Here is a 69,670-nt window from a genome sequence, read left to right as displayed (position 1 = left end):
ACAAAAACAGATGCCCTCACCATTTTAACCTGCTGATTTTAATCTACTTGTATAAACATGTACTGTACATTTGTATATTTATTACTCATACTAATTAATAAATACGGGTAGCCCTCAACTTCCATTGCTTAAGTAAGACAATTGTTAAGTGACCTTTCCCCCATTTTATGACCTTTCTTGCCACAGTTGTTACATAAATCACTGCAGTTGTTAAGTTAGTAACAAGGTTGTTAAGTGAATCTGGCTTCCCCGTTGACTTTGCTCATTGAAGGTTGCAAAAGGGGATCATTTGACCTTTATGATAATTGCAAGTGACCTTGCAACTATCATAAATGACTGTTATATTATTTATAATAAAGAGCACAATCCCTAAATGAATGGTTGTAAGTCGAGGACTACCTGTATTTGCTTCAACAGCTTCACAGGCATATTTTTAAAACCCCATTTTATCATTTCACTTTCTCATCTGCCCAGCTTTGCTCTTAGAAAGCTTCAGTAAGCTTTCTTCTCTATCCAAGATGTTGGATCTTGTGAAACTTTCAGCTGTTCAGCTCAGTGGCTAAGACACTGAGCTTGTCGCTCAGAAAGGTCGGCAGTTCGGGCGGTTCGAATCCCTAGTACAGGTCTCCTGCGTGAACGGGGTTGGACTAGATGACCTCCAAGGTCCCTTCCAACTCTTTTACTGTTACAGAAAGGTACATTCTTTATGAATTTGAACAGTGTGGGGGTGAAGAGAAATGAGTCTTTCCTCTCAACTCCTTGAACAATTTGAGAAGAGTGGGTATTATGACACATGGATACCATAAGTTCTAGTCCTGGTTTAGGCACAAAACCAGCTGGGTTGGTCCTTGGTCCAGCCACTCTCTCTCAATCCTAGGATAAGATTTATAAAATGTTATTGAAATTTAATTTGGAAAGTGAACATGTAAAACATTGCATGATTCAGTGGGCAAGGAATTTTGGATATAATGTGATGCTTGACCAATAGGAAAATATGTGGACGAAGGGTTTAAAATTTACACTAAATTATAATTTAAAAGAAATTATAATTTAAAATTAAAATTTTATAAACTGATGTATCGCTGGTATCTAACACCAGATAAGTTATCTAAGATATATATAAAGGTATGTCAGATGAATGTTGAAAATGTAAAAGTAAAAAAGGACTTTTTTTAAAAAAATAGTTTTTATTGAATATTTTACATTTTAAAACCAAAAACATAATAGGAAAAAAAAAAAGAGAATATACATATACACCAAACGGTAAAATACAAAACATAAATAACAACATTATATAATATTTTACAACTGTCTACATTGACAATTATCTTTACTTTTGAGTTCAATCTTCCTAATCATTCTCTTATTCTTGTATAACCATATTGAGCATTCTTCTAAATTAAATTGCTATATATATATTTACTTCCTATTTATTAACAATCAATATTTTATCCTTACCAGTATTTAATACTCTTAGATTCCAATTAGTCAAATTTCAATTTACATTCTTATTTCTTGTTTTGAGTTCTATTTTCTAACCACATATAGAATCTATTCCACACTTTATAGTAGTCTGAATCATTTTTTTCTTTAATCTCAATTGTCATTTTATCTATTTCAGCACATTCGAGGATCTTTTTAATTACTATTTCTTCAGGTGGTACAGTATATTGATCTGTTTCCACATTTGCAATTCTGGCCACTGTTAGTATATGCAATATTATGTAGTACAAACTTTTCTTCATTTTCTTATCAATCATTCCTAGAAGAAACAACTCCAGTTTGAAATCAGTCTTTTGGAGTGTAATCTCTAAAGAAGGGACTTTTTATCATTTATGGTAGACATGTGATAAAGCAAAGAAATTTTGGAGCATGATTCATATTTTATTACAGAAAATTCTGAAAATGAAGATAAATATGAAACCAGAAACTTTCCTTTTGGGTCTAATGGAAAAAGACTTGGAGAAAAAAATTGGAACTTTCACCCTATATATGTTGACAGCAACAAGATTATTATATGCACAAAAATGGAAGGTCACTTCGATTCCCACCATGGATGAATGGTTGCAAAAGCTGATGGAGTTGGCAGAAATGGCAACTGACTATTTTGATTAAAGAAAAGAATATAAGTACCGGTACCTTTGTTCCCACATGGAGATCAATTCTGGACTTTGTGCTTGAAGTGGAAAAGAATGAAACTTTGATTTTGCGTTTCACCAATTAGATTGATAAAATCCTTATAGAAATGGCTAGTTTATATTACTATGAAAAAACAAAAAGTTGTAGTTTGATGTTAATGCTTTATTTTACTGCAACAGAGGGAGTCAACACTTTTCTTTTTCCCAATCCTTCCTCACTTCTTTCCCCTCCCACCCCCACTGCTTTCCTATTTACTTTCGTATTTTGTATCTTATTTTATCTTACATAACTCAATAAAATGCTAAAATACAATCCTAGGAAGCAAGCCACTTCAGAAATCTTAACAAAAAAACTGCAGGGACTGGTCAAGGCAATTGCTTGGAGTCACGACTATCTGGAAGGCACTCCCCGTCCCCCCCCTTTTTTTTTCCTTTCATGAGTTCCACTTTCAGACGGACTAAATTGTTATCACCAGAGCTCCATCTAGTGCCTTAATCTGGTGAACCATAGTTCCTGATGGAACGTTACAGATGAAAAAAGAATATGCAGATAATGATAGAAAGGTAGCAGGTATTCTGTTGAGAGCAATTAACTTTTGTTGAAAGAAGTGAACATGATTGGGTATAACTACAGGATTTGCCAACTTTGTTAATTGCAAAAGAAAACCAGGTATATGAGGAGAAAGAAGGAAAGTAAGTTGAAGGCAGTGAAGATGAGGTGCCTGAGGAGAATAGGTAGCGAAATGAAGAGTTAGGGGTCACAAATGAATAAGGATGGAATACTAAAGAGAGTGATCACTATGAAGGAAGCATTTACCAGTAGAAATGGTTTGGTCTTCTCCAACAACTGACCTGCCTCACATCCTCCAGTTGATAATAATATTGTAAGCCACCCAGAATTGTGTGCCAAGCTGGGCGGCTAATAAATTTTACAAATAAAATAAATAATGCTTCATGGATATTTATGTATCTATTTACATATTTATTTCTGTATTAAATTTATGTGTTGCCCATCTCGTCAGAGACAATTCTGGATGTCTTAGAAACATTAAAATGCTCTCAACATTGGATGGTGGTGATTTGACAGTCCCAATGACCACTTAAAGTAGAGTTAAGCAAAGATATATATCCTGACCTTTTTTTAAAAAAAATAATAATGTTTATTTTAAGGACATTTTACAAGCTCCATACTTTTGTATGCAGATACCATTATTTTAGCTGCATGCAGATTGGCTTTGCCGTTGTTTTACAAGCACTACCATCACATTGCTATGATGCAAAGCGAGAAATTAATTGTTCTAAAACAAAGTCACTCATAATATCCAGCTAGATGCAGTATCCCTTTAACTGGAATGTTAACAATGATCAACTTAAGCAGGCTAAGGACTTTGGATATCTAATAATTTATTTTCAGTCCTCTCTCTGCAGTTTTGAGAAACTGAACAGGAAATCTTATAATATGGGTGTAAGACTACCAATGAAATCATCTGTTTTGCAAGTTGGGAGGGCAATAGCTAAGTTCCTACAAAAATATATAAAGCTATTAGGGTTTTCAAGTGTGTTCCATGGCCTGGCATTTATAAAGATAGAAGCAATTCTGTCTATATTCTTCAGAATTATGTACTTGGTTCTTTGCTTAATAATAAATGCACGACAGTTCAACTGGGTTTGCTGATCACGTACCTGGCTCCCTGCCACGTGGCAGCAGCCCTGCCCGAGCTACTCAACGTTATCGCTGCGGTGGCGGTTGATACCCCCAGACTTATGGTCATGGGGGATTTCAACCTGCCGTCCGTGGGTGAGACGTCTGAGGTGGCTCGGGAGTTCATGGCTTCCATGACGGCTATGGATCTGACCCAGCTAATTCATGGCCCTACGCACATGGGGGGAAACACACTGGACTTGATTTTTGTCTCTGGACAGTGGCTGAGTGATCTCGAGATAGGGGACATAGCCATCGAGCCCTTGTCATGGTCGGATCACTCTCTCCTTCGCCTTGATCTTCGAACCGCTGCTCCCCGCCGCAGGGAGGCGGAACCGATAAGATGGTACCGCCCCAGGCGCCTGATGGAACCTGATAGGTTCCAGACGGAGCTTGGGCCAATGCCTGAGGTCCTGGCTCACGCCTCGACTGGAGACTTAGTGGCCGCCTGGGATAGGGCGGCCGCTGGAGCTCTGGATCGAGTCGTGCCTTTGCGGCCTCTGACCCGGCGCCGATCTCACCTGGCTCCTTGGTTTACTGAGGAGCTGAGGGAGATGAAGCGCCGGAAAAGACGCCTAGAGAGTAGTTGGAGGGCCAGTCGCACTGAATCTGACCGGACACTGGTAAGATCTCATATTAAGAATTACCTAGTGGCGATAAAAGCAGCAAAATGTACTCATCTTGCTGCTCTTATTGCGTCATCAGATAACCGCCCGGCCGCCCTGTTTAGGGTGACCCGCTCCCTGCTCCATCAGGAAGCGAGGGAGGACCCCTTGGAGGGAAGAGCCGAGGACTTTGTTCAGTATCTGTATGACAAAATCACTCAGATTCGGGAAGATCTGGACTCCGACTGGGTAGATCCAGGGGGGATGACGGGGGCAGGTCCTGAGAATGTTATCTGGGATGAGTTTGACTCTGTGACCCCTGAGGACGTGGACAGGATTCTGGGTAGACTGAATGCGACCACGTTTGTTGGACCCGTGCCCCTCCTGGTTAGTGCTGGCTTCTCGGGAGGTGACGCGAGGCTGGCTCCAGGGGATTATAAATGCTTCATTGAGTGAGGGTGTCTTTCCCGCTGCCTTGAAAGAGGCGGTGGTGAGACCTCTCCTCAAGAAGCCTTCCCTGGACCCGGCAACATTGGCTAATTATCGTCCAGTCTCCAACCTTCGCTTTGTTGCGAAGGTTGTTGAGAGTGTGGTGGCACGACAGTTTCCCCGGTACCTGGATGAAACGACGTATCTAGACCCGTTCCAGTCGGGCTTCAGGCCTGGGTACAGCATGGAAACGGCATTGGTCGCGTTGGTGGATGATCTCTGGAGGGCTCGGGATAGAGGTTGTTCCTCTATCCTGGTCCTATTAGATCTCTCAGCGGCTTTTGATACCATCGACCATGGTATCATGCTGCACCGGTTGGAAGGGTTGGGGGTGGGAGGCACCGTATTACGGTGGTTCTCCTCCTTTCTCTCCGACCGGTCGCAGTCTGTGTTGACAGGGGGGCAGAGGTCGACCCCGAGGCCCCTTATATGTGGGGTGCCACAGGGATCGGTCCTCTCGCCCCTTTTGTTCAACATTTATGTGAAACCGCTGGGCGAGATCATCCGTGGTTTCGGGGTGGAGTACCATCAGTACGCTGACGACACCCAGCTGTACATCTCCACCCCAGACCACCCCAACGATGCCCTTGAAGTGATGTCCCGGTGCCTGGAGGCCGTACGGATCTGGATGGGGAGAAACCGGCTCAGACTCAACCCATCCAAGACCGAGTGGCTGTGGTTTCCGACGTCCCGATATAGTCAGCTGGTGCCATCGCTGACTATTGGGGGCGAAGCATTGGCCCCCACGGAGAGGGCTCGCAACTTGGGTGTCCTCCTGGATTCACGGCTGTCTTTAGAAGAGCACTTGACGGCCGTGACCGGGAGGATTTTTCATCAGGTTCGCCTGATTCGCCAGTTGCGCCCCTTTCTGGATCGGGACTCGTTACGCACGGTCACTCATGCCCTCGTCACCTCCCGTCTGGACTATTGTAACGCTCTCTACATGGGGCTCCCCTTGAGGAGCACTCGGAGGCTCCAACTGGCGCAGAGTGCGGCCGCGCGGGTGGTGATGGGAGCGACGTGGCGCTCCCATGTAACGCCCCTCCTGCGCGAGCTGCACTGGCTCCCGGTGGTCTTCCGAGTGCGCTTCAAGGTTTTGGTTATCACCTTTAGAGCGCTCCATGGCCTAGGACCTGGTTATCTACGGGACCGCCTGCTACCACCAATAGCCTCCCACCGACCAGTACGCTCCCATAGAGAGGGGCTCCTCCGGGTGCCGTCGGCCAAACAATGTCGACTGGCGGCCCCCAGGGGGAGAGCCTTCTCTGTGGGGGCACCTACTATCTGGAACGAGCTCCCCCCCGAGATACGGAGGATTCCGGATCTGCGCACCTTCCGTCGCACGCTTAAGACGTTCCTATTCCAGCAAGCCGGCCTGACTTAAACTTCTCCGTTTTTAAATGGGAATTTTAAATTCGGTTTTAAATTATTGGGGTTTTAAATATGGTTCAGCCAAATTTATTTAATTTGTTTTATCTCTATTTTAAATTTTGTATTTATATGTTTTATTTTTATGGCTGTTCACCGCCCTGAGTCCTTCGGGAGTAGGGCGGTATACAAATTCAATAAAAACAAAAAACAAAAACAAACTGCTTCTATACTGAGTCCCATCTGAGATTCTGTCACACAAAGCACTAACTAGAATTATTATTTGAGGGCAGGCCACTAGCCCAACTCATCCTGATAATACAGCAGTTAAGTTGCTTGGGAGATGCAGATTACAGAAGTAGAAAGACTTGGGACCAGTCACTCTTTTGGTGATCTCAGATTTATTGTGGGGAAAACGGAAAGAATACGAAGAAATGCTAAGTATTTCATCTTAAGTTCCTGAATGAAAAGCAGGATGTAAATTAAACAGACAAAACATAAATCTCTTGGAGGGAGCAAATAGATTCAGATTGTTTAATGAAGTCTCTCAGCCTAGGTTTATTTATATTGGGCTTAGGAAAAGCCAACTTTTCAGTACAGTAGACAATGATTTAGAACTCTAAAACGATATAAATGTTAACATCATTGCTATAGAGACCTCAGAGGTCCTCAAAGTATCCTAAGTATCTTCATCATGTTTTCTGTTCTACATAGTTTATACCAGTCAGATTTCATCCTCTACCTTTAAGCAGACTGGAGGGAAGACTCAACAATATCCAATATGAGATAGCACTTATGTGTGTGCTTGGATGCAGACCTTGAGAAAGTGGTGTATGGCTTGCTGACCTGTCCTTGATATCAAGCCAAGCTAATTTCCCCTCTACCAGCAGATATCCAGGATAGTCCCAATCAAAGCTTGTGTCCCTTTTATCAATATTATAGGCAAGTTTAGACTAATTTCTATGAAGTTGTGACATTTTGTATCATTGTAATTATCACTAGTAATATTGTGTCTCATTCATTTTTTATTTTCCAGGTGAGCTCTTGTTTAAGTTTTAATTTCTTTCCCCCTCACCATAATTATCAAAAGGCTCTTGGATAAGTCCACTAACAAAATTAAACAAATCATACAACCAGCACATCCTAATATACACAGCTTTTTGGAGCCTTTTTGTCTACAATATGTACTTAGTTAAAATTTCTATCTCATAGAGCCTTGGTGGCACAGCAGATTAAAGTGCTGTTAAATAGCACCAGCTGTCTGCAATTACTGCAAATTCAAATCTCACCAGGCTCAAGGTTGACTCAGCCTTCCATCCTTTCGAGGTAGGTAAAATGAGGACCCGGTTTGTGGGGGCAATAAGCTGACTTTGTATAAAAAAGAACACCGCTTGGGTGGGGGGGTGAAAGCCCTACTAAGCAGGTATATACAAAAGTATGAAGGCTATTGCTTAACACATTGTAAGCAGCCCCGAGTCTCTGGAGAAGGGCGTCATATAAATTGAACCAATAAAATTCATCTAGTGCATCACTCAGAACAGTTTGATGGTATGAACTGAAGATTAAAAAAAGATAACAGTTAAGTACCCATAGTAAACGTTTTATGTTAGAAATTTCAAAAAGAATCTAATGACTGGGAATTTTCCAACTTGTTAAATAGTTAAGCAAACTATTTGTTTATCTGGTCCTCTTGGCTGTTCAAAAATCACAGGGACCTTTTATGTCTACTGTTTATCTTTTTTTTTTTTTTGTAAAAAATATCTGGCAATCCTACCATTTTTTCAGGACAGAATATTTAACTGTAAGATAAATATATAACTGTTAAATAAATATACATTATTTATTTCAATCCTGCCCCCTTTTTTTTTTTAATTTGATTTATATGCCGCCCTTCTCCGGAGACTCAGGGCGGCTTACAATGCGTTAAGCAATAGCCTTCATACTTTTGTATATTTTTACAAAGTCAGCTTATTGCCCCCACAAACTGGGTTCTCAATTTACCTACCTTAGAAAGGATGGAAGGCTGAGTCAACCTTGAGCCTGGCGAGATTCGAACTTACTAATTGCAGACAGCTGGAGTTAAATTACAATGCATTAGTCTGCTGAACTATCCAGGCTCCTTTCTTTGAACAGAAAACATGTCTATTTAAATGAAAGGGGAAATGAATATATTTGCAAGGCACAAAGATCATTGAGTCTAAAAAAAAAAGCTTGGATACATTAAAATAAAGGGTTCCCACTTTGTAATTTTTAACTAAATGCTTTCCATGGTCCAGAGTCATTTTCATGGGAGATGGGGTTTATTGTGAGACACAGAAATCTCAGGTTAAGGTTTTTTCAGAGGTTGCTGGACAGGATTTATCAAGTGAAAAAGTAAAAAAATATTCAAATCAGGAGTGTTACATCTGCAGCAATAAAAATAACACTAAGTGTTGGGACACCACGTAGATCATTCCAATGTTCCAACTACATGCCCCATGGTTCCCCATCCCCGCCTGATGGGAAATTCTGGATGTTGTACTCCAACACTTCGAAGATCGTCAGTTTAACAAAGCCTCAAGAGTGGAACATGACAAGGTTCCAATGAAGAGGAGAGAAGCAGATCGCCCTGGATCCCAACTTCGCTCCGTGGGAGGGCGCCAGGAAGCCGCCCCTTTCCTTCGCCCGGGACAAAAATGGCGTCCACAAGGGGGAGGCGCTTCTTCTTTTCCTAAGCAGCCAGTCCGCTGCCCTTCTCAAAGATGGTGGACGAGTGACACGTCAAAGGGCCGACGAGGTGGCCGGTTCCGGGTGACAGGCGGCGGGGGGTGGGTGGGTGAGAAGCAGCCGCGATGGCGACCACGGCCGCTGAGGCGGCAGCGCTGGACGCCCTGAAGCGAGGCGGGTCATCGGCAGTCGAGTCCCTCTTCGAAAAGCACACGACGGCCGAGCTGAGAGGCGTGGAGCGGCAGCTGCGCGCGGGCATTGAGGGGAAGCGCGAGGAGCTGAGGCAGATGGTCGGGGAGAGGTACCGGGACCTCATCGAGGCGGCCGACACCATAGCCGAGATGCGCGTCAGCGCCGAGCATCTGCTCGAAGCCGTGCGGGGGCTTCAGCAGCGACGGGCGCGCGGACGGGCCGCCGGACTTGCGGCGACCAGCCAGCGCGAGGCACGGCGCGAGGTGGGCGCTTTGTTGAGGGGCGGGGCTGGGGAAGGCTGCAGCCTGGGGTCCCGGGCGGGCGGGCGCGTGGAGGGACCGCGCGACAAACTTTGCCTTGCCCTCTGTATCCAAGACTGGGGTGGTGGGTGGGTGCAGGGAGGGAGGGAGAGAGCTTTACCTGTTGAATTGCTTCCCTCTCGCCGTTTTCTGTAAAGTACGGGACGTTAAAGTTAAAGGAACTCCTAAAGTTAAAGGAAAGTGTGAGAGTAAAGGTGGAGGGTGATAAAAGGGAGAAAGGGAGAAAGGAGAGAGGATTTGGAAGCAAAGGGTAATCCTTTGTGGTTCTAAGAAGAGACTTGGCTCACGGGGAGAGAAAAGGATACTTTTCGCTTTTTTTTGCAGCTGTCTACCGTGGCTTCCTTTCTTTTAGAATATTATTTTGAAAGTTAGGGTAAAATGCTTGTCTGGGTAAAATGCTCGTGGCTTTGGTGTTTTGAGAATGGGTGCGACTCAGGTGAGCTATGAGATACCATAAAACCGCATGCATGCTTCAAAAGTTTGCTCTTGGCACTCATAGCACATCTCACGTTTATTGAGGAAAAGCAGAGACAACATTTATTGAAGAAAAGTACAGAGGTCATATTGGTCCTCCCAAATGAATTTCAAGGCAGGGGCCAATAGGATGCTCATGGTGTGTCCCAAAGGTGCTTTTTTTTTCCCAAGAGGCAACTGGATTTTCTGGTTTTTATTTGAAGACATTTCGCTTCGCATCCAAGAAGTTTCTTCAGCTCTGAAGAAGCGTCTTGGATGAGAAGCGAAACATCTTCAAAGGAAAACCAGAAAGTCCAGTTGCCTCTTGAAAAAAGCACCTTTGGGACAACCATGACCTGAATGACTGAGAATCTCCATAGATGTTCATTTGTGTTTCTGTCTAGGCAACATGCCAGTCCCAGGAGAAGTTCTACTGCTTGGCAGCGCAAATTCAGCTTCTCTTGCAGATTCCAGAGAAAATCTGGAGTGCTATGGAATCTTCTCAGTATTTATCTGCCACTCGTCTCTACCTGTTATGCTGCCACCTCCGTGGCCTTCTGCAGTTGGATTCTTCGGGTACTCACTACAGCCCAATACTGGCATGTTTTCCTATTCTTGCGCGACAAGTAGCAGCAGCTAGCCATTTCCGGTAAGCAGCTTGAGATACTTTTTCCAAGCCTCGGTTGTTTAATGTGCTTTATTGCTGGGATGCTTTCTTTTGAAAAAGAAAATGTGGTTTCCTGTCTTAGGAATTCAGATACTGAAATAGTATCAGAAATAGCAAAAGGTGCATCTTAATTATCAGTAAGGATCCTAAATAAGAAGTGTCAATAAACTGTCCTAGACAGCTACTTTTAATTATATTACTCTTTTATATAAAAGCTTTTTTGTAATATATAGTACAGCTATATATTAAAACGCCCCCTGGTGTTTGACTTCATAACAGCAAAATCAGCAATAACTTCCTGACATATGCATTATTTTATTTCATGTATTTAATAAAACAGCCCTTGTCTGCTTTGGTTTTTGCTCCATTGCACTCTTCTTTGGAACTGTTTAAGTCAAACTTGAATGTTTTTTATACATACGGACCTTCAGCTCCCAGAATTTTCCAGCCCCGGTGGCTGTAATTCTGAGAACTGAAGTCTGTACTCTGATGGCACTAAAGACTATCAGAATAGTCAGTGATCAGTCCGGCAGATTTTATTCCATTTGATTGTTACTTTTGCTTTCAAAATAAAATATTTAATAAATCTGAGTTTTTAATGTAAAGTTCGTATGGCTTTAGATATCCATTTTTACGTTTATGATACATGCTTTTACCATGTTTTCCCAAAAATAAGACCTCCCCTGAAAATAAACCCTCCCTGAAAATATTTAAATGCATGCGCAGCCAGTCCCCGCCATTTCCTCTGGTTAGGGTTAGGGAGACAGAGCTGGAAATCAGGTAAGACGGCAAGAGGAGTCCCATCTTGCACCATGCGCCCCAAAATAATAAGACCTCCCCGAAAATAAGGCCAAGCACTTATTTCAGGGTTCACAAAAATATAAGACAGGGTTTTATTTTTGGGAAAACACGGTAATTGTTTAAATTTCTATTGAATATTATAAATCTCCTAACATTTTGTATGTCTCTTTTAGGTCAACTATCTTGCAGGAGAGCAAATCACTTCTAAAATGCCGGACTGTTTCAGATCATGCAGTAGCAGAAGCTCTGTGCTCAGCTATGCTTCTTGAAGATAGTTCACCACGCCAGGCTCTTGCAGATTTCCTGCTGGCCAGAAAATCTGCAATTCAGCAACTTCTGAATCAGCCTCATCATGGTTGGTACACATGTAGTGCTAACATTAGCTACTCTGATTTGAACCTGCAGCTTCCATGTATCCATTAATCTGGTCTTTGTGGATCTTTGCAGGTTCCTTCCCATGCTGAATAAATTGTAAAGAAGTTCATTAGTATTAGAGACGAAAGTTAAAATAGTGGCAGCTACTTTTTCCTTGAAAAAGTCTCCAGCTTTTTCAGGGAGTATTGTGGGTTGATTATTTTTTGCTCCCATATTAAGGCATTTATATTTCTAAAATAAGATTAGGGTTACTGTATAATGGCTAGAAATTATAACCAAATGAATTCAACCTAGGCCACTAGTTCCTCAAAATCAATAAAGTTTCAGTTATATTTTTCTAGAAGATGTTGCTGATCACTTAGCATTGTTTTCCCTTCATCTTTTTAGAATTTTAAGAGTATGGAAGTTAATAATCAAATGACTTCTTTCTTCTAATTGGTTGATGGTGTTTAGGAAAAAAAGTTATTGTCCATGAATACACTTATTTCTTGTTATTATACACTTTTTCCTTGAAGCAGATGTTTTTGGTTGGATATGTATATACAGCTACTATTATACTTTTTTGTTTGTTTATTTGTTCATTTTAAATCAGATGCAGGCATCAAAGCACAAATTTGCTCCTTGGTGGAGCTTCTAGTCACAACCCTGTATCAAGCCCACGCCCTCTTTTATAACCTGCCAGAGGGAACACCCTCAGATCCATCTCTTCCTTGTGGCTTGCTTTTCTTGACTTTGGAGACCATCACCAGCCAGCATTCAGCAGGTGAGTAAGATCATATACCATTGAATATTGCTTTGTCTCTTAAGCATCCAGTTTAATCATTAGTGATCTGATCTCTCTTTTTGCTGCAATTTTCTTTGGGAAAGGGCTCAGCATGTTGAAGGAAGAAACCAAGTTGAGTACTTCTTTCAAATACTTGCCACCATCTGTCACAGAATTCCAGCCAACACTCAGAACTTTGGCACACCCCATAAGCCAGGATTGCCTTAGAGATACACTTCAGAAATGGATCAGCATGTGAGTCTGTAAGGAACATACCTTGTTGGAGATATTTGGTATTGTGTCCTTCTTGGCAAATATATTGAATAGCCTCTTTGTAGGAATAAAATTGTAGTTAATGAAGATTGTTGTAGTTGACAAAAACAAGAGAGCCTTGAATCTTGAAAGATGGAGAATTAAGCTGATAACAGCAAAACTTTGTTCAGCATTACAAGCATTATCTTGATACTATGTTGATACTTATTCCAGCTCTGAGATGGTAATCCAGATTTGGTTTGAGTTTTTACTCATCACTTTTTTTAAAAAAATTAAGTCTCCATCCTGCTTAGTATATAGTTCAACAACTGTAAAAGTTGTTAGTCTATATTTCTAAATTCCTTTTTTCCAAATGTTCTCAGAAAACAGGTAAAAGGCTATTTTGAATTCTTCAGGCTTTTCATAAATCATTACCTGTTCTTTTAGAATTTCAGGAGGACTTGTATATTTTCAAGGTTCTAGTCTTCTATTAACCTAGCCTATTTTGCCTTGGATGTTCTGATTATCAGCACCATTTTCTTGTTGCATTGATTCATAATTATGTGTAATGGGTCCTTGCTGTAACCTATACAATAAAAATAACAGTTTGTACAAGCTTGTAAGTAGCCCTCAATAGAGCTATGAACTGTAATAGGAGTAAGGAAACTGCTTACTTACTCTCTAGAATTCTTTTCAGGTGCAATGAAGACATTAAATCTGGGATCACAGACTTACTAGTATATGTGAAGAGCCTTAAAGGCTTGGCCAGGATCCGTGATGCCGTATGGGAGCTGCTTACCAGTGAATCTATGAGTCAGAACTGGGAGACGGTATGTCATCGGCTTCTTGATAAGCCCATCTCTTTCTGGGAAGATCTGTTACACCAACTTTTTTTGGACAGGTTACAGGTAAGATCTTAGCAAAATTTAGTTAAGAAATGGCTAGCAGATGCTGATAAAATAACATAAAACATAATGAAGCAATCTTTATTGCTTTGTTGCTCTGGATATCCTGTTCTTTTTTCCCTTCCCTAAATGACTCTGGGTCTGTTTCTTCCACGTTATGGTATGTCTGAATACCTCATTTACTTTCTGACAGCTTCTTGGCTGCCAGTTTTGAAGCAAAAAAACATTCTGTCTTTTCAACTTGATCCTTTGGTTCCTGTTTTGAATATAAGAATGGAAAGGACCTTAGTGGGGTAAGAAAAGGGCAGCTTCCAGGATTCCCGTATGTCAAATATTAGCTTGGTCCTATATTTTCCACAGCCTCCTAAAATCATCTGTGTGCTCATGATTGGTACTGACCATTTGTCTCCCTGCAATGTTTTCTTTTCCAAGACTCTGACAAAGGAAGGCTTTGATGACATCTCCAACAGCTCTGGAGAGCTGCTTCTTCTGACTCTGCAGGAACTTGAAGCAAAGTTTGACTCTTCTAACCACAGCAAGCATATCGTATTTGAATGTAACATGGCCTCTTTCCTATGGTCAGAGAATCCTAATGACTTGCCACCCGATGCTGCCTGGATCAGTGTGGCAAACCGCAGCCAGTTCACTAAGAGTGGATTGTCTATGAAGGCGCAGGCCTACAGTCCCAGCATCCAGAACTTCTGCAGTGCACTAGATTCCAAGCTGAAGGCCAGGTTGGAAGACCTGCTGTCTTACTTGCCTTCCAGCTCATCATCATCTGAAGATCCGTTGTACGGACGCTCCAAGAACTCTGCTTTTGACAGATTTGGTGACGCGAGCATAGTTGAAGAGCTGTTGCGCAGCCACTGCATTCGTTGTTTGGATGATTTGCTGGGCTGTGTTAGGGAAAAGTTGCACCGTGCTCAGGAGGTGCTCCAAGGGTGCACAGACAGCTTGCATAACCCCCAAATCAACACCATTTTGTTTATGGCACGGCTTTGCCGGTCGTTAGGGGAAATGTGTCCACACTTGAAGCAATGCATTCTGGGAAAATCAGGGTGCCCAGAAAACATGACAAGGGAGCTCTGGTCTTTGAAGAAGACGGGGAAAGGTAGAACCGAAGAAATGAATCCTGTACAGGCTAAATGGCAAGGATTAAAAGAACAACTATTGCAAGATAGCCTGTCTGCTTATCGGATATGGAACACTGCTGCTGCTAAAGTGAGTGACTTTTGGGGGGAAGGGGGCAAGGAAGTGTCCGCTGCCTATTTTGGCTGATGACTAAAACAAGCTATAATTTAATTTGCTTAACATAGAAGTGCAAAGGGTTTGGGGGCTATTGTTTTTGGCTGAAATAGAACAGGCGCCTATAAAATAAGAAAATGCTTGGGAATACAGGTAGCCCTCGATTTAACAACCACAATTGAGCCCAAAATTTCTGTTGCTAAGTGAGACATTTATTGAGTGAGTTTTCTCCCATTTTAAGAGCCTTCATATTTGATTGCTACAACTGAAGCTGCTACTTTAAATGTGAGTCATTCATGAAGCATGAAAAAATATTTCAAGATCAATATACTCCTAAAGTTGTTGGAGAGCAAGCATCACGGTTGGAAGGAGGGCTCAGGTGGGAAATTAATCTAGAATCATTATGTAAACGTAAGAGGCAAAGTCTGACCACACACACACATACACATATACACACATACGTTTGAGCCTTATCTAGTCTCAAAGCTACCAGTCTGGGAGATTCCTGTGAAATAGGCATAGAACAATAAAGTAGTTCCTTTGAATTCTACAAATGAGGGTCTGATTATTGACATCTGATGTAAGTGCACAGATGAGGGATTTTCTCTCTTGCAATAGAAGTTAACTGGCACAGTTAACGGGGGATTATAAATGCTTCGCTGGGTGAGGGTGACTTCCCCGCCGCCTTGAAAGAGGCAGTGGTGAGGCCTCTCCTCAAGAAGCCTTCCCTGGACCCGGCAATGTTGGTTAATTATCGTCCGGTCTCCAACCTTTGTTTTGTGGCGAAGGTTGTCGAGAGTGTGGTTGCGCAACAGCTTCCCCAGCACCTGGATGAGACGACGTATCTGGATCCGTTCCAGTTGGGTTTCAGGCCCGGGTACAGCACGGAAACGGCATTGGTCGCGTTGGTTGATGATCTCTGGAGGGCTCGGGACAGGGGGTGCTCCTCTGTCCTGGTCCTGTTAGACCTCTCAGCAGCTTTTGATACCATCGACCATGGTATCATGCTGCACCGGTTGGAAGAGTTGGGGTGGGAGGCACTGTACTACGGTGGTTCTCCTCCTTTCTCTTCGGCCGGTTGCAGTCTGTGTTGGCAGGGGGGCAGAGGTCGACCCCGAGGCCCCTCATATGTGGGGTGCCACAAGGGTCGGTCCTCTCGCCCTTTTTGTTCAACATTTATGTAAAGCTGCTGGGCGAGATCATCCGTGGTTTCGGGGTGAAGTACCACCAGTACGCTGATGACACCCAGCTGTACATCTCCACCCTGGACCACCCCAACAATGCCCTTGAAGTGATGTCTCGGTGTCTGGAGGCCGTACGGATCTGGATGGGGAGGAACAGGCTCAGGCTCAACCCATCCAAGACCGAGTGGCTGTGGTTTCCGACGTCCCGGTATAGTCAGTTGACGCCATCGCTGACTATTGGGGGTGAATCGCTGGCCCCCACGGAGAGGGTTCGCAACTTGGGCATCCTCCTGGATTCACGGCTGTCTTTAGAAGAGCACTTGACAGCCGTGACCGGGAGGATCTTTCATCAGGTTCGCCTGATTCGCCAGTTGCGTCCCTTTCTGGATCGGGACTCCCTACAGTCACTCATGCCCTCGTCACCTCCCGCCTGGACTATTGTAACGCTCTCTACATGGGGCTCCCCTTGAGGAGCACCCAGAGGCTCCAACTGGTGCAGAGTGCGGCCACGCGGGTGGTTATGGGAGCAACATGGCGCTCCCATGTGACACCTCTCCTGCACGAGCTGCACTGGCTCCCGGTGGTCTTCCGGGTGCGCTTCAAGGTTTTGGTTACCACCTTTAGAGCGCTCCATGGCTTAGGACCTGGGTACTTACGGAACCGCCTACTACCACAAACAGCCTCCCACCGGCCGGTACGCTCTCATAGAAAGGGGCTCCTCCAGGTGCCGTCAGCCAAACAATGTCGACTGGCAGCCCCTAGGGGGAGAGCCTTCTCTGTGGGGGCACCTACTATCTGGAACGAGCTCCCCCGGAGATACGGAGGATCCCGGATCTGCGCACTTTCCACCGTGGTTTGAAGACACTTCTATTCCAGCAGGCAGTCCTGGCCTAATTTTCTCCCCTTCTTTTAAATTTTTAAATTAAAATTTTAATTTGTTTTAAATTTTTGGGAATTTTAATTGTCTCGGGCAAAAATTATTTAATTTGGTTTTAATTATGTTTTTTAACTTTTGTATTCATGTGTTTTATTTTGTGCCTGTTCACCGCCCTGAGTCCTTCGGGAGAAGGGCGGTATACAAATTTAATAAAATGAAAAAAAAAAAAATGAAAAAAAGTGAATCTGGTTTCCCCATTGACTTTGCTTGTCAGAAGGCTGCAAAAGGTGATCACATGATCTTGGGATACAGCAACGGTCATAAATATGAACCAGTCGCCAACCTTCTGAATTTTGATCCCATGATCATGGGGATGCTGCAAAGGTCAACTGTGAAAAGCAGTCATAAATCACATTTATTAGTGCTGTGTAACTATGAATGGTCACTAAATGAACTGTTGTAAGTGGAGGGCTACCTGTGCATCTATGAAAGAAAACCTTTACTGCTATAGAAGAGAGCGAAACAACTTTGCACTTTCAACCTACAGCTAGTCCTCAAATTACAACAGTTCATTTAGTGACCTTTCGAAGTTACGATGACACTGAAAAAAGTGACTTATGATTTGTTTTTCGCACAACCGTTGCAGCATCCCATGGTCACATGATCAAAATTCAGATGCTTGGCAAGTGACTCATATTTATGACGGTTGCAATATTCCGAAGTCAAGTAATTCCCTTTTGGGAACCTTCTGACAAGTGAAGTCAATGGGGAAGCCAGATTCACTTAACAACTGTATTACTAACTTAACTGCAGTGATTCACTTAACAACTATGTCAAGAAAGGTCATAAAATGAAATAAAACTCACTCAACAACTGTGTCGCTTAGCAACAAATTTTGGGCTCAATTATGTTGTAAGTCGAGAACTACCTGTACCTCAGAGTCCAAATCAACCACACAGCCAACTAGAGACAGCACCACCCCTCAACCAACCCGTGCAACTCCGCCCCCACCAACAGTTCACCTCCCAGTGACCCTGACCTGGTGTAACCTCCCCATCACTAGACTCACTGATGACTCACACCTGACCCATCACAAGATCCTCACTTGACACACTCACATCTGAAGCCCTTATAAATGGAAGAATACTGACACTGACATCCCCTAAACTCTGCTGAAGATGTTATACCTAGCTTGTTAACGAAATGTTTGGAAATCAACCCACAAGCTCGGAGAATGAACTTTCACTCTTATATACACCTGAGCTACAGATATTCGCCACTATCGCAAACTACCTGTATTGCTCTTCCATAGAGAGCAAATATGCTGACATTGCAAAATAGGAGAGGCAAGCTGATTATGCTTATGCATCCCTGTTTAGTTGCCTCCCAACACACTAAAGCTCAACAAATTGAGCCACAGGATCATTAACTCAGCACATCTATTTTTTAATGGAAGAAATTAAAATAGAAGCGGACAGCTTGAGATCCCAGAGATGCTTACTGCATCAAAAAACCTTCACCTCCAAAACTTGTTACCAAATTACAGTGTTTAAGAGGAGGTGATAATTAAGTGATTCTTTTTAAAGAAACACACACTGAAATGAAACCAAAATTAGTTTTGTCTCATCCCTACCCACTAGTCCTAGAAATGTAATCCTTCCTATGCATCCCAGGAATAATTTTGCTGGTTCTAAAGAAAATATTTTGAAATTAGTAGGCTGGGCACTGATGGTAGATAGAAAATGTCTACTTTCAAGCATTTCAAAGCTGAAATACTTCTGTTACAGTTATGCATTGAAATTTAATGGATTTATGAAACGGAGTTGTCTGTGCAACTGTCCTGCTATTTACCATTAATGTGCCACATGACACCTCTAATAAATTGGAACTTTGAGGAACCTCAGACCTCAGAGTTTTATTATGTTAGGGTTCCAAGGAACACCCTCAACGAAATAAATTGTTTGCTTGTGAATGAATCCTAGGTCCTTGTCCAGAACTTCACTCAATCCTTGCTGAAAGAGGAAGCTGAAGCCATTCTGGCAACAGCCACCAACTGGGAGGAGAGTGAAATTGAAGAAGAGACAGAAAGTGGAAGCAGCATAAAATCTAAGATACGGCTCCCTGTCCAGGTAAGAAATGATGCCCTATTTTTATTTTTACATATTTATGTAAGGTGCTTTGGATGATATTCCTCAATAAATAAATGAACAAATATAGTGTTTTTGACTAATTGTTTGAGTTCTCTTTATCTAGTTTTAGGATATGTGGAGAACAGATCATATTTTAGGACATATTTATGAGAAATATTGAGAACATTCAAACAAGTTCACAAACTTTTAAGTACCATGTCTGTGTATGTATCCGTCTATTTAACAGTTTATATATAACTATACACTAATAACAAGAGCAGTGTCATGAATGAGGATCATTCTATATTAAAAGTTATGAATTTACATATAAGAAGTGAACTGATATCCGGAATTAACCAGTGGCCCAGTAGCAGAGCTGAATTTGAGTCCAGCTTTGCCTCCAATCTTCCTTGAAATTGGGAATTTCATAAAAATGCAATAATGGTCCATAGATTTTCTTAAATATCCTTTTAAAAAGCTTTGGTGACAACTCTTCTGAAAACACTAAAGAACAATTAATTGGCCCAGTTGTTAGTCTGAACTTTGAGAGGAGTGAAAGCCAAAAAATTTCAAATTGTAAATCACCCTCTTATCTGAGTATTGCCATCAAATACGATTTAGACCAGAGGTGTCCAGTCTTGGCAACTTTAAGACTTCTGAACTTCACCTCCCAGAGTTTCCCAGCCAGCATGGTTGGAATTCAAGCTTACTGGACAATTTATGTGCCGGTACAACAGCATTCCACTCTCTTTACAGCCATCTTGGTGTGTCCAGTCCTTCCTCTTCAGCTTGTGTCAAGAAATAAATCGAGTTGGAGGCCACACTCTTCCCAAGGTTATCTTGCAAGAACTGCTCAAGACATGCATGACTGAAATACTAGCTGGCTATGAAAAATTATCAGAAGGGAAACGGGAGAAGGTATGTTCCTGGGGCTTGTGGTTGGTGGGACATGAAATTTAAAAATAAGGGATTCTTCCCCCTGTGATCTGCAGTGTTCTGAGGCACAATGCACCATTATTGGCTCAGCATTGTGGCACTTAAGAGAAAAATGAATATACAAGGTTTTTTTTAAAAAAATCATAAGATTAGCCTAATAAGATTGCTATGAATTACTGTGATTATTGAACTATTCATTTAGATTGAATAGATATACTTGATAGCTCATTCTAAAAGTTAAAATAAATTATCTGCAATGTAAAAAAGACTAGACTGAATGCAACCCTGGTTACAATAGCAATCTAAATATTGTTCTGTGAAAATGACTGCTGATAATTTTATAGCCAATATTACTGACATAAGTATTTCCATATTTTGCTATTAGACATATTAATCAGTGTAGCATGAGAGCTATAGAGGACTAGCTGCTGAATCTATTCAGATTTGACTATTAGAGCAGGGGTCCCCAGGCTGTGGACAATGGCCCACTACCGAGCCGTGGCCTATTCACAATCCTACTCGCACAAGCGCCGGGTATTGGTGCTCGCAGCCTCACTTGTGCGACTGGTGGTGCCTACCCCACTCGTGCACCCACTGCTCACACAAATGAAGCTGTGCATGCATGCGTACCTGCCCCTTGCACAAAATCACTCCCTCTTCTACCCCCTCCCTCCCACACCGGGCCGCCAACCTGGAAAGATTGGGGAATGCTGCATTAGAGCACTTTAGCTGCAGAGTGCAATCAGGAGATGCATCAGTTCTGGTAGATGATTGGTGTGAATGTTGATAGAACATTCCGCTTTCAGACATGTGAAAAGACCTTTGTTCCAGTGGTGGGTTTCAAATTTTTTTACTACCGGTTCTGTGGGTGTGGCTTGGTGGGCGTGGCATGGCTTGGTGGGCATGGCATGGGAAGAATACTGCAAAATCCCCATTCCCACCCCACTCCAGGGGAAGGTTACTGCAAAATCCCCATTTCCTCCCAATCAGGTGGGACTTGGGAGGCAGAGAATAGATAGGGGCGGGGCCAGTCAATTTTTACTACCGGTTCCCCAAACTACTCAAAATTTCCGCTACTGGTTCTCCAGAACTGGTCAAAACCTCTCTGCAACCCATCTCTGCTTTGTTCAATGAGTGTATAGACATTTCTGATATTCAATTTTTTCTGATACAGAAAGAAGGAAAGCTACCAATTACTCAGAACAGGGCTTTGCAACTACTGTATGATCTTCGTTATCTGAATATAGTCCTGACAACTAAAAATGAAGATATGAAAAGCAGCAGAAACAAGCATGATGCCAGTTAAGTATACTATAAAGTATTATGTGTATAAATTTACTGTCTTATTTTTATGCATTTAAGAATGTTGCTATATCCATTTTACTTTGAGACATAATATTTTGCAATATGTTCATACACAACATAGGTTTCAAGTAGTGCTACAATAATCTAAAATCTGTTGGACTAGAAACAGAACCTTTTTAAAAAGAGCATTTATTGTTTTTATCTACATAGTCTGTAATTTTGCAGGTAGTCAACATTCAGGAACTGATTATCATATCTTCCTGATTTATGACAGCCTGAACCGGAATTTCAGGAAATTAATTTGGCTGAAATTTGACCAAGTAAATATTTTTTTAAAAAATCAGTATGCTATAGTGTTCTAGAAAAATGGAAGGGAAAATTAATCAAGGTAATTTATTGGATGAATCTGCAACATTTTTAATATCTTTAATCTTTGGCTAATAGATGATCAGTTCAAAAGTTTTTCTGACTGCATTAAGGGAAAGAGCAGTGTTTGATTATCTTAGTTCAAGATATAATATTTGACATTCCATTTCATAAATAGTTGGAAATTGTTTAATTTCATTAAGTTTTTATACGTTGGGCTATGATGGGGTTTTCCCCCATCTGGTAAAATTAATTTATTTGCAAAGGACTGCAAAGATCATTTGCCTACCCAAGAGGAGCAGCCCTTCAACATTGTAAATGAGATTATTTTTCTTTGTTTCAGGATTGAGAAACAGATTGATGCTCTTGAGAGCTATATAGATCCTTTCGATTTGGATGTTTTTACTCCTCACTTAAATAGTAACCTTAATCATCTGGTACAACGAACCTCTGTAAGTTCAAAGGGAGAGAATGTAGATGGTTCCAAATAGATTTTATTGTCTTAGATCATATATGCCTATTTATGTTGGTTGGAAGAACATAATACTAATTTTCCAAGTGGAAATGATAATACTAATTAAACGATTACATCCATAAACTGTGCAATGCACTTTGCTTTTATATACATGTAGTCCTCGACATACAACCATGATGGAGCCTGCCCGTTATGGTTGTATGTCCTGATGGTCATCTAACCAACCATTATTTGCAACATTGTTTTGTGGCAGTTGTTAAGCGAACGCCAGAGTTAAGCAGTTCCATTGCTAAGTGACTGGTCGTAAATCAAGGACTACCTATATGATTTAATAACCAAATCATATATTAAAAATGAAGAATGAGATAGTAGTACAGGTAGTCCTTGAATTACGATAGCAGTTGGGATCTGAATTTCCATCACTGAGCGATGCAGTCATAAAGTACAACAGTCAGGTGACTACATCACTTATCAAGAAGAATCCCTGCAGTTCCCATCGTCATTGTTAAGTGAGGACCATGTATCGTTAAGCAAGCCCCACATAACTTCCTGCTGGCTTCCAACAATCAAAGTTGGTGGGTAAACTGGCAGATGGTCCAAGTCCAAGGAAGCTTGCAAGCTTGCTCCTTGAGTGAGCATGAGTGTGTAAATGGCGAGAGAAAATGCACACGTGGCCAGCCACACTTCTTCACACACCTGGCAGCAGCCACCAAAACTGTCTGCTGGCCTGCTTGCAAACCTTCAGAAGACATGGCGCAAGCGTAGCAAAGTTCAAGATGTTGTATGAGATTGTGCGGGTGGCCAGCACAACAGGGCTGGGGAAGAGGGTGTCAGTGGGAGAGACTTACCCTTGTGTCCTTCCCTGCTGGCTGCCCCATTGACTTTGCTTGGGCGAAGCTGGCAGGGAAGATCACAAACCATGATCACTTTACTGCAGGATGCTGCAATTGTCGTAAATGCGTGCTGGTTGCCAAGCACTCAGATTGTGATCATGTGATTGTGGGGATGCTGGCATGGCCGGAACTTTGAGGACTGGTGGTAACCGTCACTTGTTCAGCGCCGTTGTAACTTGGAGCAGTTCTGGAACAAGTGTTGGGGCCCGCCAGCGGCCTGGCAGATTGTTGCTGATCCCGACGACAAGGCTGGTGTGGTGCTGCACTAGCAGCCTGTGCAGCCGGCGCTCGAGTCGGACAGCGAGGAGGCTGAAGAAGATGTGGTGCCAGAGGCAGGGATTCAGTCAGGGCCTTCAGAAGCTCCAGAGGCTCCTTTAAGTGAAGAGGATGAAGAGGAGGAGCCTTTTCTCAATGCACGAGCATGCAGAGCTGCCAAAAGGCAGGAGTCGTTCCTCAGGAGGAGATCTCGAGAGTAAGGCTTGGGGCTAATTGGCCATGCCCTTAGCCTATTTAAGAAAGAATGCAGCTTGTAACAAGCTGCAGGAAACAATTTTAGTTCGCTAATCATCGTGTTGGGATTTCTTTGCAACCTTGTTCTGGGCTTTCTGCCAACTCCAGTAAGACACTGACTATCTTATCTGTGGAATTCTGGCAGGCTGTTAAGAATGCTTATTAACAGCCGGCATTTGCTAAAACTGCATTATTTGAGTAAACTAAGTTTTGTTCAGAGTTTGTGTGTGCTGTGTTCTTTGGGATCCGTAGCTGGGGCAGAACAACAAGTGGTTATTAACCAAGAACTACCTATATAGGGAATGGCTTATTTTGATCATCTTTTAATTAAACAGTGCAATGACTTACAATTAGCTATATGTTCTCATTAGAAGTACTATCTTCCCTGAATAGCCATAAGCAAGGAAACCCCAAAAGGCTGAATAGATGTAGTCTGGGAAGATAATAGGCCACACACAGTATGTTGATCTTTGGAAACTCCAGCTCAAACTGGTAACACAACTGGGCGGAGAGATACTGTCACTTATTTAAGCATTGTAGGTAATAATTACAGCACATTCTTTAAGCTACATGTATTCCTCACGCTACTTTTTAAAATAACATGACTTTATAGTTGAATGGGCACTTAATAGCTAAATGTTCTTCTATTGAGGCCAGACGGTTCTCTCTTTTCTGTCGTCTAGGTCCTGTTTGGCTTATTGTCAGGAACAGAGAATCAGTACACAAGCAGAAGCAGTGCTTTAACTTCTCAAAAACTACATAACATCCTACCTCTAACTTCTAGCCAGATCAGGTAAGTGACTCAGACTTGTAAGCAATAAAAAAACATGTTCTGTAAAAACAAAGCATCTGAAAGTGGAAAGCAACTAAAACATCCCGTTTCTTCTTTTTTTAAGATTTGGACTGTTGCCTCTCAGCACATCAAGTTCTCGCAAGGCTAAACCTGTTCTGAGACATACTGAGCACGAAACTCGGGTTGGTTCCTTTGTTTCAGGGATGGGCATCTTTTTGACGCTGGTGGGTTTTTGAGAGTCAAGGTGGAGAGCTGCAATACTTGGGACTTGGGTTTAGTAGTTTTAATAATTTAGCTTTTGTTTCAAGTTGTGCTGCATCTATTTTAAGCCCAATACCGGTTGCACAATTTTCTTCCTGTGATTATGGAACCGATGCTCCCTGAAAAGAGCAGGTTCTTAATGCAGGTTAAGTTTTACTTGTTTTTCTGTGTTGCACCTTAATGTATTTTTAGAAAATGATTATACTTTTCCTTTAATAAGAGAATTGCCTCTGATAATTATTTTTTAATTCCACGTAGCTTTTTTTTAAAAAAATTGTAGATTTCTGTTACTATGGGTGCATTATAAATACATGCTTTATCACTTGTGTTACACACACACACACACACACACACACACAGAGAGAAAGAGAGAGAGAGAGAGGTGTAAATTTAATCTTTGACAATGCAACTTTTGATTGCTTTCTGCTTAATCCTGAGTCTATTTCTTTGGGCTACTTTAGTAAAACCAAGCCCATTAATTATTATTAACCAGCTGCTTGCCAGCAGTTCTTTGACTTGGACTATATAGTCGGGGAAAGCTTTTGAATGTCTGCTTAATTGTGGATGCTTTGGCAATCAGCTGCTCTATAATTATTACCAACCATACTTTTCTACTATGTCCATTCTTGCCAATAAATTAAGGAATGTAATCCTTCTGAACTTTTGGAGATTCTTGAAAAAAATGTTTTCAAAAATACTGACACTGGATTTTCTATATTAAAGGGTAGACAACATTTGGATGACCAAAGGCTGCAAAGTAGCTAAGCAAAAATTTGAGGGAGTTTGGTTTATAAACCGATGTTTTAAAAGTCCTTTCATTTGTTTTGCACCTCAGAAGGACAGAAAACTGCTGCCCATTTTTAGCATGATAAACATAGTGAGGCACTAAGTCCTGCAAAAAAGGGGGAATTTTAACATAAGGCATCAGAGCTGCAGCTGCAGACTACTTAACACCCACTGAATTTCTCCTGGCAATTTTTTTTTTTTTAACTGTATAGCACTTTCAGAGAAGGGAGATATAATTTGCTCTGGTGGCCCTGCTGGCTATTGTGAATCTGAGCTTGTGTCTGTCTTCACATAGCTTTAAAGTTCTTGCAAATAACAAAAAATGGCAAACTCTCATGGGGCTATTGACTTTTCTTTTGGTAAAATTAATAGGCTCCAACCACTGCCCTGATGAGAACGGAAGAGATGCTTCGTCCTGGGTCCCTGTTCAGGCAACTGGCAGCAGAGGAGGAGGAGGACACAGCAGCACCATCTTTGTTTAAACTTGGCTGGCTCTCAAGCATGACCAAATGATTGAATAAATGCGAACTATCATGCCCTTGGCTTTGTAATGACAAAAGAATGCGTAAGGCGTATGATTCACACCTCGTTTTAGCCCAAAGCTCATGGTTTAAATGTCTTGTACAACTAATCAGAGCGTTTAAAAATACAAGATATGCAGCTTAGGCAGCTAAAGTTATTAACTGATTGTTTTCTTTAAACAGCCAGTGTAATTAAGTCCATGACCAATAGAAAAGATCCTGTGTCTGAGTGTATGTAATAAGGAAGCAATTGTTTGCACTCCAGTAATAGAATCTCCCATTCTATCTTGGAATATTTTTTTTAAGTGGCCTTAACACATAAAGAACTTAACTTTTTAAAAGAGTAAGTTACCATAAAAACATATTCACTATTTATTGAAATAAAAAAAAAAAGACTTATAAAACTAAACACAAATGTTGGAAAGGATTTTACATAAAGCATCGGTTACTAATAAACAGATTGAGAAGTCGGACTGGACTCATTATGCACTCCTATAATACAGAGGTGGACTCTTAGACTCATCCCAACACGTCAGCTCTCCACCCTCAACCAGTCTCCAGAAGAATCCTATAAAAATTACTCCAAAGCTCCCTTTGCATTGCAATAGTGCAGCAAACCACAAGTAAACAACTACCTGTTAACCTGTTATTCCAAATACAGATTGAAAAGGCAACAGGCATTTTGTGCAATTTTAACAATTTCTTTTTTAAAGTTGAAATATCACACAGTGCTGTCCCCCTTCACAGAAGGCAGAGAGCTGCTAGGCTCATCATGTTGGGGGACGGCCCCTGTTCTGTAAGCTGTGGAAGTGCGCCTCCTTCAGGATCTGGTTGATATGGAAGTAAGGGCCTTGGCATAGTGCAGACTGCTCGTGGAAAGACTGAGGAGGCGTCACGGGACTTGATCCTGGCATTATCTGGGGTAAGCTGGTGTCTGTCCCAGTAGCTCTGTCAGGACTGCTTATGTTGCTGCTGCTGCTATAGCTGCTGGTACTGCCACTCTCACTGCTGGAAGACTGTGGAATAAAAAACACAGGGAGGCTGTTCATAACAACTTGTTAAAAACAACAGCAGACATTTTTCTGGAGATCTCCTGGTACCAAAAACTTGATCATTCTGTTTGTATGGGGAAACATTGCAATAAGCAAGTTAAAACATGCAGGTCCAGCAATATAAACTCATTTTCTGTACTTTCAATTCCACTAAGAAAAAAACTGCCTTGCCACAAATCCCAAATGTCATATTTATATTTTCAAATATTCAAATATTTGATCTGAGGCTGAAATTTAACAATCTTAAGCACCATACTATATTAAGTATAAAACTGAATTGCTTTGAGTCTGTCTGTTTGTCCATCTATCACTGTTATCTGCCACTGTAAACATCATAAAGCAAAGTACAGTTGATTCCTCAACAGATTAATCGTCCTTGCTACCCTTTTTGTTAAGCCACAATGGGTGATTTTAAAACTGAATACAAATAGTTAATGTTTAATTACACCTTCACACAAATAGAAAATGTTAAGAGCTGCACTAATATAATATTCCTTGATGGTGTAAATTATGTTTAACAGTAGAAGCATTCATTCGTGCACATACATAATGCCAGCTGCCAGGAAGGCAACAGGCACCTCCCTTATAGGCAGAGAGAATTCCAGCTGCCTGCCTCATTCTATCGTTCTTATAATTTTCCATAGCTCTCCTACTTACTAAGCAATGGCCAAATGGTGACCTCAGAGAAAACCAAAGTGAAAGATACTGGCTGGATTAACACATTACAGTGAACCATAATGTGACTCTCTTTGCTTTACTTGAACAAATTCAGTTAATGAAAAGTTAAATATCATGTTGCTGCTGTTCAAGTTACTAGACCTGAATATGAATATACAATGAGGTTCTAATGAACATCACTTTGAAAGCTCCCTTGCGTTATAGAACAAAAAAAGCATACATATTCAAAATTCACACTTGAAATAAAAGCTTATGAATCAACACCAAATGCAGAAGGACTATTTATTTTAATGTAAACACAACTAATAAACTAAATTATATGCTTCATCCTAAGACTGCAATTCACTTAGTTGGGGGGAATATTACTAATCGTGCATGAGCTTCGAAATTAATCTTTAGAGATCCTTGTTGGAAGAGAGTAGTGCGAACACAGAGAGTAAGACTGGCTTTCTTTTCACGACAGCCATGCCAAATTATGATAAAAATGACTGGTACTATTCTTAACATTTTCAAGAATGCTGCACAAGGCATGGTAAACTAAGGCACTCATATTAAAAGGTGTTATGTAAAAGTTCTGGTTCACAAAAGTCCTGAGAAATGGCACAGGTTAATTATCACCAGAAAGCGACTGAAACAAAATTTAAGAGGAATAAATTATAAATAGCCCAAATTAGCAAACATAATGTAAGAACGAAAACTGATTCATATTTGTGAGACTAAGAAAAAGGGGAAGGATTTAATGGATTTGAATGAAGGTTTAATCTTTTGGGGTGGAATTGATGAACACAAAGATCACAATGATGGAAGCAAAGATGCAGGCCTGATTATGAATGATTGGACTAAAATATATTTCAGAAAACAAAGTGCTGCATACAAAAGTAGCCACTGGTGACACTTGTATGTTATATTTCTCTGAATGTTGGCAATGTCACAAGAACTGATAAATTTGAAGAAAATTTGCCACATAATGAATGGGATCTTCTAGGTAATGTGAATAAAATGAGAAAGTACTAGAACAAAATAATTGGGCCATTTGGGGATATGAATAAATAAGAATAGATATTGGTGTGTATCCACTTAAAAAAGATATGTTGAAAAGTATGAGTGCTTTGTTTAGGATGAACATAAGGAAAGTAGTGAAAGATAAAAGATAATAGGAGTTCTGAATGTGGGAGATTCTTTCCCATAGAACCAACAGTGAACCTTGGGAAACAATGGAAATTTTAAAATATTCTAAAGCAGCAAATGTAATAGCAGAACAAATACATGAAGAGAAAATGCAAATCCAATATTGAGAAGTATTAGAGACAGATTAATCTCCCAACTAAATGACAAAAGAAAGGACATAAGGAAAGATTTGGTAGCAGCTTGTAACAGATGGAGGAGAAATATGTTACAGGGCCCAAGAATAATATAGTTATGCTAATGAGATACACAAAAAAGCACTCATGAGGGAACAAAGTGAATTTTAGATATGCTATGTGATGCAACGAGGAATACAGAACTGAAAATTAAGGTATTTAATATCCAGGTATTTGTTATATGTTTGACAAAAACAATGCAATTGTGCACTTGAAGAAATATTTACGAAGGAAGGGATAATGAAGGAAATTTAAAACAAACAGATATTGGTAGAAAGGCAGTGGATAGTACACAATGAATTGCAAGGAATATTTGTCAAAAGAAACAAAAACGATTTTGTAGAAGAGCTTATCCTGAAAGGGAACATCATGACAGAATACATGTAATAATACTTCAGATACAAAAATTATTCACACACTCTGTTAATAGGATAATATATTAACTGCCAAAGCAAAACTATATTGAAACAATCTTACCTCTGTATCCCAAGAATCCTGAAAGACAGCATTTCGGCTATCACGTTTAGTTTGTGGAACTGGCCCATCCTCTTCTATGCCATTTCGTCTCCTCTTCCTGCAGCAAAAATTGGAGAGCAGAATTAACTCAGTATACTTTTAGAAGATACAAGTACAGGTAACACACCATTTCAAATTATTCATTTTTTCCATCTGCCCATTGCTACAAAGATATTTATTTATTTATTATTAGTTCAATTTATATGCCGCCTTTCTCCGGAGACTCGGATATCAGCCATTAAACCCAGAAGAAAGCCATATCAAAGATCCCCAACCTTACCAGATTGGCAGCTTGGGCCAACGTGAGGTGTGTGTATAAGTGGCAGGCACACGCGGATGAACAACTCCATTTGTGCGAACGGCATGCATGCACCCCCTTCACTCACGAATGGAGCTGCGTGTGCGAGAGGAGGGTGCTTGTATCACACACAAAGCTCAAATTGCCTGAGTGGCAGGCACTTGCGCTTGTGCATAAAACTATACTTATGTGAGCGGAGGTCGCTTGGCTTGTGCATGAAGCTCCACTTGCACAAGTGCTCTCCGCTCACACGAGTAGTGCTTGTCAAGGAGCACTTGCCCATTTCTCCTGCTGCTTGGTTTCGAATAGACTGGTAGTGGGCCATGGCCTGGGGCCCCCTGCTTTAAAGCATCTTTCATTATCCTATGCTAGTTTAAAAATCATGTACAGATTAATTATCTTTTAATGTTAAAGTTTAAATTTCTTCTACATGTTTAGTAATCTCAATGCAGTAGTCAAAGAATCATCTCAGTAGCAACCATTTTTAAATGAAACGTATCCTGAATGTCTGCCAATGAAAAATAGTCACAGGTGATTCTCAACTTACAACCATTCGCTTAGTGACTATTCAAAGTTACTACAGTGCTGAAAAAAGTGATTTATGATGGTTTTTCCCACTTACAACAATTGCAGCATCCTCGTGGTCACAGGAACAAATTTTGGATGCTTGGCAACTGGCTCATATTTATGATGATTTTAGTATCCCGGGATCATGTGATGATCTTTTGCAATCTTCAAACAAGCAAAGTCAATGGGGAAGCCAGATTCACTTAACAGCCATATTATTAAAAAACTGCAGTGATTCACTTCCAAATTGTGGCAAGAAATGTCATAAAATGGAGCAAAACTTACTTAACTGTTTTGGTTAGCAACAAAAATTTTGGGCTCAATTGTAGTCATAAATTGATAATTATCTCTATATTTCTCAACCTAATGGTCTTCTATTAGATAATCAGGATTTATTTTATTTGTCATAAATGTCAGCAGTTCAAGACAGGTATAATAAGTGTTATTTTAAGTCCAAAGCAAACACATTTTTTGAGAAAAACATTTCTTTTTAAATGAGCATAACTTCCATATGGATATTCTTTAAGATGTCCTTTGTTAAAGACAATGCTCAAAAGCACTGATATATTTCATACAATATTTCAGCAAAGTTCACAAAATGACGAGGATTATTTATAAATAAATATTCTTTAGATGCTCTAAAAAGACTGAAGCAACTTGAAAAGTTACACTAGACCTTTGAAAGGTTTGGTAGAGATATAAAAAAATATGTCAATCTGTATTAGAATATTTTTTTTGAGATATTGTCATTTTGAAAATTATTTTGTTTTCCAATTATTAACATTAACTCTTAACTTATTGAATAAACCCAATTACTATTTTTTTTCCTAGGGTTTCTCCAAAAATGCAACTATGACGATATGTTCTATCAAGCTGTACAAAATCTTATTATCAGACAATGAACCAATAAAGCAGTATATTGTGATTTGAAACAGAAATGCATTTACAAGTATTTCATAGTTGGGCTTAATGTGCTACCAACATATACATGTTCTCATAAATAACACCAGAGGAGCAGAGCTGCTAAATACTGAACATTTAGGATTCCATTGCAAGCCTATGAGCCGTATCTCCATTTTTAATCTCAACTCAGGCATAAATTAACTGGGTGGCTTTTAGAAAAAAATTACAAAGCCTTCTACATTCAAACGTTTACATCTGGTAACTTTGTAATAATTATTCAAGGCCCGTTTTACAAGGCCTTAAAGAATGGCCTAGAAAGCCTGTTAAGAGATAAGATTTGCTTCTGAGAAACTTCAGGGTCAAATTTCTATTCTGCCATCAAGTTGACAGAAGGATCTCTCGGCCTCAAGCAGAGTTTCTTGATGTAATCTACCTGCTAGTGTTCCTGCAAAAATAATGATTATAATGATGATGATGATGATGATGATGATGATGATGATGATGATAATAATAGTATATATCAGCCTAAACTACTTCAAGGAAAAATAAAATAGAAACATAAAAAAAAAAAAGCAGCAGTCCAAAGGACGACCAAAATGCACAGGATTATTTGGATTATTATTATTTTTTTTACAAAGGAAAGATCGAAAAAGAAGAAAAATGCGAGGTGCCTATTTAACCCGCCGGGCCAAATCCGAGTCGAAACGAGACGGCCCGTGTTAACCTTCAGCCTTTCCCATCGCGTTTGTTGTACCCCACTTCCCAGGCTCCCCAGCCAGCTAATAAGGGAAGCGGGGGACCTGCAGGTGGACCATTGGGGAAAACTGTCGCTCCGACAGCGGAGGAAGGCAGGCAACCCAGATTCCCGGCCTCAAATCGCAGCTGACGCGAAGGCTGGAGGCAATATCCACGGCAATGACCACACAATCGCCTCTGCTCGCCGGGCCTCCCCCCTCGGGCCCTGCTCCCAGCTTGGTCGCCTTCGCCCTCGGCTTTTCTGCCCGCGGCTGGCTTCAAGTTCCCCCCCCACCCGCCTCCCCGAGACCATCCCGTTTTCCGCACCCGCTCACCTCTGTCTCGCTCCTCGTTCGCTGGGCAGCGGCCCCCGGCAACTCATGGCCGGGCTGGGCCCCAGTCCGCTCGGACCCCCAAACAGCGAAGACGGAAGGCCGCCGCGATCCGGCTCCCAAACAACCTTCTCCCTTCCCTCCCCCCCACCTCTTTTTCTCAAGCCCAGCGGAGTCCGCTTCCGGTGTGCACGCCTCCCGCGCAAGCGCACGAAGCAGCGCGGGCCGGGACCGCCTCTGGCTTCTCGCCTTTGCTTTGCGCATCGGCGGTGCGGCCCGCGAAGCCGTGACTCTAGAGCGCATGTGCGTTACAAGGCGACGGGTGACGCGTGAGGCGCATGCGCTGTCGCCCAGCTTGCCTCGGTCTCCGCTTGTGAGTGAAGGTCAAAGGTTTCCATTCCGCTGGAGGCGCCGTTTGTCGTTTCCAACGCTGGATTCGCGAACTGCTGGTTTGTCAGCTGTAGCTGAGTTCGAGTTCAGCGCGGTTTCCTCCTTGAGTGAAACCTTTCTTCGCTTGCGGCTTCTTATTCCCAGGAGGGAACCCAATTTCTGGGTAAGCATATGGGGGATTGAAGGAGTTTACCTCAGGAAGGAAAGTGATGGATCGGGGCTTATTTCTTAGCCTTAGATTCCCTCAGGCTAAGCCTTTGGCTTCAAGGCAGAGCTCTGACTTGCCTTTTGGGGTGGCGATGAGCGAGAGGAGCGACAGTTTAACTGAGGCAAACTTTAAGCGTAGGAATGAATTCAATTTGAAAAGTTTGTCTAGTTGTGAAATAGTTCCGTTTGCCCGTCTGCATCTTTTTTTAGCGTCAATGTAGCATCGTGATGGGGATCTGTGACGCTGATAATCTTGCCAGAAGAGACTGGATCATAGGAGCTTTTATTGAGGAATTGCTGGTTTAAGCAATTTTTAAATTATGATTAGTAGTAGTAGTACGTAGTATTTCAGCCACGTGACTTTTCTTTAGGTTCTTCCAAATGATTGATCCATGGAGTTTTCTAGGTAAAATTTGTTAATATGAATTCTAGCAATAGTGTATACAGTCTCCTATTTGTGGTAGGTCAATAGTGCAGTAAACATACTATAGTATAGATGATGGTAGGAATTGTGTTCTTTAAAATCTGTTTTAATAGAAGATAGGAGAAATATTTTACACTTATTAAAATATGAATGCACGCTTTGTAGTATTTATGCTTATGCACTATTTTGCACAATAGTTACCTGAATGAAAAATGAAAAGACCAAATGTGTTGGAAAAAAGTTAGGCAATGATTATTTCTAGCATTGAACCATTCTATATCCTTGGTCAGAGGTGGGATTCACTTAGCTTCCCTACCGGTTTGCAAATGTGAGCGTGCGCGCGTGCACAGTAGTCGCACTTTACGTCCGGGTGGGTGGGCGGAGCCTCCAGCAGTCGCCACTACCAGTTTGCGCAATCTGGAGAGAACCGCCTGAATCGCATCACTGTCCTTGGTACAAGTTCCAACTAGTATTAAGCTCTTCTTAAATTTTCATCCAGGCAAGTTTTTCTTAAATCTGCCTGTTCTTCCAATGTCTGGTTCCATTTTCTTTTTCAGGCAGAAAAATGACTGGCAACACACCACAAATACAAATCTGTCCCTACTGCAAAAAGCAGTTTAAACGTCTCAAGTCTCACCTGCCTCATTGTAAAATGGCAGGTAGTGAAGATTCAAGAGAAGCTTTGCCTCTTCTTGGAAAAGCCTGTGATTCTGTTACATCTGAGCAGCTAAGTACTGAGAAAAAGACACAGCAGATCAGAAGCTTAGTAACTTCCCCCGAAAAAGAAAGCAAAAAGACTAAAACTGACTTGGTAACAAAAAAAGGAAGAAGAAAAAATATTGGAGTAACTGGAACAGTTGTAAACAGCAGTCTGGCAGAAGATAAAGATACAGAAAAGAAAATGAAAAGTGCTAGTGAAAAGTCTCCCCAAACAAGGAAAAATAAAGAAAAAACTTCAGAAGAGCTTTCAGCATCAGTAGATAAAAGGCTGTTTCCAAAAATAAATCTTCCAGAGAACTTATCCATAGTTGAAAAAAACAGTAGAGCCTCTTTATCTAAAGAAGATATTATACCTGGTCTTAATTTAGAATCACTGACACAAAGTGGAAAAGACACTTCAGAATCAAATCAGAAACCCTGTGCAAAACAGAAACAGAATATAGAGTCACTGGGAGAGCAGCATGCATCCCTTTCAACAAATATTTTCATTGAGAGTCTTCAACCAATTCATCAAGGACTTGGTGGCAAAATAGAACAGATCACTGCCTCTCATCATCATGTGACAGCATTAGAAAACAGATGTGAATCCTCTGGTCATAATAGATTGTCAAATGAAAGTATCCTTGATAACAGTAAGGCAGGACAGTGGCCTCTGAAATCAGTGTCAGGAGTAGCAAACATTGCTTTGGCCAACAGGCAGCAAATTATTACTGGCCATGTGGACAAGAACATTTTAGAACTTGAAGGAAATGTCAAAAATGGAAGCACAGAAAATGACATGTCCACAATTAAAGCATGCACATCACAGAACCATGTTGTTGTAGACAGCTATGGAAGGGTTACCAGAGGTCCAGTCCACTTGCTTAAAAGTAAGTTAAATGCAAATTCTTTATTTCTCAAAGCAGAGGATTATCCTAAGACACACCTCTTTGATCCAGATCCTAAGCCAAATGTGTGTCCCACATTCACAGAAGTTCTTAGAGAAATGAGAGTTGATAAAACTACTACTACCGGTAGCTACTTAAGAGCTTTGGAGAAAAATACGTATTTGTGCTCAAGAGTCTTTCAGACAAAAGAAGGTAAAAATTCAGTGATAGGTTTAAAAAAAAACTCACTGCAAGAAATGGAAATGACTACTTTTCCAGAACAAAACATAAAACTATCTTCGTTAGGACTGGAGTGGTTCTCTGAACTGTATCCCAATTACCAGAGGCTAGGGTTATTTTTAGAAAGACAATCAGAGTTGGATACCAAAATATCAGAAGCTCACATTCTGCTTTGTGGCAATAAGAAAGGTAAAAGTTTTTAATCGCGCAGAATTCAAAAAAATATAGCTGCTCAATAGATTGGTTCAATAGTTATTAATTCATGAATGGTTTATGCTCTAAGAGACACAAATACAGGTAGTCTTTAACTTATGATCACAATTGAGCCCAAAATTTATGTTGCTAAGTGAGAAATTTGTTAAGTGAGTTTTGCCCCATTTTATGACTTTTCTTGCCATATTTGTTAAGTGAATCACTGCAGTTAGCAGCACAGTTGTTAAGTGAGTCTGGTTTCCCCATTGACTTTGCTTGTCAGAAGGTTGCAAAAGAAGATCACTTGAGCCCGGGACACTGCAACCGTCATAAATATGAGTCAATTGTCAAGCATCCGAATGTAAATCACATGACCATGGGAATGATGAAATGGTCATAAGTGTGAAAAATAGTCATAACTCACTTTTTTTCAGTGCCGTTATAACTTCAAACGCTAAGCAAACTGTTGTGAGTCAAGGACTACCTGTATATGCATAGCATAAATTACTGTTTGATAGAATCAGTATATTCTCTGAGGCATATTTAATTTCAATTTGTCAGTTAGCCTAAATCAGGGTTGTCAAACTCCTTGCCCATGGGCTGGATGCATCACATGCTGGCCACATCCACCCCTGGTTTAGTGAAGGGGGAAAAAGTCCTGATATGTCAAGTGATGCTGCCGTGACAATGTGTGTTTGACACCGTGGGCCTAATTTGAATTTGTTGTGCAAGGGCAGACTAGGACATTCTTTGAAATAGCATAATTTTTCAAAGGAACAGAGAATAACAAGAGTATATACTATAAGATATATATGTTGTTTTTACAAACTGAAGTTAGCATTATCTATGATTTGCAGAACTTCTTTAAATTGAGGTTTACTTAAGAGGCTGAGAATGTTGTTCTAAGTCCCTCCTTAAGAGATGGAATGGCTATTAAATAGATGCATGTGTAACGTAAGTGTATAATGTCTGTTTTCATTTTTTTTGTCCTTATATATAGCAGAATACTTGTGTGCACAGAAACATTGTCACTTACTTTGAAGATGCAAGCAAACTATTTGTAGAATCTGTATAAAAGTAATTGAAAATGTTTTGAGATCTTTTATGGTTAATATATAATGCTGTGTTTCAGAGTATATCCTTTATCACCTAGTGCTGGTTGAAATAGGTGAAAGCTTTGTTATAACAACCAGGGACTAGCAGGGGAATATGGCTGGAGTCTAGCTTTTGTTGTGAATGATAAAAGAAGGATTTCGCCTATGTCTCATAAAACTACTTGTTCTCCAATAGCCTGGAACGGATATTTGAACAGGAACATCAATGTGAAAAAGTATGGATTGCCTGGGATTTCTCTGTTGCTTCTGAGCTTGTGTACCCTTGGCTATGCCTGGAGATATGATCACATTAGTAAGTGTTTCTTCCCTTGTATTGATGATTTTGCCCGAGAAATGGATTATGTGGGTGTTGATGGGTTTGGATTGGGAATGGGTATGTCAGTGGTTGGATTTGATTTTTAAGCCATTTGATTACAGGCTGAATACCTTGCATTATTTTTTAAAAGTCACGGTTTGTTTAGTTATAGTTTGTTAAATATGAGTAGATTTATACATTTGCAAGAAACATAAGTCATAATTTAAAAATTGTAAGTATTGATTCCTAAGACAAATCCAAACAAATCACATAGCTTTGTGTGGTTTATAAAATAGTTTGAATTCTAATTTTTACTGCACAAATACATAACTATTCTTATATGACACTGTCTCAGTGCAGAATTATGCTACTGTGTTTGAAAGTAAGTTCTAGTGGAATTTACTCCCAACATTGGATAGTGCTTTAGGTATTCATATTTATTTGAATATTAGGGAAAATCAACAGGGAAGTTACATTGATGTAGATATATCTGTGCTTCAGTGCATATAATTATTATAATAACTCTTGTTTTTTGCCCCTGCTGCTGAAGAATTTAAGCAGAAGAAATGCCCAGATGAAGATGCAAAGGTATAAATATTACAAATTTGCATACTGTTCAGTCATGCACCTTATCTTGGATCTGGTCAGTAAAGTGGACATTATCTGGAGAAGTTACATGAAAATATTTTGACTAGCAACTTGGCATCTCTTGGTATGGATATTTTTTTTTTGTTGATAAAAAAAAAAACAATCTCTCTAATCCTGACTTTTCTTGGACATCAGGATCTGATGTCCGTTTTGCACCATCTGCAGTGTTATTTGAGATTCCTTTTGAGCTGTGGATTAATAATTAGTGGAGAAGGTGCTCTCTGGGATGTTCTCTGCCACCTGGGTCCTCTGCAAGTGCTGAGAGTGGAAGAGCACAGCAGGCCACATCCGGGAGATGGTCTCAGTGGACCATAGTGGGGGAAGACAAGAGATCCCACTAGGGTATGTTAGGGCTTGATTTTCTTCCCTGTCCTGTTAAATATTTATGTGAAACTGCTGGGAGAGATCCTCCATTGGTTTAGTAAGATGACATCAGTATGCTGATGAGCCATAGCTCTTCATTATACTGGAAGCTTAACTGGGGGAGTTGTGGAAGTCCTGACTTGAATGGAACAAAGTCGACTGAATTGAAACCTAACAAGACAGAGTTACTGTTCTTTTCATTTATTGTGAGGCATAGCAGCGGTCCCCAACCTTTGTGGCTTGGTGGGCTGACACAGTGCACATGCAGCCCTTGCACGAGCTCATCAGCCCACCGGTTGTGCTAGTTGAGCTGCGTGCACCTGTGAACTCCAGCCAGTCATTCATGTGGCCCAATTCCGAATAGGCCATGTTGGGGAGGTTGGGGATCCCTGCCTTATAGAGTCAGGCTGTAAGCCCTTTTTAGCTTTTAATTCTGAAACCAACTTTTTGAACCCAATATATGTAGAAAATAATTACCTAGATCTTTACATTCTAGAGTAATCTTCATTGTTTTCATCTAGCTGCTACATACTGAACTTTCCAGATACTTTACAGGTACAGTTGTGTATTTGGGATTTTGCAATGGCTGCAGTAATACGTATCCAAAATGTAACTGTTTGTTACAAAATTAGACTTTTTAGGAGTGCCTGTTGTTACTATTGCTGTCCCCTTGAAAGTCCAGTCACAACACTGAATCAAAGAGCACTCCTGTCTGCACATTAGCAGTAGCACAGCTTCCATCTCAAATAATTCAAATTAAGAGTCTCAAGCCAAACTTTCAGCTAACCACCAGCATTGCTGTTTTGTGGAATTCATTTCTTTAATTCAGCTTATTATTTTGCTCAGGCAACCTGTCAGCCACTTCCTTGTATTAAATCTTGAAAAATGAGAAAATACTTGGGCCCAGCAGCTTCCTGTAGCTATTAAATAAGAAATACCTCCAGAGGATTCTGTCTTATTTCCAACCAACTAAAGTGTGAATTGCAATGGTTAGCCCAGCTGAAATGGGTTCATTTTATGGGTTCATTTTAGCCCAAATATCAGTATCATTCAGCTAAAGATTTGAGACAAGTGTATTTGGGGAAGCATGGAATCCATCTCCAGATACAGAAAAGGCATAATTTTTCATTGTATTTGAAGGTAACACACAGGGTACAGGGGAAGCTGTGCTGCATGCACAGTTGTGCGTTCCAGTACTTTATTACCACCTACCATCAGGCCCATTACTTGCTTTCCGCTTAGTTGTCATGATGCATCAGTGTTAGCACCAGTGAGCATCTTACAAACAAAGCAATGTGTTTTTGTCACAAAATTAGGCCTGTACAGCACAATATTTGGTTGCCTCTCTTGACTATTTGACTGATCAGATGGTTTTTCTAATGTTAGTGTATAGGATTCATTGGAAGAAAATGATTAAGCAAGATAGCTACCTCATTTAGGCCTGCATCAATCAAGCATCATTACCCTCGGGGTCCCAGCTCAGGGTAGATGTGGATGGGAAGAGGAATTTCAGGAGACCCTCTGGGTAGTGCTTTCACTGCCATCTGTTAACTCAGAAAGATGGTTGATTCTGTCTCAGGGATATCTTGAAGAATTTGCTGTTTATATCAGGGCTTCCACGCAAGCAAGATGAGATAATACGTGCAAATATGGCCGACTACATTGCAGAGTCGCAATGGGCATTGAGGCAAGATGGGCAGAAAATAATTTTATAATATAAACAAATTTAATAGATAAAGATGCCATTAGTATCATCTACTTTACACATTATAGATCTTATTCAGATATATATATATATATATATATATATATATATATATATATATATATGTCTTTTTCTTTTTCGTAGGCTTTTATGTGCATATTCTTTCTAGCCAGGTTTTACCTACGTAAACTAAGTTGTTTTGCAAACTAAGTTGTTTTGTAAACTAAGTTGTTTTGCAAACTAAGTTGTTAAGGCAGAAATAGCTATTTGAGTCTCCCAGAGAGCAACACAGAGTTGCAGTTTGTCAACAGAAAAAAAAGCCCTGAAGCTTGTGAATGAGATTTCACACAACCAGAGCTGCAAAACAACTTAGTTTACGTAGGTAAAACCTGGCTAGAAAGAATATGCATATATATATATATAAAAACAGTATATAGAATGGATAGAGTCTGGCACTCTTTTTGGAAGCAGGGCCACCTGTCCAGAAATAAGGCAGTTTCTTCTGGAACATTGTCTCCAGGAAAGCGGGAGCAAACTCACTTCCTTGACTTTTGGTAAAGTGGCTTTCTGTGACTTGCCACACCTCTTATGACTGTGAATGAAGAAGGGTCATGCTTCAAGAATTCCAAATAAACCTGGTGGTCTCCAAATGTTGCCTCTCTTTGCTACAGACAATGTCCTACTGTAGTTAAACTGATGAGGTTTATCAAATGGATCATGACACAAGACAGACGCAGGTGAATTGCTTTTTTTCTTAGAGCTTTGCTAACACAAGGAAAGCAAGAATGGATTCAGTCAGTGCAATGTTAAACAGATACCATCAAATAATAAATAGTATTAAAACAGTGGTTTTTAAAATGTATTATAGCAGAGAAGTAACAATAATAATACAGTGTAGTGCTTCGGGAGAAAGAAATCCATGCCATTAAGTATGTCCTTTGATCAGAACCTTGTCTGTAGTGACAAAAAAAAAAAAAAAAGGCACTTCTTTAAACCAAAGCTGATTTTTTTTTTTGTACTCAAATAACGGTTTATTTTTCACTTTAGAATTAGCTGTGGTAACCTTATACCCTCAGTTAATTGTTTGACCTGTATTATAAGAAGTGGGTTCCCCACCCACCCCCTGGGAGGTTTTATCAGGTTCGCCTGATACGCCAGTTGCGCCCCTTTCTAGATCGGGACTCTCTACGCACAGTCACTCAGGCACTAGTCACTTCCCGCCTGGACTACTGCAACGCTCTCTACATGGGGCTCCCCCTGGGGTGCACCCGGAGGCTCCAGCTGGTCCAGAACGCGGCCGCGCGGGGGATTATGGGGGCGACGAGGCGCTCCCATGTGACACCTCTCCTGCGCGAGCTGCACTGGCTCCCGGTGGTCTTCCGGGTGCGCTTCAAGGTGTTGGTGACCACCTTTAAAGCGCTCCATGGCTTAGGGCCGGGGTACTTACGAGACCGCCTACTGCCACCAATAGCCTCCCACCGGCCAGTACGCTCGCACAGAGTGGGCCTCCTCAGGGTGCCGTCCGCCAGACAATGTTGGCTGGCGACCCCCAGGGGGAGAGCCTTCTCTGTGACGGCGCCCACCCTCTGGAATAACCTTCCCCCAGAGTTACGTATAATAACAGACCTCCGGATTTTTCGTCGGGCCCTGAAAACTTATTTATTTCAACTAGCTGGGCTGGCTTGAGCTAAATTTTAAATTGATTTTAAATTGGGTTGTTTTAATTTACGGCCAGAATATCTAATTATTTTAATACTGTTTTTTAAATTTTGTATGCTTTGTTTTTACTTAGGCTGTGCACCGCCCTGAGTCCTATTTGGAGAAGGGCGGTATAGAAATTTAAACAAATAAATAAATAAATAAATAAAATTTATGCTCATCTTGACTGATTGTCCCAAAGGCGCTTTTCTGTGTCAGCAGGATCACCTTAGTGGTGCAAATGGGTGTGGAGCCTTTTTGGAACTATTGAAAGGACTGTGTTATAGATTTGGAGATAGATGTCATATCCCTCCCACTCTGTTGAGAGAGGGCTGCTCAATTTTGACATAGATGGCCTCTTTGACCTGATGACACAGATAAACCTCCAGGTAACCTTAACGACTTGCTTAAAGAATACAAATGACCAGCAGTCTGCAAGGAGTATAAATCCTTCCATTCCCCAATATCCAGTCAGAGCTGAAGAAGCTTTTTTTTTTTAATTTGATTTATATGCCGCCCTTCTCTGGAGACTCAGGGCGGCTTACAATGCGTTAAGCAATAGCCGTCATACTTTTGTATATTTATACAAAGTCAGCTTATTGCCCTCACAAACTGGGTCCTCAATTTATCTACCTTAGAAGGAAGGATGGAAGGCTGAGTCAACCTTGAGCCTGGTGAGATTCAAACTTACAGTAATTGCAGACAGCTGGTGTTAATCACAATGCTATCAGTCTGCTGAGCCACCAGGCTCTTGGATGAGAAGCTTCTTGGATGAGAAGCAAAACTTCTTCAAAGAAAAGCCAGAATGTCCAGTTGCCTCTTGAAAAAACACCTTTGGGACACCCATGACTTGGATGACTGAGAATCTCCATAGATATCTTGACTGATCATTTGTTTTAATAGTTTTTAGTTGAATTGCATTGTATCTGGCACAATTTATTTATTTTATCATTTAGTTTTTTTCATTTCAGGAGCAATATCTGTACATTGATTAAATAAATAAATGAGTGTGAATAGATTTCAAATATCTCGTCTCTGTTTAGGACTTACTACTGCCAGAAGGTCAAACTGTGAAGCACAAGAGGTGGGCCAGGCAGAAGCCCAGGCCCACTTAATGATTTGGTCCCCTGTTGGCTGCCTATCTAAAGGCCCTCTAGGACAGCCTCCCCCAAGTATTAATATTCAGATTTATTAAATTTCAGATGCTATAATTTGCAGTCATAATGGTCAGGTTCTCAGAGCAGCAAAGCAATAATAACAATAGTGACATTAAAACCAAACAATAGAATGTCTTAAAATCATGGAATTAAAATAAATGTGATGCACCTAAATGTTTTCATATGTAGCTGTCAATACATTTCCTGGATCAATCCTCAGGATGACAATCATGTAGAAAAGAATTGCAAACTGTTATGTTATTTATGTTTTTGTAAAATAAATACCTTGGATTTTCTATTAACTTTAGTAATATAATTAATAAAGTGCATTTTTCTAAATCTCTTTTTCTCACATCTTTGTTTCATTACTATTACTGCTATTTGTATGAATTTTTATTTGCATGTTAATTGCTTGTCTCTAGCACAACATAAATGCTATTAAATGACTAGTCACAATAAACAAGATTCAACACAGCAATAAAGTCACAGATAAACATGATCTAGCATAAAACATAATGCAGATGAAATTCTAAGATCACTGTTAGTACCAAAAGTTATACTATAGCGATGAAAGTGGTAGAAAATACTAGAATGTTAGAACCTAAAATATTGGCATGCTGAAGAAAAAACGGCAAGATGGGACACCAGGCTGCCTTCCCTTGGAAAGCATTTGAGAGTTCGGACTGCTACTGCAAAGCCATGGTTAAAAATCTTGGCTTAGTGTTATGTAGCTGCTACTGCTGTTTTCATTAAATGCAACGCATATAGTCCTGTGCAATGCTGAACAGGTGTCTGGTGAGAGAGGAGAAGGATGTCCCACTCCTGGGTGTCTTTAGTATGCCAAAATCAACTTAAAGCTACCATTACCATAAGGTAACATATATTATGACATCTATTTATTATAATGGCATTTATTATGTATCTATATAAAATCTAATGAGTAATATTGGAATTCCTCTTAAAATATACATGAATCTAAATACAATATTCTGAAAAGATCTTCTCTGAAGACTTAATGAGAATGTTAACCATCAAATTACCTATTTCTAATTTGGCATATTTGATTAAAATATTGTGATACAGTTGATAAAAAAATGTAAAGTATTTTAGTCAGTCCAAATTGTACATACAGTAAACTATAGATATAGTTGATCTCAAAAACAAGAGATTAGATTTATTTCAATCAATAGTGTAACCTGAATATCAGCTGTTTAATTTTACAAACAAGGTTTGGTACAGGTAGTCCTCAACCTCCGACCATTCATTTAGTGACGGTTCAAAGTGATGATGGCACTGAAAAAAGTGACTTATGAACATTTTTCACATGGCCGTTGCAGCATCCCCATAGTCACATGATCAATATATGGACACTTGGTGACTGGCATGTATTTATGATGGTTGCAATGCCCTGGAGTCATTTGATCATGTTTTGCAACCTTCTGACAAGCAAAGTCAATGGGGAAGCCAGATTCACTTAATAACCATGTTATCAACATAATAATCTCCATGATTCACTTAACAATTGTGGCCAGAAAGGTCAAAAGATGAGGCAAAACTCACTTAACTGTTGTCTTGCTTAACAACATAAATTTTGGGCTCAGCTGTGGTTCTAAGTCAAGAACTACCTGTAGTAAGGGATGTAGTATGGTTGGTCTGAGTCTAACTTAAAGCAGAAGATTGCAGTGTCAGTTAACTTATTGCAAGAGAAAATCGCTCATCTGTGCACTTAACATCAGGTGCAAACAACCAGACACCTCCCCACTTGTACAGTTCAAAGAAGCTACTTTATTGTTCTATGCCTATTTCAAAGGAATCTACGCAGACTAGTAGCTTTCACCTGGGAAAGACTAGATAACTCTCAGAAGCATTGGGGGGAGGGGTCAGACTTATGTTTATATGATTCCAGATTAATTTCCCACTTGAGCCCTCCTTTCGATCAGGATGGTTGCTATCCCAACAATTTAGGAGTATATTGATCTTGAAATATTTATTTCATGCTTCATGAATGACTCAAATTTAAAGTAGCAGCTTCAATTGTAGCAATCAAACATGAAGGCTCTTAATAATGCAATTACCATAATTGCATGGTTTGACATTGAGTACATATTTCTGTACAGTAACAGATTTTCTGTGATGTTCCTAAATTGTACAAATAAAATAGCAATCTTGTAAAACATCCTTTTCCCAAATGCGGTTGGCTTGTATGGTACAGTATTAGCTTCTTTAACAGCAGATGAACAATGGCTAAAATACTGAAGATTTTATAACCCTACATTTCATTGGAAAGAAGGGCTTCTGAAAAACTATTAGCTCAAGAATGGGAGGTTGGTTGTCTGGGAGACGTTTTTTCTAGAACTCTCTAAATAGGGGTATCTAACCTTGAAAACTTTTAAGAATTGCTGGCTGGGGAATTCTGGGAGTTGAAGTCTACAAGTCTTAAAGTGGCCAAGATTGGCCACCCCTGTTCTAGACAGTCAGTAGGTGACATTTTTCTTCCATTTTCATAGCTACAATAGCTAGAATACATAGGTCATTAGCTAATTATCCGTGGAAAGAAATTATTTCTAAATGTTAATTTAGCAGTATGTAAATCCTGAGCCAAAAACCTATGTCATTATTCTGCTTATTTCAGAATATCTTAGTTTTACATTTCTAAGAAGTCAGGTGTTCACAGGTGGTATTCGTGACTACACTAAAATCATATCAGATGTGATTTATAAATGGAAACTCTTTATTAAAAATCAATGTTCAGTTTTGAATTAATTGCAAAATATCTGTAAGTGGACTTAGCAATTTACTAGCCCAGAGGATGGATCTTGCTAAACAATAAAATACAAACCTCTAGAAACCCCCTAGCAAATATTAGTATTTTCTGCTTAATTTATATAACATTCTTTGGTGTTCTAAAACCGGTTGTCAAATTAGAGCAAAACCAACCAGTGAAATTGACCTTACTTTTATATCTTCATATGCCTTTTGCAATACTGTAAATAATACTAATAAGAAATGGTCTGATGACAGTTTGTCAGAATTTCAATAGGAGAGATTAAAAACTATTGAAAATATTTTAACCATTGAATTTATAATTTTTTGCATTTCTATTTAACTTCTATTATGTAACTGCTTAAAATGTTCACATAAAATAATTTCATCAGCACAACATACTCTAATACTAGGTTGGATAGCAGTCTTACAAATGGATGAGATGCTTCTACTTTTGCAAAAACAAAACAAACAAACAAAAAACCCTTCTTGTTCATACACTCTTATTCTAGATGCCTCTTTTTCCTTTAAACTGTTTAGTCCAGAGTGTGGTTCAGATAATTTACCTACCGTACTTAGCAACTATATCAAATTGGCAATATCAAATGAAAATGGCAGATGACGTGGTGAATGATTTTGATCTTCTTCTACCTGATTTTTTTCTGACAATTCTTTGTTTGCTGTCAGCCCCATTCCCAGGTATGAAAAGACTGCGAGAATTCTGAAAAGAAGCATATCTGGCTTGGGAAATTCTAAACCCAGATCTTCAAATCATTTATTTTAGTTATCGACTGTTAAGTATAACCATCGTGGCCTAGTTGACATAGGGTAAGGTGTAAAGACATAGTTTGCAAAATGTGAGGGCTGAAATAACACATAGTGCTGAGCTAAAGCCAATGACCCACATGTAATGGTTTATTGGAATGCATAAACCCACAATCAATAATAAACACCTCTGTCATTCCCAGTGTTGTGTTTTTTTGGTGTCATAACAAGGGCAAGAGAGTAGCCTTCTCCTGAAACTGTCAGTCTTCTCAGCTGGAATGGTCTTTCACAAGAACTAGGGAAGGTAGTATTGTATGCCATTTCTTCTCCCCCACCACCCCAATTTCTTTAATGTATTCTGGTGTTCCCAAAAGTGCTAGTGAATGGTGGATATAGAAGTAGCATCAAATTTTATTTTCTTATACTGCAATTATGGGTGACATAGGAAACTATATAGACTTCTATTTTCCAGGATTAGAAACTGGCTTTTTGACTAGTATAACCATATGAGTATCAAACAAATGTTGCCGTGAAGATGGCAAGAATGAGATTGAAGATTGCAATATTTTATCAACACCAATCTTTTAGATACAAACATTGGTTAGACTACCTTGAGCTGAAAGATCATCTTGTCTCCCAAGCCAAAGTAAGGTTTCTAAAATTGGATACAGCTCTGTGCATTTTACTTCAGAACCCCAAAATTTCATAAATGGCAGTTAGATGAGAAAGGGTCTGTTCTGAATTGAGCCAAACAAATTGTAATGAATGATGGAAACACATTTCACTTAATTATTTGATTTACCTCAGGAACCTAATCCCCCACGAAAGGCAAGAGGAATTATGGCATTAGAAAATTTGAGGAGAGGCATAAGTGTGTGTGTAGAAGATACTTTCTTCACAAGTATATAGAGTCCATAAACATTTGAAGCAGAAGTATCTAATTAAACTTGAACACAATGTTGGGGTAAGGGCAAAAGTTGTTACTTGTTTCTGCCAATCTTTACTTCTCTAATAATTCTTTCCTAGTTTGTTTATATATAGTATGAAGTTAAGAAAGACAAATTATGGAAATTGCCTTCTCTAGTGCTTTACTTGTGACAAGTCTTTTACAAACATTTACAGTTGTTGGAGAGCAACCTTTCCAGCATGGAGGAGGTATCAAGCAGGAAATTAGTCTGGAATTATTGCATAAACATAAGAGGGCAAGGTCTGACATCCCCTTGAAAGTCTGAGCCTAGTCTAGTTTTTTCAAGGTGAAAGCTGCCAGTCTGGGAAGATTCCTGCGAAATAGGCATAGAACAATAAAATAGTTTGAACTCTACAAATGTGGGTCTGGTTGTTTGCACCTGACAACAGTATTCAAAATGCTTGTAAAATACTGCCTAGTCAAGGTCCTTAACTTCTTGAAAGCAGCTTGACCACCATCACAATAGAAACATTATTTGAAGAAATAGAATTTTACTCAATTAATAAAGTTGAAAGCCTGTGAACAATTTTGTTGATCTCAGATGATCTACTTGCAGAAATACAGCTGAAAAGCGCACATACCATTTATGTAATGCCTTAAACAAGAGAATTGTGTGTTGCATGCTAGTCAAAAATGATCATCTAACTCACAGGTGTCAAACTTGCCGTGTCACGTTGCCATCACGTGATGTTTTGCGATGTTTTTCCCATTCACGGAGCTGGGATGGGCATGGCCTGTGCATGACGCATCTATCCCACGGGCCACCAGTTTGACACCCTATATGTATATATGTATCTAACCCAATACATATAGGAGCTTACATAAGATTCCAAAGGGGCATAGTGTGTGTAATTTTCCTTTCTTCAGAGCTTCAAGATTATAGTAGAAGACTTCCCTTTTATCTGAAGGTGCAGACATACCCTGCTGTATGGGCTACTTAGGAAACAGCAGATTGAATCTCTCATTCAGTAGTTTAAAAGGCCTTCCCTAACCAGAGGCTGCTTTTATTTGTTCCTAAAACAATGGATCAGTGTCCCAGACTAGCATTTCTGTTGTAATGAGAATTAAGCATCAGATAGATCCTGCATTGTCTGCTTATGTATTTGCTTACACAACAGGGAGCTGACTCTGGCACGCTGGAAGAGTGGAGATACAGTAGAGCCTTGATATCGTTTGACATTTCTCTTTACAAATCAGTCCATTATCACTCCTAAGCTACATTTACACATACCAGATATAGGCCATTCTCTTTCCCTGTCATTTGCATTATACTCAGTTAAAACTGATTCAAAACTTGTTTGCATAAAGATTTCAGGCCATTGTAAACCAACACATCACAAGGAAAGCTTGAGTCAAGCCACATTTCTAGTGGCTCCAATCACTGAAACCCAACTCTTATTAGCCTTGCCATGATAACAACATGTCACTCAAGTGTCAGGAGGAACACAGAGATCAGGTTTGACCTTCCCTAGAGGACAGAAAGCAGGGTCAATCAGGACCTCCCACATTCCCATTGTGTTGTGCCTTGAGCACTGTGAGAGGCTTTATAGATTAAGGCAGGTTGTACAAGAATTGGAGGATTGCACCTTAGGCAGTTAAGGTCAAGGCTAGAGTAGAAACAGCTGCAGGTGGATGAGATACATTTTTACAAACCACTGCCATCTGCTGGTATACACAAAACATATGTTTTAATATAAAGAATACGTACATGTTGATACCATTTAGTGGAGAAGAGCTGTCATTCTTCAGATGGCTCTGTAGTTAGGAGGAGGATAATTTTTTGAGAAGATTATAGAACAAACGGAAAAAGAGGATAACTTGCAAGCAATAAAATGTTGGTGTCCCCGAAAAGAATGCTATTGTCTAATGTTTCAGTTTACAGTGGTCTTAGATCATGGCAGGCAGGTAGAATTGTGGCTCACCAAGCTGAATATTGAAGTTCTGTTGGTCTCAATACAGGAGTTCAAGGTTGAACTATGGAGGTCTTGATGCTCTCTAAGCTTGTTTATTTGCAGATATTTCATTACCCAACAAGGTAACATTATCAGTTCAAATATGTGTGTGTGTGTGTGGGGAGGAGAGAAGGTTGTTACTTGTTTATACCTTGACATTTTGGAAGAGGTGTAGTTTATGGTCTACCAGTGAGTTGCAGTAACTTGCTGTGAGGTTCAAATGCTTTATAGATTGCAACTGCTGACAGATAGCAGAAATTATATGTAGATTTTAATTCAGTGTCATCAGCCTGTTTTTGACTTGGCAATTCTTATAGGCTTCCATATATTTCTCCAAGAGAGGAGGAAGTAAAGTTTTATTAGCTATTGGGATTCAAACCATTCAACGTTCCAGACAGGAATATACCTTGCTCAGTGTAATATTGGTGGAACCTTATATCCAGTAATGTTTTGGATTACAATTCCCATCCCAACTGCCAATACTGCCTGGGGTTTATGGGAAAACTACTTCCGTGAACTACTGCTGAATGGAGGCAGGATATGAGTATGAGACCAAATTACATATAGGTGACATAATGAAGCAAAGCTTTTGTTGCCCCAGGTTGTTATCCTCGACTGCAAAGATTCTGATCAATCTGGTAGACAACTATAGCCAGAATGAAGTAAACAAGGTAAAGAGGACATGAAAAGAAGAAAAATCTAACATCCCAGAAGAGGGATAGCCTTCCAGATTTTGTTTAACCTCCCATTCCTCTCAGTCCTAGCCCACTTGGCCAATGATGAAAGTTCTATTTTTACCTGGTTAAAAATGTATGGAAAGGATAAGATTGTAGGAATCGTTCTTTTTCCACAACAAAGATGCAAGATCAGAAAAATGTACCACTGCACTTTACATCTTATGCCATTCGGGTGTTTTTAACTAGCCATCTTTATATAATGAGAATATTGAATCATGTGGTTACTGTCTCCTTTCAATCCTTTATCCCCAAGCACATAAAAAAAATTCCACATTTAAAATGATTGTTTTCCTCACTATAGTTTAATTTCCTTGCATTTGAAAACAAACATTTCTGTTTTGTTTTGTTTTTTTAAAAAATCCTCCATCAGATGCATGGAACAAATACCATGTACATACACAAGAAAGTCACAACCAAGGAATACTCCTTCCCTGACAGGACTGGGCCAATCTAATACATAGCATATATATATAGGATATATATATATATAAATCTAAAAAAATAAGAAAGCAATTTAGTGTTTAATGCCCAGCAAAATGTAAATGCCAACAAAGAAAAATACCCCCACCCACCAGCCCTAAATAAAATCCATCTTTGAGACAGGAATGTTAGGAGCACCTCCTAAAGATGCTGGGAAGGTAGTTAACTGAAAACAGTTTCAAAGGGAAGGAACTCAGCACTGCCCTTCTCCATTGTTCCTGGAATGACAAATGCTAAGCTTTTTTGTGCTTCGGTCAGCTCTGCTGATACATTCTAAAGAAATAAAAACTAAGAAAGAATGAAGCCCTATCTGGTTAGGTTACTTGGGGGACTTACATTTACATCTGAAGGCATGCAAGTCAGTAGCATTCACCCAATTGTCTATCTCCTGTCCCCGTATCCCCGAGGATTGATCTAATGAAATAAAACAGTTTTTAGGACATCCTGTCTGCTTACCCAAAGGAAAATCCTGAAGAGGAAAATAAGTTAATAAGTAATGGGTAGCCAGGCTGACCAACCTTGTTGGATATTCTTCCCTCAGCAGCTTTATGCATCTCCAAGATTGCTTTCCTAGAAAGAGCCACATGGTCACTCTAAATGGGTGACAAATTTTAGAAATGGGGAAGTCTGTTTCAAGCTAGGTTATCATTTTTATTCTTTCCATCTCTGGTTCCCTCAAGAACTAAGAGAAGATCCTGCTGTAGATGGCAGACATAAGAGGTGTAGTTCTTCTCAATCTGTTTTCCAAAGACTTCTGCCATATGATTTTTAAAAAAAAGAAATATAATGAGATTTCCAAAGGTAATAAATACTTCCAGAGGTCTGCCCACAAGGAGAAAATTATTTAGCATCCAAATGTGTAGATCTGAAAGATTTGGTTATTTCAAACTCCTGTTTTTATTCCCTTTCTGCAAACATATAACAACCTGCAGACTACCGCAAGGTCCAGAAAAGAATTCTCCTTGGAAATACAAAAGAAAAAAAAAATCTTACAAGCACTAGTATAAAGGTAAAGGAAATATATATATATATATATTAATAGAGAAACTAGTGCTTTTGAGCTTTGTCCTAATATTCAGCTCTGTATTGCTTTAAACAGGCAAGTAGATAAGTTAACCAAGAGCTACCCTTTTCAAAAAAAGTTTGAATATGTCAGATTTCTGCCTGGAAACATTTTTTTCCAAATATCTCCTAGCAACCTACTTTAGGCATCCCTATGAACATAGGAATAAATTATTTTAAATATACAGAACACCATTTATATGTGATTTCCAGCTTGACCCTTGCGATAACCCCAAATGAGGAAGGAAAAAACCCAACAACTTTCCAGCAGCCTGTTTAAGAAAATAATGATGAAATCTGCAGCCTAAGAAGGCTGGCAAAAGCATTTAACACTTTTTTTTTTCTCTTCGTATCATGCTGTTTATTCCAGATTCAACTGCATTTTCTCCTTCAACTCAAAGGGAGTATACGGCTTTTTTATACTCTTATTTCATCATCTTCCTCATCCATGAAAGAGAACTCTTTCTCTGGCTGTTTCACAAGGTTATGCCTCCCATTACTCGGAAGGCTGTGGCTGGGTCCTTTAGAGGCTAAGCTTCGCTGTTCCTCCCCCATGGACACACAGCTGGAGACCGAACTGCTGTCTATTGTCGTACGACTGGTGACGCTGCGAGCCGATCCAGGACTGTAAGTGACTACTCGGTGGCCATCATTTTGAATCACAGAATCCAAGACAAGTTTGCTTTCGTGGCTAAACCACCGGGCTGCTGATGTCTCTGTTGGGCCAGCTTCCCTTTGGGGATCCTCCGCTCCATGATAACCAGAGTCCTCTTGTTCCCACAAGTCCTTATCCATAATGCTCAAGACGTCCCCTAACATGGAAGGTCCCAGATCAATATGAAAAGAAAGGATGGACTCGGCATGCTTCATGCCGTAGCTATCCTTGGGGATGACTAAAGGCAAATCAGTCACATCCCCAAAATCACGCTCTTCCAAGCCAGGACTGTAAGGTTTGGAGTTGAGGACTTCAGCAGCACCATTTGTGTGTTTCTCTTCGAGGATGTTCTCCTCGGGGCCTTTCTTCACAGGGCTCGAGGAGAGGCTCTTGGGTAGCTGCTTCCTGCCACTCTTATCTGCTTCCTTCTCCGTGAGTTGGGGTAGGGATACTGCATTCTTCACAAAAATCGCTGAATCCCTCAGAGAGCCCAGCATGTCCCGCCGGTCACCACGTGTCACAGAATGAGACCGCTTGCTGCTGCGAAACCTCCGTGAGAGCAGGCCAGGCTTCGAGAAGGAACCGGTCTCCTCCGTAGCTTCCTGTTCTTCCTCCCCACCCTTGCTAGTGAGGAAGGAGGTATCTCCAAAGGCATCCCCAGCCCGACCCACATGCATGGTGTGACGGAAATCGCCAAGAGGAGCGCTGATCATCTCAGTTGTCAGATCAGCCCGAGACCGGCGTTTAGGATTAGCAGAGTTTGTCACCAGCTGCTTCAATATAGGCATTTTTGTGAGAAGTGTGGATCACACGTTGATCAAAGAATATTTCTGTAGTCCCTCAGGAAGTCCTCAAACTTCTTTTGGTCTTCTAATATTCCAAGCCTAAAACTTTAAAAAGAGAGAAATGTTACAACACAGCTGAAGAAAAGAAATGCCAACTTCATTTTCGAAACTATATGAGAAGCAATTTCTTGCTTCCCTAATCTTTCATTTTTATCATTGGCAAGACTATTTTGGAAGATTGATAGCTGAACATTCTTACAAGGCCGCTGTTTTCTCTCCTATGGACAGATACTCCTCAATCTACAACCACAATTGAGCCCAAAATTTAAGTGAGTTTTGCCCCGTTTTATCATTTTTCTTGCCATAGTTGTTACGTGAACCACTGCAGTTGTTACGTTAGTAATTAATTAAATCAGACTGGCCCATAGAGTTTGCTTTGTCAGAAGGTCCCAAAAGGGGATCAAATGACCCCGGGACACTGTAACCGTCATAAATACATGCCAGTTGCAAAGTGTCCAAATTTTGATCACGTGAACATGGGGATGCTGCAATGGTCATCAGTGTGGAAAAAAGGGTTGTAAATTACTTTTTTTTAGTGCTGTTGTAACTTCGAACAGCCAGTAAACGAATGGTTGTAATCAAGGACTACCTGTACTAGAGATAGAGAATTTTTTCAGAAATCCTTCCCTAAAAAAAGGGATCCCTGGCTGATTATGCTTTACAATGTGAATAAGACTACTGGATTGCAGTTTAAGATCTCAGTGGCAGTGAAGACTCTGTAATCATGATTCAACATGGGCATTAAACACTAACTCACCACCCCTCTTGCGAAAATCGGTTCCTTTCTTATTTACTTGGAAATAGGATTTGCATCAGTGGTGAAATCCATTTTTTTTTACTATCGGTTCTGTGGGCGTGGCTTGGTGGGTGTGGCAGGGGAAGGATACTGCAAATTCTCCATTCCCACCCCATTCTGGGGCCAGCCAGAGGTAGTATTTGCCAGTTCTCCAAATTACTCAAAATTTCCACTACCAGTTCTCCAACTGCTCAAAATTTCTGCTACCGGTTCTCTCGAACTTGTCAGAACCTGCTGGATTTCACCCCTGATTTGCATGCTGCATAGCAATCTGAGAGCAAATACACATTTAAATGCCCACTATATCCTAAGGAGAGCTGAGGTGTATGCTCACAAGAGAGCTGAAGAATCCTTAAGACATGCTTTCCTATTCTTCTCTCTCTAATGCACACATCTGCTCATTCATTTGTGAAACTCTCCATTTTTAGTACCTAATTTCCCCTGAAAGAATAAGTTTGTCTCACAGATTAAGTATTTCCCCAATTTTTTGTGTCTAAAAGGCAATCTTATTCAAAAAGATTTGGCTGCTACTGAGATCAACTATTTTGCCAGTACCGTTAGCCATAAATTGTTAAATTCAAAATACTGTTTTTCAGACATATTGCTTCTGCCTTGCTCTATGGGTAAACTGGTTTTACAGATATTTTAATAGGCCTGACCTTACAACAGAGGTGTATCAGTTAGGTAGCATGGGCTCCTATTGGATAATGCCAGTGTTATCATTTATGGTAATATTTCCACCACATACCATGCCTAGTGCTGCTCATAGCTTTTTATTATGTAAACTCTCTTAGGATGGCTTAAGACTGCATGGAAAGCTTTGATTTATTCTACATACTAACTTCTTAAAATTGCTTCAAAGTTTAAAATTTTGTATTTTTTTTTTTTTTAAAAGATGTACTCTTCCCATTCAATCAGTCTGTCTTTAAAAAGGATGGGTGACTAGAACAGGGGTGTCAACCTCGTGTCATCACTGTGGCGTATCAAAACTTTCCCCCCTTCGCTAAACTGGGCGTGGTCGTGATCAGGACATGACACATCCGGCCTGCACTAGAACAATAAGTTCCAGAACAGAAATGTTGCTGGTAGCAAATATAGACTTGCATCAAGAGATGGAAAAAGCATACATAGTTGATGGAGAAATCATCCTAGACCTCAGTCAGTTAGTGGAACTGGAGATACTTGCTACAAGTGGGGTGACGGTTTAATCCACTACTTATAATAAGCTATAAGTAGTGGATCAAACCATCACTCCACTTGTAGCAAGTATCTCCAGTTCCATTTAAGCAGTTCATGCAAGGCATCAATTATGGGCAGTCCAATTGACAAGAATCATTCCTATGTTTTTTTTTTTTTTAAAATGGTAGCAACCATAAACAGATAATAATGGTCCGATGCAGCTTAGCATTTGGGGATTAAATTAATTTGAAAAGAGAACCGTCACTTAAAGATAAGTGCGCAAATAAAAACAAGTGTCAATCCATAAACTAAGTGGATTAATGAACAACATTATGCCACTCTTCTAGCCTCATTTCAGAAGGCAGGGAAAATGAAGTACAGCAAGTAATTATACAAAGCACACTCCATAATAAGTCAAATAATCAGTGTCTGAAACGGATATCTAGCAATATCCGAGTGGCGCAGCAGACTAATGCTACTGTTAAAGGTAGTATTTAGCTTCCAGCTGCCTGCAATTACTGCGAGTTCAATTCTCACCAGGCTCAAGGTTGACTCAGCCTTCCATCCTTTCTAAGGTAGGTAAAATGAGGATTCGGTTTGTGGGGGCAATAAGCTGACTTTATATAAAATATACAAAAGTATGAAGGCTATTGCTTAACGCCTTGTAAGCCGCCCTGAGTCTCCGAAGAAGGGCAGCATATAAATCAAAAATAAATAAATAAATTTAACCAAAGATTGACCATTATCTTCCATTGTGCTTATTAATAGCAGTGTTGCCAGTTTGTTCAGAACTACATTCCACAGGCCCTTCTTTCCAGATTAAATACTGTCACCTAGTGGCATTTAGGATCTGGGTAGCATCTCCACATACTTGTTCTTCTGTTAGGCCTTACAGACCTGGCTCTTCCTCCAGCATTGGGAAAGAGTGGAATGGGAGCCTGTGCATGGCTTGTTGGGGGCATATCCCAGGATGATGGATGAGGCACCTTTTTTAAAAAAATCATTTTTTAATTGTTTTGTAGTTTTATTATTGTTGTAAGCCACCCAGAGCTGTGCTTTAAATGGATGGCCATCCAGATAATTCTTGTTTGCTGTTTGTTCAGCAACCATTTGAAAATACAATGGAACTGAAAATTTATGACCTGTCCTCAAGCCTGCAGCCGTCTTATAGTCACATGATCACCATCTGCAACTTTCACTGCCAGCTTCTGACAAGCAAAGTCAATGAAGAAGCTGGCAGGAAGTAGCAAGGTCACGTGACATTGTGCTTAACAAACATAGGTGATTTGATTCACAACCACAAGTGGAACTGGCGTTGTAAGCTGGGTTGTCATGTCAGGCGTGTGGCGTTTTACTTTACGATCACATTGCTTAGCGACAGAATTGCCAGTCCCAATTGCAGTTGATACGTAAGGATACCTGTACAAATCTTGTAAATAAATAAAACCCACTTTGGTGTAGCCAGAGCCAGACTTAAGTGAGATAAAAGTTTCCATCTGTGCCCATCCAAATCACATTTTTTTTCAATCCTGAAAGAATGCCTGAAACAGGTTAGCCAAATTGTGTCAGAATACAAGTAAGATCACTCATGTTAGTCATTTCTAACCTCCCTGTTAGATGTAAATCCTGCTTAATCCCTGTTTTGATCAGGTATGCTGCTCTGAAAGTGACACACACAATAGGTGAACATCCCACATCTGTGGCAGATACACTGCCATTTCCTCTCAAGTGATTTAGCCTGCCTGTGGTTGTCATTTCATCAAATTGGCCATGTGTGTACTACCTGAACATGCCCCACATTACTACTTTAGGAGCAACCCTGAAGAGCATGCAATGGTACTCTGGAACCTGCTAATTACTCTGAACTGTTCAGAGGGTTCTGTCTCCTTAACAAAGCTTGAGAGCAAAAAGATTGACCATTGAAAGTCACTCGTTCAGTCACATTGTAATGGTCACTGTAATGTGCCAGCTTCAGAATCTGAATGCATTGCTTTTATGATCGGAGACTAAATAAAAAGATATGCCAGTGGGGAAAAGTGGAAATCAAAACATGTTTTCATTTCCATTAAAAATCACAAAACCATTTAAAATTGGTATTGACTTAGGGTAAGAGCCAGTTTGGTGCAAGGACTAAGGCAATTAGGCTAGAAACTAGAGACGGTGAATTCTAGTCCTGCTTTGGATATAAAACCAGCTGGGTAACTTTGGGCCAGTTACTTTTTCTTGGCCCCAGGAAAGAGGCAGTCTGAAAACTTTTGCTAAGAAAACTGCAGAGAATCAGACATAAACGGAAGAAAATAAAAGGGGAAAGGTTAAAAGTAAAGTGTCTTGAGTAGAACTCAACATCTTACGACATGCAGTCATCTTAACAACAGTAACACATGTAAATCAGTTCCATCATTGCTTTCGTTCAATTTATTTTTTAAATTTCCCAGTCCAGCCTTCCATCTAAAGACTAACTAGATCTAACCAATGGTATTTAATTTTTCCAAGATCAACGAAGTTTGCTTGCCACCTGCTGTGACCATGGGAGAAGAGAAATTCAAAACAGAATAGGCATGAAAGTAAATTTAAAAGTTCAGAAAGGTTGGAATTGAGTTTTAAAAGTTTTCTTCTCAGCTGAGAAAAACAAGTCCTGTTATGAAGTTGCAGACTAGGATGGACACCCTCTGCAGCATGAGCTGTCATACGTGATGCGTACTTTCCCCAGGGCAAATAGGATTCTAAGTAACTGTTCACAAGATATCTACTGGCAGAACGTATTTCGTGCTGTTGCTTCACTTAAAATCCAAGCTTCTACCTGTTATAGGAGGAGGGCTGGGCTTATTCAATAAAAGTCTAATACTTGGCACGGCCTCAGAAATTAGGCCTGGCAATGGGACAGGTTTCCCCAGTCATTGGGGAACAGAGCTTGAGAAAGAACTGTTCTTTTGTGCCAGTCAGAATAAATCATGCAAAGTAAGCAACATTTAGACATGGAACATCCTAGTGTGTGTTGTTTGCTTAGTATTTGGAGGTTCCAGAATTTTAACTTTACTGACGCAAATCCCTGGCAGTCTCGACACATCAGAATATATATAGCTGAGGTCATAATACTCTTTATTAATACTATACAGTGGAAGGATTCAAGTTCCCCGTCACAGAATTTACTAAGCTAAGGAACCAGATTTTTGTTTTAGTCGTACCCCCTGTCTTGCTATGAAAAATGCCTTCTAATATTTAGGAGACAGTTTACAACTTGTTCTGGTTCCCTTCATGTCTCTAAAATAGTTTGATTAGCCTCTGATCTATTGATCATGCTTGATCACACATCATTGGGCAGCGTTAGATGGCCATTGGGGAGAAAAAATGCTCCTTTGCTTGACCTAGCTGAACAATTTCCACTATTCATGCTTCAACAATGGCATTTTTGTTCCGGTTAACATAGCAATGAAAGCACCAGGCATGCTGGGATGCTACGAGAAAAAATATATTGAAAACTAATGATTTTTTTTTTTTTTACAATTTCAGTCCACTGTTGTCATGTTCAATGCCATCTTAACTCAACAGAGGAGAAGCTATACTGTGAAGTTGTAAGGAATTCTGGCCTTCAAGGAATTGTAATCCTAGTCCGTATCTATTATATGGCCTTCTTAAAGAAGCAGGGTTGATGCAAGTTAACTAAGACAGAGGCGTTGATTTCTCTGGTCAGTGGTGCTTTTGCATCCAGTACATGCCCTGGCTTTCTGTAATAGAAATTCTGATCTTGCCCCAAAATACAGCTGGAACCCTGCTACTTCATATGAATTTTGGACCAAGTAGTCACTAGGCAGGAAGAATCAAAAATAACAAAACAACCTTTTCTTCTTTCCCAGCAGCTGTCAATCTCTGGTCCTATTTTGGAAGAAGGATCGACTGTCATCGCTATAGGTCAGTGTTTCCTCAACCTTAGCCATTTGAAATTGTGTGGACTTCAGCTTCCAGAATTCCCCAACCAACATAGCATAACATAGCTGGCTAGGGAATTTTGGAAGTTGAAGTCCACGTATCTTCAAACTGTCAAGGTTGAGAAACACTGTTATAGGTAGTCCTCCACTTATGACCATTCTTTCAATGACTATTCGTAGTTACAGTGGTGCTGAAGCGACTTATGACCAGTCTCCAAAGCTATGGCCATTGCAAGGCCCCCCACAGTCACATAATCAAAATTTGTGCTGGCAGCCTACCTGTATTTACAACCACAGAGACACTTCAACTCCCTACATACCTATCTTACCCTATCTATGCCCTCTTCACCGTCTGCATTCGCAGCCCCTGCCTCCCTAACTGACCTCTGCCCTCTTCTTTCTCCTGCTGCTGGCCAAGCATGCCTGGCCTGGCCTGAGCCTTCTGGGAGGCAGCTGCTGGCTGCGTGAGGCTTTCTTCCCAAGGTTTCCCAATGAGACCAGGCAGATGGCCTTCTAAGCTAGCAGCTCTCTTGCAAAGTGGCACATCTTGTCAACAATAGAAGCAAGAAGACAGAGGTCAGTTGGGATGGCAGAGCACAGGTCAGCACAGGCCTCAGAGTGCAGGGTGGCGAGGCTATTATGGCTGGGACTGGGATGGGCTGGCTGAGGTTTCCTGGGACAGCTGGCAATTTCTGCCATGCAGATGGGGCGGCTTCCAGAGCAGTTGTGGCTTCTTGCAGCCCCAGCATGCCAAGAAGGTTTGAGTTGCAGTGTGATAAGCAGCCCCAGAGCCATGCAGTTCTGAGAATACTTGCTGCCCCGCAAAACAGGGTGCAGGACAGTCAAAAGGGCAGAGATGGGAGAGAGAGGGAGGTGGATAGGGTGAGCTGAAGCAGAGGCAGTTCCTTACTTTACCTGAGCTGGGAAGGAAAAAAGCCAGAATGACCTAGTTTGGGGTGTGTCTTTCCTTAGCCACCAACAGTTTTTATGTCAATGGGGAGTGCCGACACCAAGCAATGTTGTTGTATGTCGGGCTTTATGGCCACATTGCTGAGTGATGGAAATTCTGGTCCCAACTGTGGTCATAAATCAAGGACTATCTGTATTTACTTCTTTCTATTATCTATTCTAATTCTCATTAATTAGAGACAACTCCAGCCAACCGGCTCTCATCATGAAAGCTAGCAAGCCATTGTTATTACTGCCATTTGGTTTTCACTGCAGATCTTTCTGCTGGCCAGCTAAAAACATGATGTAATCGAGATTTTCCAATGCAGAGAAGCAGGGAGTAATAGTGGGTGCAGCCTCTTATATGCAAGGTTGAAAGACATTTCTCAGAATTGATTGCTTTCTTAGACATGAACTAAGGAGAAGCCAAATGGAGCTTTTTAATGGCCTGCAGTAGCTTCGCTCTTACCCATTAAAAGTCAATAAAGACAAAGAATATGCATACATATCAGGTTGGGATGGATCCAGCGCATTCACACTCACCAATATAATCTGCCCTTTAAGAGTGAGTTGGCAGCAGGAGAGAGATAGCTATAAAAAAGACAGACTGTCTAGGGCCTTCTGCTGAGGCAGCATTTCCCAATTCAACCTCAGGTGATTCTTCAAAAGAGAATCCCCCAGCGACATAAATCTAGATATAGAGCAAGTCAAATCACTGGATCATGCAGCACATATGCATCAGTTCAGAAGTAACCAAGGCATTTACTATATTAGCTTTCCCCAACCCAGCCCTTGCCAGATATCTTGGACTGAATCCCCAAATCCTCAAGACAGGCACTGATGATTCTGGGAGTTGTAGTCCAGAACATCTGGAAAGGGGCAGGTTGGGGAAAGCTAAACTATATAGAGGAGAAGGAGAATGCTCAGGGTTGTTATCTAAATTCAGAATATTGTTTCAAGGTGATGAGCCCATGTCTTTCCAATAAGGGTTTTATCACTAATCAATAAGTAGATTTTTTATTGGTATAATCGAGACCAAAAATCCTTTCCGATTCATATTTAAGTCATAATAGCGTGTTTTACCAGCTTTGGTGCTCCACTGTACAAGTGATACAATTTTTTAGGTGGCTGTAACTGATTAGTAAATGGTTTAAAACATTCTGCTATTCTTGATAGTAAGATAGTAATTTACGTATAATAACTTTTTGGAACCCATGTGACTTGTAGATGATGATGGGGAAAAAACAAACAGGATACATACATGTATAATACTTGCATAATGCTTTTGATAAGTGTGATACAATGATCACAACAATATTTTTAAGTTATTGTAATGGAAAGCAGGAGACCCTGTTTGGTATAGTGTTTGAGGCACACCAGGCTAGAAACTGGGAGATTGTGAGTTCTCGCCTTAAGTGACAAGATATGGCTCAAACTAGATCAACCACACAGAGGATCAAATTAGTTACTCAAAGCAAAAATTATGCTAGCTAGCCCTGTAATCTCTCCCAGAACGGGAAAACAAGCCTTGATTGCATTTGAATATTCACCCAGCACACATGGCTTGATGGAGGAAAGGAGTGGGATAGAGTGTATAAGAATGGCTATGATCTAAGAGCCTTAAGAAAGGCAATACTGGCATTGTGAAATTTTGCCCCATTTTACGACCTTTCTTGCCACAGTTGCTAAGTGAATCACTGCAGTTCTTACGTTAGTAACACAGTTGTTAAGTGAATCTGGCTTCCTCATTGACTTTGCTTGTCAGAAGGTCACAGAAGGTGATCACATGACCCTGGGACACTGCAAGCATCTGAATTTTGATCACATGATTGTGTGCGTGTGGGGTGCTGCATCAATAAGTGTGAAAAATGGTCATGTCACTTTTTTCAGTACTGTTGTAACTTCGAACAGTCACTAAACAAACTGTTGTAAGTTGAGGACTACCTGGATAGCCTAGCTGCAACATGAGGATTGCTGCAGATCGTTTGAAATATGCTGTTTTATTTTACAGAAGCTTGGCTTGAAAAGTATGGTCCACGTATGAGTGAAATATGGAGCTTTTATGCTACTGCATAAAAACTAACTTGGGAACCGAAGCACACCACCACAGTTATCAGAGGCCCTTTGAGCTCAATATCCTGTTTCCCACAGTTGGCAACCAGATGCCCCTGGGAAGCTCACAAGGATGTGATCATGGGAACCCACCTCTCCAGCTGATTTCCTCTGTCCATTGGCTTTGGGCGGCAGCTGTTCTCTCTCTCTCTCTCTCTCTCTCCCTCCCTCTTTCTCCCTCTCCCTCTCCCTCTGGAATGTGCCCAAACAATCCAAAAGAATTAGCAAAAATTGCTTCCAGAGGAATCACCTTACAGAAACATAAGACGATCCTTATATTGTTCAACAGACACTCAAAATATGAATTTTGTCTACCTTTCATCAGTGATCATATCAGAATATTCTTTTGGAACCAAATACTTCACACCCTCACTTTTTCAATTACACTGAAATCGTATTTTCTTTATTCCTTCATCTTCAGTCTTAACATACTAAATTATTCTTTTAGTGTACTATCAAACCACTTTTGGAGGAACCATGTTTAGACACTGAAGTGCTCATTGCAAACAAATGTCCTACTTGTAGCCAGAATAAACATCTGAGCCATGGCAATGAACAAGCTACCAGGGAATCCTGGCAACGGTCACATTTGGCCACAAAACATTCCTACATTATAGACTCACGTTGAGGGCCTGAGGCTGGGCGTACTCACCTTGCATACAAAGTGTGGCTCTATCTTTGGCAGACAGTCCTATTTAAAATTAACTGAGGAACTAGCACTGGAATAAAACCTTATCACCTTCATTATGCTATATATTCACATTCATGAAAACTGCAACATTATTCTCCCAATCATGACCAGCAAATTCATATTCAGTGCCCTAAGATGTATCTTTGCAGGAAACCACATTCTCTACAGAACAAAAGGATCCTGGAAGATAAGAGCAGCCCTCTGTGTTTATCCATATAAATGAAGGGCATAAGAAGCCCAGGTACTGGATTTTCCCTCACTTTAAACTTTCTCAGAAAAAAGAGAATTCTTAGTTAGGATGACTACACCCGGTATTAGTTCTTCTGTTTCCTCCCACCAGGAGGGGAGCACAAAACTACATCTGCACCACAATGAGGACCATGTCATCAGGAAGCCACTAAACTCTGTATCTCAGTTGAGGGGCTCACTATGATTCCTGGATCTTCCTGACAGCTGTTTCCTACTGACCTGCAAGGAGGAATGTTAACCTGTACGCAGCTTCTCCTCTTTGACTTCTGGGAAATAATGCAGACTGGGTCCACACACACAAAGGCAAGCAGATGTGAAATGGCAAGTAAATAGCAATGGGACTATTAATCTCATCCCCTCCCATATTGCTCACCTAGAAACCAGGAGCCTGTGAGTTCTAGTCCCGTTTTAGGCATGAAAGCCAGATGGCTGTTCTTGGGCAAGTCACTCTCTTTCAGCCCAACCCATTTCACAGGGTGATTGTTGTAGGGAAAATAGGAGGAAGGACTATTGGGTATGCTCACAGCTTTGAGTTATTTATAAAACATATAAATAAACCTATCAATAGAAGTAGATTTTCAATAATACAGTAGGTACATGTGTCTCATCCTATTCACAAGAAAGCATATCTATCTAATCTTTGCTGTTTAAGTAAACAACCTTAGCGATGGGTTTACCTCCTCTTAGGCCAGACTTTTTCCATTAGAAATTAACTTTGTTACACATTTGCTGTAATTCAGCAACTGAATGCATGACTAGAAGGGCCTGGGAGGAACACGTTGGATCACAAGGCAGCACTCTGTGGGATGAAAAGGTTATTAGAGCTGAGCTTTGATCAGTTAGCAGAACACAGATTAAACCTTATTTGGTCACAACCCTTCAAACAATCTTCTAAAAACGGCAGACAGAGGGGTTAACAATGTCCTTTCTCTTGTCTCTTTTAACATATGCTGCCAATTCCAGAATATTCTTATAATAGGCCTCCCTTTTCTCTTTGGTACCCATAATTTAAGTAGGAGTAGTTTTTAGCTTGTGGCAGGATTGTTAATATCTAGTTTCGTCCTAAGTGAGCCAATGAATCTTTTTCTATTGATAGAGATTTTACTACTGTACTTTCTTCTCTTTTCAAAGCCCAATATTTCTTTAATTTGTAGGTTAAGGCCTGGATCATGAAACCTACCCTTTGATTAGAATTCTTGCTGGACTAGTTGGAAAAAAAAAATACCCGGACTAGTTACACCCATCTTCCAACACTAAATTTAAACTAGCTTGTCCCTCAGGAATCCTCTTCAGAAGACAGAAAAGACCAGAGGACCAGAATAGGTGTGAAATACCCTCTTCATGAGGAGCTGAAATGAAGATGGCAGCAAGAACTTCACCAAGTACTACTAGAGGCTAGAATTTCAAAGAGACAAACTGTGCAAACAAAACACTTAAGTTCCCTGATGGGTTAGTGGGAGAACTAAGGGGAAAAGCTGCCAAGCAGTGAAAGTTAAAACTATCCCTTTCTCTGCAGCAAAACTAGCCATCTCTTGTCACAGTTCAGCAGAACCATAATCCAATTCATCAGTTACAAATGTTTTAATTATATTGAAACTGTTTTCTACCTCTATTCACATGAGGAAGACTAGTTCCACTTTGAAGGTTCCTGAAAAAAGTGATTTCCCTTTATTGAGGATGAATAGTCAAAATCCAATTAAACCTCACCACAATGCAAGACATGGTTGCATTTATTACTGGCTTCTCCATCCAGGCAGTTTTAAAATATTCTGATTGTTATACATCAGGAATACAATAAAATACCTTCAGGATGTAAATTTCCATTTAGGAAGGAAGCTTTATAGATGGTATGGACTTAACAATTCACCTAACACTGTTCATGTTGGTTGGGGCTTATAAGAGCTATAATCCTAAAATGCCAGTTTTTCCATCCATGCTCCCCCAACTGTTCTTTCTATAAAATATTTTTTTCTAATCATCTAGTGCAGCAACCTTGAGCTTATTCAAACCAGAACAAAATTTTAGCCTTAAAAAATTGAAAGATGCACTTTTTTCCTCATCACTATATTTAATTATAAAACCTAAACTGTCCTTAACCTTAACCCAATAACTAGTACACAAATTCACATAAGTGTGCTTGCAGTCAACACTATAATATCCCAGTAAAGAATCCATGAACGATATTAATCCTGTAAATTTATCAGGACACAAACCTTAAGTTTTATCTATCTATACTACTATTCAGTAGTAGGTAGAATGAATGAACCTGGTGTTATCTATTCCAGTCGTCACTAACCTTTCAGATGTCAGGGACCACTAAATTCATAATTTTAAATCCTGCGGACCACTAATATGATCTGTGTAATGACCAGATGGGTGTATATGTGTGTGTGTGGGTGGCTAGGTGGTCATGTGACTGGGTGGGCATGGTCAACTCGATGTCACTCACATTGAGGGGTGCCTCGATGGCCTCTACTCGCCCCTCTCCTCCCAGCCACTCCTTGCCTGCCAGCCTGGGCTCCTTAGGGCCCCAACGGGAAGCAGTTGTTAGAGCTAAGCAGCCACCATGAGAAAGAGTTGGCAAAACAGCTGGATCAGTTCAAATTGGATATGACCGAGAAGGAGGCTCAGCAGAAGCACCTCACTGAGGACTATGAGCATAGGCTTTCCAAGCAGATGGGAAGACCTGCAGGAGTGCAAGGCCAGGTACGGCACCTGAAGGCTCAGTGGGCTGAGATGGTCAGCCAGTTTCAGGCCATGATGCAGTCCCACTGGAACAAGGCCATCCGGCTCTTCACCACCAGTGGTTCTTCTCTCGAGCCTATGCCCAAGGCCCCACACCAGGAGGCTAAAGCAGACCCCAAGTCAGAATTTCTGCCCCCCTCCAACCCGCACAAAAAGACCCCAAAGGAGGAGACTCTCTGCAGCAACACAAACATTCATTGCACGTATCCAGCCCAGAGGCCGTAGTGTGAGGACCCCTGATTTAGTGCAATATTAAAAATGCAAATAATTTTTCTGCGAACCACCAAAATTTTCTTGCGGACCACCAGTGATCTACGGACCACCAGTTGGTGACCAATGATCTATTCCACCTAAACACAAACCTCTACATTGTGGTCCAGAAAAGGAAAGCTTCTAATGTTTCAAAGTTGGTTGGTTCACCCTTGGTGGGTGAAATGCTACTGGTTCATACCGGTTCGGGCGAACTGGTAGCGGCGGGTGGTTCCGAGAACCGATAGCGGTGGCAGAACGAGGCTCCGCCTGGACGTCGTTACTTCCTAGTTTTAACTCTGCGCATGCGCAGAAGGCTTTACATATGGGCAGAGGGTCCAAAATCGTACTTGGCGCATACACTTCCAAATGGGTAGGGAAAGTAAGTAGATTTCATCCCTGCCTTGGTGGCCTCGGGTGATCTTAAGAAAACTCAGCATGTTTGGGTGGGAGATCACTGGAAAATCCCTGGGCTATACGTTAGACTGAGAGCTGAAAAAGCACTCAGAATACACCTTCTATCCCAGTGCAAGATTTGGTCCCACGCATAAAGAATCATCAGAACTTTCCTGCAGAAAATTTGTTTCTATATATTGATGTCAAAACTAGCTTAGGGCAGGTTTTGGCAGGAACTAAGGAGCCTCAGACAAAACTTCTCAAGTCAATACCAGTAGGATGGCAACATTTGCTTGGACAGAGCAAGCAGCGAAGGGGATTGTTGACTTTTGATAACAATTCAAATGATTCTGATATTACACCAGTAATGAACTACAGAATGTGTTACTCAGCAAAGTGCTGCTGTCAGCAGAGCCATTCGAAGTGACCAACCCCCCCAGGGCACAAAAAATTGCTATAGCAGGACTCACAGCTCTAGTTCAGTTGAAAACAATCAAGAGCAACCTAGGATTTACTGCCTCTCCTGGAGAGCAATTGCCCATTGTTCATTATGCACATGCAATAAACCAACATCAGTATTTAATTTAGCCCTCTTCACCAAGTTTTCCTAGGGAGGGTAACTCCATTGTAGAAAAGGCTGCTTGGCCAGCCAACCCTAGACAAAAGTCAGCCATGAAGACAAGTTTGGCTTTGGTGGAATTGTTTGAAAGGAGTCAAAGCTGAGGGTTTCCAAATTAAATTAGCCTCATTTAGGATTAGATTTATTTTCATACCATGCCTAACAGCAAAGCGTTGGCTGATCAAAGACAGCATTTTTCAAATCAAAAGAAGCACAAGTAGGTACAAAGAAGGGCTGGGAAAACGGTGAGAAGGGAAAAGATTCCACTGCTTTGAAAAAGATGGGAATACATCCACTTCCCTTACTCCTACTTTAGAAAGTCTTGTACCAGATAGAGGCCAAGTTCATAGGCCCCTGAGCGGTAGCTTGCTTAATAATGTTTTAAGAAACCATCACTGGCTTTACCCAAGACATTACAATGTGCATCGTGATTCATAAACAGTGCAGGCTGGATTTATATACCACACTGAGTTAAAAACACACAAACCACAGTTTAGCATGGCATACTGTATAAACCAGCCAGTAAGAAATCTCCAATTCACAGCTATACTTATATCCAACCATGGACACTTTTTAACAGCAGTCTAAAGAGTCACGACACAAAGGGATTGTGTTCTTCCTAGAAGATATTGTGTTTACATGAAAGAGACATAAAAAGTATGTGTGTGTGTTTGTAAGATATATTGAGTCCACCTATCATGCTACATCATAATGCAAGTTTATTCACCTTGGCATATGGTGTTACATGAATCTAATCACTATAGTGCCTAACTACTTATCATATGAATTCATATAATTATAATGGTTTAAGCAAACAGCTTTACAAATCACAGATGCATGAAATCAGTACCTGTAAGCCAGGGGTGTCAAACTCAAGGTTCGGGTGCAGCCTTGAGCCCGCTGAATGTGTAGATCTGGCCTGCGGGGCTGCCCTGGAAACAGCCAAGGACTAGCCTGTGGTGCCTCTGCCAGTGAAAACGGAGCTCGGGAGGGCCGCACATGGCCCTCTTGAGCTCCCTTTTCACTGGCAGAGGGTTGTAGGAGGCTTTTGCAGCCAAAAATAGAGCTTGGGAGCCTGTTTTCTCTGATAGAGTGTCAGGAGCACCACCACAGGCGCCCCTGACATGAGTGATGTCGAGCTGGCCACGCCCACCTTGGCCACACCCACCCCACCCCTCTGAGATCAAACACAACTCCGATGCGGCTCTCAATGAAATTGAGTTTGACACCCCTGATGTAAGCTAACACATTGCTGTTGTGTTGGTTCTATCATTATTTGTTTCTGCTTAATATAACTTTTTTGAGGAGATGAACAAATCTATTGCTCCTCAGGACTCTGCACAGGGAGAAATTGGGTATCAGCATCAGTTCAGTCCTTATTCACCTAGATAATTTTTGCACAGCTATTTTCAGTAATCTATGCAAAAACCACCACTTAGAACAGAAGCCACACAGGTAGTCTCCAAGATTGCTTTTCACCCTGAGGGGTAGCTAAGCTTCTTTTAAACAATTTGTTTGAATTCTTATTACCTACTGGAAGCTCTAGCCACAAACATGTTGGGATTCAAACCCATTATCTAAATTGCTTTAAAGGCCTTACTTCTACCCAAGTTGCTAGAGGAAAGAAAAAGCTTCACAAGTATAAATGACTTAAGTTGAAAGACCAGTTTCCTCTGTTGCTGAAGAAGACTTTATTCTCAACTACTTCATACAATTATTAGAGCTATGAATTCCAAAAGAAGTGGCCAGAATTAGCACAGATGAATGTTCCAGATGTTTAGACTAGGAACTCTTGCTACCTTACTGTAACTTTGTAATTAAGTCCTACTAAATATTAACTTCTTAAATACTAGAAAACAATAGCATCAGTGTTGCCAAGGAGGAACAAACTTATAATATTTACCTAAAGGAAATACTACTTCTGTTCTCCCAAATAATTTACGTAACAAAGGCAAATGACTTTTTCTTTTCAAACTTCCATTTTTACAAAGGGAACATTCTAAATTTAGGATCCTGTTCCTTTTGGGTACAATATGGTAATTTTCAGATGTGTCTCCAAAATCAGTCATGGTTCTTCCACCCATTCTAAGCAATTTCCTTCATGAAGAGTTCTCAAAATTCACAAGCTTGTTGTAGTTTTGTAAAACTTTAACTGGTCTGTTCCTTCCAAGAAACAACTTAAGTTTCCAGATATTAAACTGAGGAAGTAATTCAGCCAAAGTTCCAGCAAGCAGCACACATTCCATGGAATAATGCTACTAGCCTCAGTGGACTTTACTTCTGTGTAAGCATAACATGTACCCAGACTACATATCAGCAAAACTTTGAGAAAACATAATGTAGTTATATTAAGTTCTTAATTATTACGCATTAAAGAAGTTTTAACCATTCCATAACTCCCAACTATTTAGAGAGCAAGAATATACAGTTCACTGGTAAACTGAGACAACAACCCACTTAATATTTAAACCATTCATTAGCATTCTCTTTGACCACATGCGTGGGTTGTACATGTGTGTGCATGCCAGAAGAAGCCCAGATAAATCATTATATCCAGGTGTTACTGGCCTAAGTATCTGCCAAACCCTGCCAGCACACTGAAAAGAGCATCCCTTTTCCGGCATAGATCGCATATAGTGCCTTGCAAACTAAGCATGCTGCCTTAGTTTCTAAGAGCTAGGAAAGATCCTCTTGGAACCAGCCTCAAAAACTTTTAAGCTCTGGTTAAGGAGACAAGTTTATCCTTGTTTCTTGCTGGAATGGATCGAAAGAAGCTGCACAACAGAGCCACTCACAGAGAACTTGGCAAAGCCACTTGAAATTTAAGCAAAGCAAAGGGAAGAAGAGTGAAACCCTAGCCTCGTTCCTTTTGTCAAGAATTCCAATTCAGAGCTCTTTGTGAAGCTGCAATTTCAATACCATTTGGAAGAGAATTTCAATACCGTGGACCAGAGAGGCAGAAATCCTTGTTCACCGGGCACCTTGAAACAATCAGAGGGCTGCAATCCGAGCATGTTAAAAAAAAGAAAAATAAACGAAGGGGGTTGGGTGGGGA

At 40.5% G+C, this 69,670-nt stretch overlaps 4 protein-coding genes across 4 annotated transcripts in view; 2 read left to right on the top strand and 2 right to left on the bottom strand.

Annotated features, from left to right (window-relative positions):
- The first annotated feature begins 9,133 nt into the window (after positions 1-9,133).
- On the top strand, positions 9,134-26,034 carry COG1 (component of oligomeric golgi complex 1). The gene is made up of 14 exons (XM_070937708.1): positions 9,134-9,463; positions 10,378-10,622; positions 11,615-11,796; positions 12,409-12,579; positions 12,684-12,834; positions 13,529-13,739; positions 14,169-14,957; positions 19,025-19,171; positions 19,928-20,089; positions 21,282-21,409; positions 22,122-22,230; positions 24,340-24,449; positions 24,553-24,631; positions 25,869-26,034. The coding sequence occupies exons 1-14, from the start codon at positions 9,134-9,136 to the stop codon at positions 26,007-26,009; spliced, it is 2,955 nt and encodes a 984-aa protein (XP_070793809.1). The 3' UTR covers positions 26,010-26,034.
- Positions 26,035-26,376: 342 nt separating this feature from the next.
- Positions 26,377-32,601, bottom strand: VCF1 (VCP nuclear cofactor family member 1). Its single transcript, XM_070937709.1, has 3 exons — positions 32,463-32,601; positions 29,586-29,682; positions 26,377-27,033 (listed from the first exon to the last, which is right to left on the bottom strand). Exons 1-3 carry the CDS (start codon positions 32,507-32,509, stop codon positions 26,788-26,790), a joined length of 390 nt encoding a protein of 129 aa, XP_070793810.1. The 5' UTR covers positions 32,510-32,601; the 3' UTR covers positions 26,377-26,787.
- A 254-nt stretch (positions 32,602-32,855) lies between these two features.
- Positions 32,856-37,534, top strand: MTNAP1 (mitochondrial nucleoid associated protein 1). Its single transcript, XM_070934731.1, has 4 exons — positions 32,856-33,012; positions 34,038-35,495; positions 36,789-36,905; positions 37,459-37,534. The coding sequence occupies exons 2-4, from the start codon at positions 34,046-34,048 to the stop codon at positions 37,500-37,502; spliced, it is 1,611 nt and encodes a 536-aa protein (XP_070790832.1). The 5' UTR covers positions 32,856-33,012; positions 34,038-34,045; the 3' UTR covers positions 37,503-37,534.
- A 13,768-nt stretch (positions 37,535-51,302) lies between these two features.
- CDC42EP4 (CDC42 effector protein 4) overlaps positions 51,303-69,670 on the bottom strand; it is a 20,082-nt gene continuing 1,714 nt past the window's right edge. Inside the window, exon 2 of the mRNA XM_070934730.1 lies at positions 51,303-52,750. Within this exon, the coding sequence (XP_070790831.1) occupies positions 51,623-52,648 (1,026 nt within the window). The 5' untranslated portion in view covers positions 52,649-52,750 and the 3' untranslated portion in view covers positions 51,303-51,622. The remainder of the gene's footprint in view (positions 52,751-69,670) is intronic.

This window comes from Pituophis catenifer, unplaced genomic scaffold (assembly GCF_029215685.1).
Source record: "Pituophis catenifer annectens isolate HBS135680 unplaced genomic scaffold, rPitCat1.0.hap2 SCAF_2, whole genome shotgun sequence".
Taxonomy (NCBI): domain Eukaryota; kingdom Metazoa; phylum Chordata; class Lepidosauria; order Squamata; family Colubridae; genus Pituophis; species Pituophis catenifer.
This window is presented reverse-complemented; position numbering and strand designations above follow the sequence as displayed.

What these genes read in the sequence shown, in the direction of transcription:
- VCF1 (XM_070937709.1), bottom strand. Translation starts at nt 32,509, where the DNA reads ATGAGTTGCCGGGGGCCGCTGCCCAGCGAACGAGGAGCGAGACAGAG. An exon ending in GAACGAGGAGCGAGACAGAG is followed by an intron (nt 29,683 to 32,462) that starts GTGAGCGGGTGC and finishes TTTTTGCTGCAG; the next exon opens with GAAGAGGAGACGAAATGGCA. An exon ending in AGGATTCTTGGGATACAGAG is followed by an intron (nt 27,034 to 29,585) that starts GTAAGATTGTTT and finishes TTTATTCCACAG; the next exon opens with TCTTCCAGCAGTGAGAGTGG.
- COG1 (XM_070937708.1), top strand. Translation starts at nt 9,134, where the DNA reads ATGGCGACCACGGCCGCTGAGGCGGCAGCGCTGGACGCCCTGAAGCGA. An exon ending in AGCGCGAGGCACGGCGCGAG is followed by an intron (nt 9,464 to 10,377) that starts GTGGGCGCTTTG and finishes GTTTCTGTCTAG; the next exon opens with GCAACATGCCAGTCCCAGGA. An exon ending in AGAAACAAGCATGATGCCAG is followed by an intron (nt 21,410 to 22,121) that starts TTAAGTATACTA and finishes TCTTTGTTTCAG; the next exon opens with GATTGAGAAACAGATTGATG.
- MTNAP1 (XM_070934731.1), top strand. Translation starts at nt 34,046, where the DNA reads ATGACTGGCAACACACCACAAATACAAATCTGTCCCTACTGCAAAAAG. An exon ending in GCTTTGTGGCAATAAGAAAG is followed by an intron (nt 35,496 to 36,788) that starts GTAAAAGTTTTT and finishes GTTCTCCAATAG; the next exon opens with CCTGGAACGGATATTTGAAC. An exon ending in CTGGAGATATGATCACATTA is followed by an intron (nt 36,906 to 37,458) that starts GTAAGTGTTTCT and finishes CTGCTGCTGAAG; the next exon opens with AATTTAAGCAGAAGAAATGC.